The following is a 60,532-nucleotide window of genomic DNA, read 5'->3' as shown; positions in this document are numbered from 1 at the left end:
AAAATTAAAAAATTATTTTAAATAAATATTAAAGAATTATGCATGCCATGTGTTACCGGTTTCAGTTGAGTATGTTCACCAGTTTATACTTTATAGTCCTTGGGCAATGGAAGCGCAGAGTAAAGAGCACGTGTCTTCTAACCCATTGGATACCCTACACCACGTGCCTTAACCTCCTTTGCGCTTGTTTGTTTACAACCCTTTTCTTTTTCTCAAAAAAATAATGTCAAGATTTTTCATTTTATTTTGTTTGCTGAAGTCTAATTTGGTGGGACAAGCAAGGCCACAAAAATTTAGGACTCCTTATCATCCTCCCATAGGAACAAACTCTAATACACATTGTTAATCGATTATATTTGATGTGTGTGCATAATTTTTTAAAATAAATATATTTATATTTGTGACGGTAATAATGTGTTTACGATCGAAAATTAAAATCATAATTTTTATAACAGAATCAAGAAATAAAATTATATACGACTATTTTAAGAAAAATGGAACTTAATAGAAGTTAGATGCTGGTCGTTATTAATCTTCTAGATGAAATTATATTTATGGACATGAGGATCTATTTACGGAAAGAAGAATAAGGGTATTTTCGCACGTCTACTTATTGCATATCAAGTTAATTTTTAAAACCCTTTGAATTTAATTAATTATAGCATAGATAGATAATGTGTATATCTACATTTCATATAAACCAATCACTTTTAGGTGAAACCCTTGGTTAAACCAGTCCCTTGGGGTAAATATTTATCGTGGTCCATACCAATAGCAAAAATAATTTTTATAGTGAGTATATCGATTTTTATTTAATCATGATCAATAATAATTATTTACTATATTTTCAATCCTTAGTAAATAAAATCATAATTTTCTTTTCTTTTTTTTTTTCTAGTGGAGAGACTTTAAAGGAATGTGAAGTTGAATTTTCTGGGGATAGGAAAGTCAAATGAACAAGTTATTTGATAAAATATAATAGTCAATTATGGCTAACTTTTATTGTTAAAAATAAATAGATGTAGGAAATAATAATTATTATTATAGTTAAAATATTTGTTATGACCCTTAATTAATCATACACTAATTTATTTTCTAAATATTGGAGAGTTTTAATTATGTTAAAAGTTGATGAGCATTGTAGCTTACCTAATTCTTGTTTGGTTTATGATTGGAATATTGATATAGACAACTCCACAGTCATGGGCTGCTCACTCAGAAGAAACCTACAACATGTTTATTTTGTACTGCATGTTTTTCTTTTTTGATCAATCACTTTTTATCCCTTAATTTAAGTTATTTAATATTTTCGTTCCTTAAATTGTAGGAAAGGTGAATGTAATTGCAAGTGTAAAAACATGGTTTTGGTTGATTGAGCAAGGCATGGATGTTGTGTCCGTTTGTTTCTGTTTGTTCAGAATAAACTAGAAACAGACTACACATTACAACCAAACTTGTACACCTTTTCAATTTCTAGAATTTTCATACCTTTTTCAAAACCTTCTTTCTGGACAACTCTACCAAACTAAAATGGAATTAACATTTTTGGAAAAAGAAAACAGAAATTCAAATGTATCAGAAACACAGATCCAGTCTTGACCTAATATTATTTCATATTAATTAAAATCGAAAAACTCTAATTTTAATTATATTTTTTTAAATATATATATACACAGAGAGACACACACGTATTGTTGTACAGAAATCCAGATATTGGGTGGTTGGCAATTTTAGTGTACAGGGCAAGTTTGGTAATTGGTGAAAAAAATCATGTGAGAGTTGTTTAACTCATAGTAGCAAAAGTTTCTAAAATGAAGATGATTTATAGATATGTTTTTGGAGTGAGAATTGTTCAAAATTGATAGTGAAGTGAAAACCACTATTCAACCAACCCTTTCACCTACTGAAATTTTCCAGTCTTTTTGAACAACTTTTCAATGAAAAATGCCACCTTATCACAAATGAAGGCTGCCCATTTCATCACTACCTGCATATACATTCTGTTTCTAATTTCTGCCCTTCTTTTCCTTTTGGACAGTCCCCAAAGAGTATTTGTATCTTTTAGAATAGGGACATCTGATCAGTTAATCAAAATTCACAACCTTTGTTGATTGACTTACTATTGATATTTTGTGGGTAGAAAGGATTTTTTTTATCAAATTATCCTTATAAATGTGAAAATATAACTCTTCACATGCATTAGTGTATACGGAGATGCATTAGATTTCTCAATTTTTAATATATCTAGCACAATCAATTCAGGAATTTTTATTTTACATTTTCGAGCTATATACGCCACATTGAATTCTGGTTCATTTTTAAATTAAACTTTGACAAATTTATATTTTCCCGTTAGCTAATTTATGAGTTGAATTTATAATTCTTATTGGAGCAATAAGAAAAATTGAAAAGATTCATAAGTGGGCTAGAGCATTTGGCCCATTATATATTTGACTTGATACTTATATCACTTGGGTTGAGTTACACCATATAAATTTCCTTATTGGGCCGAAGACTCAAGCCCACTTAAAATATATTTAGGTTAAGCCCACTTGTACACCCTACTTTTGGGCACTTAACAACCCTTTTTTTTTTTTTTTTAATAATCGATAACAATATGATTAAAAATACAACAATTCACATATGTTATAAAACTCGAACCTATCACCTCAAACTTTTTTATGAGACTTCAATGTTAACTTTAATCACTAAACTAAAACATTACGAATAACACTTAACAATGTTAATTGCGAATACTTGTATAGCTTAATATCCTAACCTAATAACACAACATTTTTCTGCAAAATATTAAAAATAAGAGTAAAATACTAACACCCTTTATTGTACGGAGTCATTTGCATGTTCCCCCTAATCCTCTTTGTTTTTTTTTTTTTTTTTACACTTTTTCATCCAATCTTATGATTTTATTATTTTCCAAAAAATAATGATGAATATTCCATTCACGTGTGTACACGCATCTAAGGGTGATTTTAGATTGAATAAAATTACAAGGGTTAAATGCAGATTGCCCCCAACCTTTTTATCAAAATAAATTAAAATATTAAAAAAATATGGAGAAACTTCTAAAAAATGGAGAAAAAAGGAGAATTATTTTTTGAAAATTTAATGTTTGATCTGCACATATAACACTTCATCTTACAAGCCATATGTAATATTGGCACAGACTGAAATACATACATATATTTAATGGTGGCATCGACAGAAATATACATGATCTTTTTCTTTCTTTTTTAGGTTTGATTTTTCCTCTTTTAATACAATAGTAATGTATTTGGTTTTGTTATGAGGTTGCACTCTTTTGTAATTGTTTTTATTTGGATTTTTTAAGTTCAATTTCTTCATTTGCGACCGTGAGTTTTTCTTATTTTTTCATCTGTGTTTTTTTTTTAATTTTTATAATGTTCTGCTAATTTTGTTGTTGTGTTGAAATTTTTTGTTTGTGAACTTTTTTACTCGATTTAAGATTTTCACACACTTGATATTGCAAAAAGTTCAAATGTTTTTGTTTGATTTTATTTTATAATGTGAAGTTGTTTATCTGCAATTATGTATTAATTTTTCTCCAATTTTAGGATTTCTTTTTCTATTTTTTATTTATTTTGCTTATATTAAAAGATTGGGGGACAAAGTGCAAAAGGTCCCATATATCGAGCGCCAAAGTGCAAATGATCTCATATGTTGAAGGGTTGTCTACATTTTACCCCAAAAAGATACATTTAATTAGAATTTTATACCGACATTTGGGATCCTCACAGACAAATAATTTGAATTTATTTGAATGCTTTTAAATTTAAAAAATTTCAAATTCTAATTTTAAACTAAATTTTGTTCAACATTGATGAATTTTATTTTTTTTACAAGTAGATTCATTTGAGATTATTTCTCTAAATTTTTTTCATCAATTCAATAACACCCTTAAAAAAATAATTGTAGCAATTTCAACACAATTTCGATCAAAATATATTTTTCAACAAAGAAAAAAAGAACCTCAACATTTAAAAAAAAATTGGCAAAAAGCTGTGTAAGTCCAAAAAACTAAGGGAAAATTTTGATAAATTTGAGCAAGAACAAAAAGGCTAACAACATTACATTACTCTCGGGGGGGAGGGGGGGAGGAAAGAATATTAAAATTAGAACCAAAATTTCAATTTTTCGCTAATTTCTTCCCATGCAGACTACATTATAATCTGTATATATATATATGTCAACAAGACGAGTGGCGGGCCAGCCGCGGAGTCACAACCCACATCCACCGTTCCTCCGCCGTCATTCCGGACTACATCTCCCCCCGTCATTGTTGGTTCCAGCTCTCCCCAAGAAACGTCTTCGCGGCGTCCAAGCTCGGGAAATATGTCGGTTCCTGAAAAATTTGACTCAGCAAGTCGCCGCACTCAACGTTATTCCACTTCGCCTCCAAACTCCCCATCACTGCCGCCAGCAGTTGTTTGTAACAGAAGTAAAACCGCTTCACCGCCGCCTCCACCGCCTGCATCGCCTGCAGCAAGTGAATTTTCGAGTGATCTTCCTTCTTCCGGTACAAATCCATGGCGGCGTCCTGAATTCTCGGTCCGCCAGTGGGGTCCACCTCCACCTCCAGAATCGCCGGCACCCTGTGCTTCAAATCCTTGGACAATTTCGAGATCTCAACGAGTTGTCGTGATCTGAAACAGAATAATTCCGAATCGGAAGTTGCTTTGATCATCAGTTGATTCTTGAGACGGAAGAAATCGTCAGGATCCATCAGTAAATGCAAATCTTCAATCTGGTTCAGAATCATCCATATTTTTTCCAAAATCCAACAATGGTTCGCTGCTCTATCGTACGATTGAGAGTCGATTTCGTCGGAAATTCTCTCCAGAAGCTGCTTTCCGACGCGGATCCATGATTCTAGAATCTGATGCACAGAGTAGACTGCCCGGTTCTCGAAGTTCTTCACAACATCGTCGTTGGGGCATTTCTTCAAGGCGTGAAGCTCCGCCGGGTTGCAGATGAGATCGTAGTTTATGCTGGGCTTGCCGCTTAGATTTGGCTCGCCCAAGCCAAGGGTGTACGGACACCCCTTCATCTGGCACTCGATGGAGTACTGGAGCTTCCTCACAACCTCCTCGAACTCAGGCCAAGCCCCAAGCCGAGGCAGTAAGCTCGTCTCGCTGACCTGGCTGACCACCACGGTGCCGTCCGCCATTTTCCACACTTCCACCGAGCTGTTCTCTGGAGCCACAGCGCCGCCAACTGAAGTCAGGTCGACGACCGGAATAGTCCCACGCGTTTCTGTATCTTCCTCCTCCTCTTCGCACAACAGAGATATGATCTCGACCTCACTGCTCGCCAACTCCTCGAGCCGCCGCCTCCACTGCCGCCGGTTGGCGTAGGGTCTCGGATCGGACAAAACAGTGGAGATAAAGCGGAAAGTGATCTCGAGGGCCATGAAAGCCGGTTTCAAAAGCGGCTCGCTTTTCCAGCCGGGAAACTCGCGGGCTTCCCATAGCTTCTTCAGCTCCGGGAGGCGGAGATAGGACTCGTAGGAGGAACAAGAAAACTCCGACGCTGGCGATAATTCAGGGACGCGAACTTTTAGCGGCGGAATCGAAATCTGAAGCTTACCGGTAAACTTGGGTGATTTATTGGGAAACTCAGAGGGGATCATTTTGGTTTTCCAACCCAAATCCACCATTTTTCATAGAAATTTCTTGAGAATAAAAGATTTTGAGTTTGAATATTTTCAGGTTTGAGAAGAGATGAGAGAGGGAAAAGATGAATTTATAGCGGGGGGGGGGGGGGACAAGAACAGGGGAAAGGCGTGTGGAAGGGAAGAATGAAGAATTTGCAAAAGCGCGGCGGTGAGGATTAAATTATTAATTAATAGAACTTTGTTGGGGAGGAAAGAGAATATTTCTTTTATTATTTGAAAAGGGAAGAGGGAACCTTATCCATAAACGGATATGCCTAAGGCTAAGGAGTAGGTCCAAGTTTTGCAATTGACCATAGCCGTAGCCATAGGGCCCTTTGTTAGGAACTTGGACCTCCGTCGTACTATATTATATTATGTTCCCGCCCACCCTTTTTCTACTCTTCCAGAACTCTATTTCTTCATTTCTATTTCTTAATATTTAAGTGTATAAATTTTTTTCTTTAGGATAAGTTACAATCACATTTGTGAGTTTTGACGTAATTGTTTCGTTATTTAATATATTATTACTTTTAATTATAGTTTTATATATCAATTTGATTTATTAATTTTTATTAGATTTTGATTTATATTCATAGTGAATTGATGTAAATATTCTTAAGAATTATACTAGTACTTATTTCTTAAAAAAAAAATTATTAACTAAGTGAATAATTTTATAATTTTTCATCTACTTCATTCATTTTTACAATTTTTTAAAAATAAAGAAAAAGTACATGAAGGGCAAAGTCAGTAATTTCAAACTTTTATATGATGATTACATAATTTTATCAAATATTATGAAAATATATAATAATTTTTAAATAATAAAAAATAATTATAATTATATTAAATTTCAAACCAACTCATTCTAACTTTTCTTAGTTTTTTAAGATCAGATTTTCTTATTTAATTAGTACGATTGGCACAAAACTTTCGAGAAACAAATCAAAATATTATAAAATTACTTTGGCTTTAATTAAAAATTATATCTTGGAATTGATTGAAGATATACAAGTATTCAACGGAGAAAACTCAATAACTTGCTACATTTTATATATTGTTTCTATCATAGACATCTTTGGACAGATATTGATTAATTGATTTTAATAAATTATATTTCTAAAATCTTTTAGGTATCAAAATTAGAGAACTGAATAAAAAAATCATTTGCGCATTCGGGCTTGAAATAAATTATTTAAAAAAGAAAAAGGGGGAGCCATATTTGGGATTGGGAGAAAAGGATTGCAGCCAACGGTAAATGAGGAAATGTTGTTGGAAGCTGATGCAATGCACTTCCACAATTTCTGCCTTAATCCCTATCTTCTTGTCCAATTCAACTCACTCCCATTTCTCAAGCTACATAAAATTTTAATTTATTTATTTTTGGGTTTTTGGATATTGATGTAGTAAATGGTATAAATTATATGAAGTAGCACATTTTTCTTTAGACTCATTTATTAAGTCCTATCTTTTCATCAGAACTCAAGTTAATATAAATATCAAAACATTTTTGTTGGGAGTCTCTCTCCCAATAAAACTTGATATATACTCATTTCTTAAGTAATTTGTCATCTTGTTCAAGATCTAAACTATCTAGAGGACATCAAGCCAGATCAAGAATATAACAAGTTTTCCATGTGAGAATGGAGTTACAATTGAAGAACATGCGTTGTTAATCCATTAATCACGCCTTCCAACAACTAAAGCCGCTTTTTCCTTGAAATGCTTCATGCCGTGCACCCAAGTACCGAAATTAGGCGTGAAAATACCCCGCTCATGAATCAACTGTGTGCCTGATCTCGCTATCGCCGTGAATCCCGCTTTTTCCTAATTCCAATGTGTTCCGCATCCACACCACAACACCCCTCCGCTTATTCAACTTCTTTTGACTCTGGGAAAGCCCATTTCACGGGAGACGGAGAGTGATGCCGCAATAATTTTATTTCTATTTTAAAAGTTCTTGAAAACATTTTTATGTGTTAATTCAATAATTTTTTAAAATGTTTTAGAGTTTTTCATACACTTTCAAGTAATTTTAAACCTCCATTCAAAAATTAAAAGTATATATAATTTTTAAAACAATAAAAAAAAATATTTATAATTGTTTCAAATCCTACGCTGAATTTACAGTAAATTATATGAATTTGTTGACTTTTGCAGCGTGTAAAGATGCAGTGAAATGGTTTGTTTTGCTTTCCTCTACTGGGGAGCAACCATTGTGCGCTGCTTTCTTCATGCCATGTGCTGCGCTGGCTTATCCACATTCTCAAGACCCAATTCACACCGTTATTGGCTGCTGCTCATCACCACATGCATCATTCTCAACTAAACATAATCAGCTCTTCATCTCTCTCTCATATAATTTATTATCCCAACCTTTCCACATGGAGTAATTATATTTTTCTCCAAATTTCCAACATAGTGTCCGTGACTTTTTCGACATTTGTTTGATTTTGTCCAAAAATGCCTAAAGATGAAGAACATATCCTCCATCTACATTCTTCAGCAATCAGAATCGATCAGATTTAGTGAACATTTTCTTGAAGAACTTACAGTAATCACACAAAATCTTCATGGGGATCCATTCACATCGTCCGATGTCAAAGTCCCTCCAAGACTCCGAGTCTTCCCAGTGGACTGACTACCTGTTAAATTTTGGTCCCACGCAAATATGTATATGTATATATATAATAGGAAAAATAAGGTTGAATACGATTCACATGCACTTAATAAGTTGGCAAGGGAAGGATTTTATAATCCAGATGTATTGAAAACTTGATATAATGCATAACTGCGCAGCATATGGTTTGAAACGGGCTCACCCTCAAGCCAGTGGAAGCCTAAGAATTATTATACCTAATATCAACAGAAGGATTCAACAAGTCGGATTAAAGCTATCATAATAAGAAGGCCTAAATTGCAACCAACATTTAACTTAATCAAAAAGGCTGAAGCCCATGTCATCATCCGACTCCTCCGCAGGTTCCTCTTTCTTCTCCTCCACCGGTGCAGCAGCTGCAGGAGCAGCACCAGAATCGGCAGCGGCAACGGGAGCAGCCGCCATAGCAAACTTGCTTGGATCCTGATAATTTACATAGAATTAAGTAATTAGACGAGCGTGTCACGAACCAAATGACAGAATTCACTACTGGGTTTGCCAATATGAATTCCTAGAGAAGGATACAGGTACATACCGCAAGATACTCCTTGACTTTATCAGCTTGAGGGAAGGAATAGTCAGTTTCGACTGCAACAGACAGAAGATTCTTGTATGCATTAATGAACATGTGGGGTGCAGCTGCAAGAGTAGGGTACGTGATAGCAAGTGACAATGAAGCAACCATGGAAACACCCATGGCAAACTTCTCAACTAGGTCATCTTCTGTCAAATCAAGAACCTCAGGGCTGAAAACAGATCCACTTTCATAAACAGAGAGCACAATCAAACCGTAAGAGAAGGGTCTAATTCCAAGTTTAGAGAGCAATGCAGCTTCAGAGGAACCAACTTTTTCACCCTTCTTGATAAGCTCCACCGGAGTGATGATCTCCACAGTACCCTTGTTGATCTTGGTTGGAATGTTGAGAACCTGCAAGGAGACACCATAAGATACTGTGTAAAAGAAAAACAAAATACTCCCTTGAAATATCAAGTCAATATATATATAAAGACCTGGAAAAACGACGTTTGTGATGGATCTAGGCCAGTGTTTCCAGGTGGAACAACGACATCGATCGGAGCCACCAAACCAACTCGAGCTGGTGCTCCAACCTGTTGACAATTAATAAGATGGGCACATCAATGCTAGCAATCATGAAATATTAATATTATATTGTTGATGTAAACACACACACACACACACACACACAGAGACAACAGGCATCAACTTTGGCATTCATAACATATTACCTCGTTAACTAAAAAACACACGCATCATGCATCATTTTTAGCATAAAAACAAAATTGAACTGAATAAGTATGCATGAAGAACGAATAGAAGTGAACAATTATATAGTATTCACCTTGTATTTTGCAACCTCCTCACGGACTTCCTTCAAGTCACCCTTGGTGAAGATCAACCCAACATTTCCCTGTCCAAGTAGGGCAAAAGAATCAAAATAAAAACTAAAAGGAGATTGAGATTACACCCACGTTCGCATTAAAATGAAGACATTGTACGTAAAACCTAATACTCTTTCTCACACTTTTCATAATTCAACAAAAAAAATAGCTGCAAAACGACGCAAACATCATGAACATGAATTTCTGATATTTATCAGAGAGCCTGTAAATAGCCATATTCGTTTTTTAAGCATCAAATATCGAATACCGAAAGCATTGCAAACAATTCATTAACGCTGACAGTACAGTGAAATATATACTCAAAATCCTTTTCCTCTTATCCTCAAGACAACAACATACTCTCGCCTACCATCATGTACATCGATAAATTACAAACACAACATGAAAAGAAAAAATAACAAAGACATGCAAATACAACAAGCCTCAGACTTACAACAAGGAGAGGAATAAGGTTGAGAATATCCGTGTTTCCAGTCTTCTCAGCGTGAATTCTAATACTCCTCTTCATCATAGTATTCTTACCCATGAGGACCACGGAATCCCCTCTCAAACCCTTCCTGATATTCTGCAGCTGATTCGATCCAACGTTGTCCGCCGCCGCAACCAAAATCTGAGTGTGATCATCGATCAACTGACAGAGTTTCCGATCATAAGCGATCTTCTTGTCGGCCTTGGAAAGCTTAGGAGCCATTGACACAACTAAAAGTGCTATATATACACTGACAAAAACAGTACAAATGTAAGAGCGACGCGGGCAAAACGAGGGCCAAGACGCAGCGGCTGTGGCCAGGCAAGGCGGACGGCGACGGTGCCGTCACTTTAACCTCTTTAGTTCAGAGCTGGGGTGATATTTGGGAGTAAAAGCTGGAGAGGTAAAAACCTAGTTTTACTGCTGTGAGGGTGGTGAAATGTGGGATATGGGAATTTTATATAAATAATTGACCTAAATTTTATATAAATATGGGATATGGCTGTGGGCTCGTTACTTTATATTGGGCTTTACAACTGGGCTCAGCTGATCATGTTATGTTGTAATTAATTATTATTATTATTTAATTAAAATATTTATTGTTGGTAAAATTATTATTTTAGTATAATTACAGTCTCCTCCGCCCAAGTTTTATGTAATTATACGTGGGCCCTCTATATTTTATAAATTATATTTAATACTCTTAAAGTTTGCTTCCATATAATAAATAGGTTTATCTGTTGATCAAAATTTACTGAATTTATTGATATTAAAAATAAAAAATAAAAATTAATATTTACCGTTGATTGACTTATTATTTACTTAATACAAGTCAAACAATTTTTTTGTGAAAATATACCCATACTAACATTTGGATGTTTAACGATAATTTGGTTTTTAATATTAATATTTAGTTTGTAAAATTTATGCATTTTGAAAATATTTATGGTAACTAACAATGTATTTTCTAAGGAAACGTAAATATTTTGGTCTTTCCTTAATTTGATAAGTTTGTATTAATGCGTTTTCATTAGAATAGGTTATATCATAATTATTTATACATATCTATATAGACAGATAGGGATAAAAGGAGACTTTCATAAGCTAATTGCCTTTTTATTTTTATGTTATTAGGTATTATAGTTACAAATAAATTTATGTTGACAGACAAATGTGATATGTAAAATATTAGATGAACAGTCCCTCCCATGCTTGTTCTTGCTAGTCGTGACAGTGATACAAGCAGAAGCAGCTCAACTGTGATGCCGATATCAGGAAGCAACAATATTAGATTATTTATTTATTTTATTTTAAATAAGACTAGTGGGGGTTTCAATTGGAATTACACCTGCAGAGCCCAATGACATGACTCGCGCTTTTCGACTTGGTTTAAACACGCTTTTCTCATCCAATTCCCTGTTTCCGGCTAAACCTCATTCCCATGGCCGCCGCCGCCACGTTCCGTGATCGGACGTCAGAATTCGTGTCTTTGTCGAATACATTAAGGAGGGTCGCAGGAAATGCACTACCTCCGCCCCAATCGCAGTCCAACGATCCGATTTCGGTATCTCCGGATCGATCCGAATTCAACAAGAAGGCTTCCCGAATAGGCCTTCACATCCACCAGACATCGCAGAAAATCGACCGTCTATCCAACCGTAAGCTTTCCTAACCATCACCCTCATGCTCTTATGGTTTTATTTGCTGGGTTTAGTTGATTAGCTATCTTCGTGCTCGGATTAGCGGTAATTTCTCCTATGGCGACTCGAATGATGGAGTTTGGTGTGATTTGCGCGATACGAACAGGGTTTTCTAATTCATATCAGTTGATTGATGGATAAAAAGGATAACTTTATGCTTCGGATTTGTCTGATCATCTCATATAAGAATGACTATACAGATTTACAATCCCAGAATTGCAGTCTTACTGAACTAAATGTTCAACTCCTTCAGTTATTTTTGTCTTTCAACTTGGTCTCTGTTATGCTTAATCATATTTAAGCTTTGTGAAACTACGATTCATCTATATTTCTCCTTTTGGTCATATGTTTTTTTTGCTTGGTAATTTTTATTTGTAGTTCCACTACTAGATGTAGGGTCTTGGACCTTCTGATTCCATGAGAATCATTCTACTTTCTTTTGCTTGCATAGAGGTCCATGATGTCATATATCAACTTTTCACGCTTTGTTGTTTTTATTATATTATATGTTTTTTTTAATAATTTTTGACAAAAGAAACATGTACCGGCTTCTGATGCTCATTATATTTTGTATATTGCTTGTTGTCACCTTCAAAAGAGATACTGCACTCTGTCATAGTAATGAAATTCCTTTAATGTTAGATCATTCCTGTAGCTTTATCATGCTGTTCTGAGGTTTCTAATGCATATTCTCATGGGTGAACAGTAACCAAAAGGTCATCTATTTTTGATGATCGGAGCAAGGAAAATGAAGAACTAACTGCCTTGATTAAAAATGATATCACGGGGCTTAATGTGGCTATTTCTGATTTGCAAACCCTCCAAAACATGGAAATTGCTGATGGAAATTATTCAGGGGATAGAGTGGTTCACTTGACTACTGTTTGTGATGATCTGAAGAACAGATTAATGAATGTGACTAAGCATTTCCAGGATGTCTTGACTACTCGAACAAAGGTACATCTCCTATAACTGGTGCTGTATTCTTTCTCCGGTGAGCAGAAAAAGTGGAATCTTTTTCCTAATCAACTTATCTTTCCCACAGAACATCAAGGCTCATGAGAATCGGAAACAGTTATTTTCCACAGTTGTCTCAAGAGAGAACCCTTTAAAGGAGCCTCCTAATAGTGTGACAGAACCACCCCCTTGGTCGAGCTTGGCTGAAAGAAATCTACAGTCATCAGTGTAAATTCTTATTGGCTGGTCCATTGCAGATATTGATGTTGTATTTGTTGGACAATTATATTATAACAAAAGATAATGACTATATTAACGCAGCACATATTCTGGCAGACAATGTTTTGTTGTCTGACCCTTTTTTGCTTAATTTTCCACCGAGCTATACACTTGATTGGTATAGTGTGCCCTATACACTTGATTGGTATAGTGTGCCCCACCTTTCCCCTATTTTATCCGCCGTATTTTTGTCAATAGAGAATAGTTCAGTCAGCTATCTGGATCAGGTAGTTTCTACCTTGTAATCCAAGCATAACTCTGTTCGTATTTGCATCTATGATTTGTCTGTCTGACATTCATTTTCTTTGTTTGAGTAACATATCTATTATTTGTAACTCCAATTTGCTAATTTTGGGGACAAAGAGGAAGCCATTTGTTTTAATTTGAATGGAATACATGTGCTGAGAGGGTCTATTGAGACACACATGACTTTGTTGATTCCAATGGCGGCATAAACATAATGAGAATGCCATTAATGCATTGAAATACTATCTATTATTCACCCTCCAATTCTTTTGTGATATACGTTCTACAATATATGTTTTGGTTTTGTAGATAAATATGTGCCATCTATATTTTTTCCTTATTCTCTACTCTTCTGATGTCAGGTCACTAGGAAACGGAATTCAAATTGGCAACCAACTAAGGTATGTTTTTTAAGTTTGACATAAAATACATTTAAGCACATATTGGGTGTGCCACCACAATCAATACAAATTATTCGTGTGGAGTATTCCATTAGAAAATGATAGTCAGCAACACGACTGTAATATGAACAACACAAGTAAAGTGGAAAACAATCAGAGAAGGTGTTAACTTGAGTTCACAACATAGATGAACTGGACTTTAGCTTGCCCCAGCAAGAGCCAAATATTAATTTTTAAGTTTCATATGTTAATGGATCCTGAATATTTCTTGGCCATTCGACATATATGTATTATCTTTGAAATTGCTCTTGAACTGTATTTGGTCATGTATAATATACTTGTACATAGTTTCCTATAATTTCCTCCTTCCTTAAAATAAATATTCTGTGTAGACGAAGAATGGGAACGGATGGCACTCCATCCCCTCACATGGAAGCATCCATGTTGCAGCAGGTGGTTCCACAGCAAGAAAGCATCTCTCGGGGTCGGACGGTTGCTCTTCAAAGTGTGGAATCGACAATTTCAGAACTCAGTGGGATTTTCACACATTTGGCCACCATGGTTGCACACCAAGGAGAGCTGGCTATCAGGTAAAATTTGACATTTTCCCATGTATAACCTAAGAAGTTCCATTTGATTAGCATCTCAGGTATTAATTTAAATTAAGACCTGCACACGCTAAAAGTGAAGATTCCCTGTTTGCCAATTTTCCTTGTTCATTTCCCTTTTTGTTTTGTGTTCTGATGTTCCTGACCCCAACTTTCTGGATTGAAATGAGCAGGATTGATGACAACATGGATGAGTCACTGGCAAACGTTGAAGGTGCTAGCAACGCATTGCTGAAATACTTGAATCGAATATCATCGAACAGGTGGTTGATGATCAAACTGTTTCTTGTTCTAATCTTATTTATGTTTATATTCATAGTTTTTGTCCTTTGATTTGGGTGTATTGGGAACTGAATTTGCTCGATGTGCTATTCATTTTTGTTCCAAATCATCTATAGACAAGCCTAAACTCCCAACTGCCCGGCACCCAAAAATCGGAGGTGTTTAATGCCGGTTCTGTATAGTATATGATCCAATTTTTTATTTACTTTGGATTGCTGATTTCAGGCATGGGATTTATTTCTCAAGGTGTATACCAACATCCTTAATTACAGTTCCCCAATAGTACTATCAATGTGTATCAAGTGCAGAAGTTTTGGACATTGTTACGTGTAAGTGATGCATGAGTTGAGGCATGTGATTAATGAATGGTGTTATGTAACTTTAAATTTTTAAATGAAGGTTTTACTTTGTTCAAGTCTTGTTACTTTTTCTGTCGTCAGGATTTCCACCCGCATAGAAACAGACCTTCATTGTGCTTGAACACGATTCTAATAGATCAACCGTATGATGCTTTCAGGGACCATTGCTATTCACGACTTTATGCTTTAAAAGTAAACGAACAGTAGGAAAAAAGTAAAAGTAAAAAACAACACAGAAGGAACTACAACATGATGAGATTTGAGTGAAAAGTATTACCCTGGAAACAATATTAATGAGATTTAGATAATTAGATTTATAAGGGAATAACAGATTACGTCTTTCAGCAATAATTTCGTTCAAGGGTGAGGTATATGAACAAGTTTGAGGTCAAGTATTTGAATTCCGTTAAATGTATTAGTTGTTTTATTTTTATGTGAATGTTGGTTTTACTCAACGTCAATGTATTGAGATGAATTATTATAATAATTATTTATCATTACTAGTAAAAGAAATCCCAATAATCAATATTTTATATTCCTAATTAATTTCAAATATAATCAGACCAACTGATTTCATTATTTTATTACTAAGATATACTTATCAAAATATTGATTATTAAATAATATATTTCAAGCACATTTTACTATTTTTAAGAAAAAAAATATATTTTAGTGTCAATGAGTTATTACTTAATTAGTAAAATTGAAGTTTCACAACAAAAAAAAGGTTGTGAGTTGGCTTACACATGTGGGTATATGCCTACATGTATAGTAGTTTATTGTTTCTTTATTTCATTTAAACGTATTTGTTAATTTAAATTATTAATGTATTGAATTAATTTTTTTTTTCTTACATATAAGTAGTAAATTACGAGATGAATCATAAGCTATAAAAAATAAAAATAAAAAAATTAGACAATGTTGGTCTCGCTTTTCAATTCTCTCTCTACAAGGCAAGCAACTGCAACCCTCTCTCGTCTTCACGGCGCAACTAACTCAATAATAGTCTGGGAATTGCACAACGTATTTTGAGTGTTTGTTTGGCTAATCTTTCTAGATTTCTGGACGATGGCGGTTTTCTCCATGACTCGATTTGTTTTTTTTTATAATTTTATGGGTTAGAAAAAAATGCATAAACTTGGTAAAGACGATGAATTTTGTCGAGAATGCAGGCGGCGCTGCTGTTGTGAATCGGATTGGGATTTTTATCACGCCCAAGCCCAGTTCATGTGGGCTTCCAAAGTCCGCATTTTTGCTTTGTTTGGTTTTGTATGGAATTAGCCCGCAGGCATAATAAATATGATGTAGATAATAACATGGCCAAAACATAAATTCATCAAATATCAATATATTCCGACATAATTATTGTCAAAATTCATATATAACATATATGTAGTAGTTACATCTGTATATGTTAGATTGTTAAGGGTGGAAGCAAAAAAAACTTTAGAATTCTTACCTCTAGACATTGATTCAAGTGCAAATTTATAAAGAAAATAGAAAAACTATGAGAAAATTGATATTTGATTCTTTTAAAATCTCGTGCAATTAAACTGACGGTGTGTCTTCTTATAAAGATTTCAAGGAATTCAATCCTCAATTTCGTCTTTAAAAGAAAACCCGTTAAAAACCATTATTCTTTTCACACTTTTTCTCCATAAAAGAATATATCATGTATTATTAATTGGTGGTTACGAAAAGTTACTTAAGTAGGATAGTGAACCACATCAGAAAAATTGTCATGCATAGATAAACCATGTCCACGGCTTATGAGATATGCTCTAGACAGAAGATCACATTTGATAAGTTGTGGACACGACTTATCAAATGTGCGTTGGACATAAATGGTAATGTGAGAAGTTGTGTCCTTGACTTATCTCATGTCCACTTTGTCATTAAAATAACATATCAAAATTATATATCCAACTTAAACTTGAACTGATGCAGTGGTCATTGCCACATTGGAGTTTTCCTTTCTTGCTGCCTCCAAGCTTTGTTTGGAGGTTTATTTTATAAAACATATCCATAATTATCAAATTAGTGTTTTGAGTATTTTATTTTGTATTTTGAGTATAGAGAGATAAAAATAGAGATAAGTAAGAGTGTGTTGAAGATAGACGTTATGTTGGATTAGTGTTTTGAGATAATTTAAAATATTTTAAAATAAGTGGTGTGGGTTTAATATTGAATTTTGAAGACAAAAATCACTGTTCATTGTCAAATCATATCTCTGTTATATATAAATATGTATATATATAAATTTTGTATGTCTAATGCTGTATTTTTGGGAGACAAAAATTATTATTTATTATCAAATCATATTTTTTTATATTATATATATAAATGTATATATATATATATATTATATAGAAGTTGAAAAATAAAAAAACACACAGATAAAGTGTAAAAATACAAAAATAAATATTTGAGTGTGTTTTATCTTTATCTTAAAAAATATGAAAATATGAAACCAAACATCGATATAGCTTCTTATTCAAAAAATATATATATATATACACACCACTATAGACGAATTTATAATCAATCGATCAGATGATGAAAAGCAAATATTATCAAAATTAAATAGCCCATGTACAAAAGTAAAAATGATGTTTATCTATTTAAGAAAATTTTAACTCGCTATCTTATCCAATTGAATTTATTAAGAAAGTCAATAATTTATGAAATCAAACCAAGTAATTTTTCAGTATTTGGTATACCAATTTAGGATTGATATATCGAAATTTGAGTAGGTCTGCCTTATTTGATTTGCCTTTTCTGGACGGATTCTGAATTCATTTTTAAATAAATATAAATGATGGAAAATCTCATCTATAGAAACTATAAAATTGAAGACGGCGTCTGGTTGAGAGTTGAAACAGTGAAATTTGAAAGCGCCAACTACAAAGAGGTGCTCTCAATAACTCCTCACAGATGAGATGAGCATGTTGTAATTAATGAGAGAAAACACGTTTACTGTATAAATTGTAGGGCACGTTTATTACGTTCAGCACACCGTCTCTCTCCACCAGATTTCTTTTTTCTTCTCTCTCTCTCTCTCTCTATACTCTCCACACACACCCACACACAAACTGACGAAAACTGAGTGGGTGTTTTCAGAGTGATTGCAATGCAAATGCAAGCTTTAACGTTCTCTCAGCGGCCATTTCCGACGACACGGAGTGTATCTTCGGCGTCGGTATCCGGCATTTTCGCCAGAAACTGGAGCTCCTCTGTTAAATTTCGGCTTCGTACATTCCGGTGCAGAGCTCTGAAATCTCCTTCTCTAGGTCTGCATCTCTTAGTCTAGTTATACTGCTGCATTAAGATGTTTTACATGTTTGGTGCACTTGATTAGCTGTAATAGATATATTCGTGTGTGTAATCTATTTGAACGCGGAGCGTTAATTTACTTTTTATTTTTTGCACGATGAAGAGTTGGAAGAGTTTGGAATAAATTCAACTTGCTGGTACTTAGTTTAATTTATGTTTTGCGTTTACCGAAGAGTTCTTTAGTATGGAGTTGTTCTCTGTTGGAAGTTAAGCAGCAGTTTCTGTTGATGATGACGATTTGTTGTAAATGTCGGTTTCCCTTCCGTTTTTCTTCCTTTCTTCTTCTTCTTCTTCTTTTGTTTATTTTTTTTTTTTTTGAAAAATAGTAATTTTTAAAATTTTCATGGCAGAGATGGATGAGAAGAGATTTCTGGAAGCTTCACAAAACGGTAATTTAATTCCTTTATACAAGTGCATATTCTCGGATCATTTGACGCCAGTGCTAGCCTACCGATGCTTGGTTAAAGAAGATGATAGAGACGCTCCAAGCTTCCTTTTTGAATCTGTAGAACCTGGCTTTCGTGCATCAAGTGTTGTAAGGACTTCTATCATGATTATTATTTCATCTTTATTGCATCCAACATGGATATTTATGAATGATTATAGATTCATCGCTTGAGTTTCAGTGTTACTTCTTCTTTAGGGTCGATACAGTGTTGTTGGGGCACAACCGGCAGTGGAAGTTGTAGCAAAAGAGAATAAGGTTACAATTCTGGACCATGACTCAGGAAAAATAATTGAGAAGTTAGTAGAGGATCCAATGACAATTCCAAAAGACATTTCAGAAGGTTGGAGGCCGCAACAAATTCAAGATCTTCCAGATGCATTTTGTGGTGAGAATTGGTGTCCATAAACTGATCTTGTTCATACTTGCTGATATTAATACATTTCATTGTTCTTATTAGCGTCTCTATGCATATGCATTGATATGAAAAAAATTAAGAATTACCTTTTCTCAGTGGGCAGATGATGCAATATAAATTCATGAAGGCCAAATCTAAACAGAGATTGATCCTGTTTGTACGGTATATACCTGATATAATTAAACAAGCATAAGATCCATTAAATGATTCTGATGAATAGTTGCAGTAATAACTGCAATAAAGAATATGTTGGTGATGATAATTACATGTTTCATTAATGAAAAATTGTAATGATATGGGGGACTTAAACGTACCTCATGTCTTGGGCTCATGCCGTCACAATGATCTACATAGAGTATCATTTCATTTCTGGGGCTTTCTCAGGAAGATATCTGATACATATGCTATCTTTTCTTTTGCAATTGAAGTTGTCGAGTGGAAGGGAAAGTACAAAATTGACTAAAAAACATTTGTTATTTCTGACCGTCTTGATTGCCTGTAGGTATTAGTGAATCTAGAGGTCAAGCATTTTCTTCCATGAGTTGTATTTTGGTCTATAAATGTTACAAAACTGCAGCTACTCACAAATTTCTTACCTTTTTAACAGGTGGATGGGTTGGTTTTTTCTCATATGATACAGTTCGCTATGTAGAGAAGAAAAAGTTGCCATTCTCTAGTGCACCAAAAGATGATAGGAACCTGGCTGACATTCATCTTGGACTGTATGATGATGTAATCGTTTTTGATCATGTAGACAAGGTACAATTGGCCTACCCAAAATGAATATGATATAAATATAAATTGTGGGTTTTTATCATTATATTTTTCCCAACATACAAAAAGCAAAACTTCTAACCTCCTAATTTTGTGCCTCCAAAGTGCTGATAGAAATCACAAAAAATGTCGGAGAAATCGATAAATCAACATTTTGCAGCTTATACCTACTGCCAGTACATGTATATAATTGAATGCATGATTTAGCATGTACACAAATCGTTCCTTGCATAATGATTTTATGACTTCATCTTGTTTGAAGTTGGTCCTAAGAAATGGAATTCTGACATCTCTCTCGTGCTCTACCTTTGTTCCTCTTCTGTAGCTTCTGTTGTCAGCATGTATTGTCCCATTCTTTCATTCTTACTCGTTTGTCATTGAATTCATCAGTGGGCAATAACTGATATTTTTCTCTCAGAAAGCATATGTCATTCACTGGGTGAGGTTAGATCGATTTTCATCTGCTAAAAAGGCTTATGATGATGGAATGAAACGGTTGGAAACATTGGTTTCTAAAGTGCAAGATATTGACCCGTGAGTTTGATTTTGTATTCCCTTCATCTCGAAAATGTCAACCATGCCATTAATTTGCTAATGTGTCTGTTCATTTTAATTTGTTAGTCCAAGGTTATCTCCAGGTTGTATTGATTTCTGCACTCGTGATTTTGGACTCTGCTTAAACAAGAGCAACATGACAAGTGAGGAATACATGAAAGCTGTTATACAGGCCAAAGAACATATTTTGGCAGGGGATATCTTTCAGATTGTCTTAAGCCAACGTTTTGAACGAAGAACATTTGCTGACCCGTTTGAAGTATACAGAGCTTTGAGAGTTGTGAATCCAAGTCCATATATGGCTTATTTGCAGGTAGTTTCTTCTATTTGATTGTCATCTACTGTATTTTCTTACTCAGTTTGAATGAGCCAAGAGGTCATTCTTCTCTTTGGCTTCATGTCAGGCTAGAGGTTGCATTCTGGTTGCTTCAAGCCCAGAAATTCTTACTCGTGTCAAAAAGGTAAAGCATAGTTTCTCATCTTAAAATGTCATCAGTTAAGAATTGTTTTCATCATGATTTGCGTATTTTCTGGACAAGTACCAAATAGATTTGCATATGACTACTGTTATTGACAGAAAACGATTGTTAATCGACCCTTGGCTGGGACAGCTAGAAGAGGGAAGACACTCCATGAGGATGAGATGTTAGAGAGGAAGCTTCTAAAAGATGAAAAGCAATGTGCTGAGCATATTATGCTGGTTGATTTGGGCAGAAACGATGTTGGAAAGGTTCGTCATACTGACTTCACTCTCCTGTGATTAAATAGAACCAAAAGAAAATCTAGTGTGGAAGTTTCTGAACTTGATGTGTCGTTATATACTTGTTCTGTTGTCCATGCAATTGTTTTATCATCTTCATTTTAAGATAAATCTCTAATTGGAAAATATTAGTACTTTCAATGATGCCATCAATCAATGCATTTGCTCCTCTGCGGTTTTATAGTGTGAATTGCTGCAGATATGATTTCTCATGTGTACTCTGTTCACATTTTTGAACCACTTTGAAGGATAATATCTACATCTGTTCTCGTAATTTGCTTTGGTTTGTATTCTTTTCCTTCATAATAATGTTCAGTGCTAATTTCTTAGCACTTTCGAGACTTTATGACAATTGCTCTGCTGTTTTCTGTTATCCAATGTGAATATGGAGCATTTGTGGGGCACTTCTGTTAGTAATGATGCCGTTTGAGGATCAGTAACATGGATTGAAGCATGAGCTAGCATAGACAGGAATTTCATGCAGAAAGGCAGCAAACTTGCTAGTTATTTGAATATAAATTGCTGGATTTTGTTTTTGTCAGAAAGGGGAAAACTGAAATGATTGAAAACTCGAAGTTTTTGTGATTGATATTAGATGAAGTTTAGTGACTTCTGCAACGATTTCCACATTTCTCCATCTAGTATATATGTGACAGTGTCAGTGTCTTGAAGTGTGGACAACTTTTGTCTCTCTGTATCCATTCTTCACTGGCTCACTCCAATTATTTCTTGGGTACTGTATGTGCTTCTTTTTCTTAATCAATTTTTATTTTTACATATCATCATTCTTAAGTGTATATGTATCTATCTGAAAAATAAATAATGCTCATGATGTAACCACCCTTGAGAAGGAAACTGAACATTTCTGGAGTATTAACATTTCTTTTAAAAAAAAATGGGATATAGAACTCTGGTGCTAGCTCCTCAGGGAAATGATCTAGGTTCTCATAAGCTGAAGAAAATAGAAGGATATCTATGCTTTGGACAAACAATCAATTTTGAGATGCTCCTCCTGATATTCAAAAGAATTTGATAAGACTACGACAAATTCAGTCTTCAAGAGGGGGGAAGTTAGTGCTTTAAATCGTGTTTCTATTTTTTAATCAAGGAGGAAGAAATAATCTGTTTGTAACAATAACTTCAATCATCATCCTTATTGTAGATTCCTTGTGAAATATATAAGACAAAATACAATCTACATTATGACCTCACCGTGCTTTGCAATAAAAGGGCTACTACTAATCTCCTGAAAACACATATATATGAACACAACCAATCATCCAAAATTTTCTTCAAGTTGTTAAACTGCCTCATCTCACATGAAAACGATATGTTGTGACATCTTGCCAAGGAAATCATTTTGCTACAACTTGATTAACCCTTTACCAGTTTTGGTTTGTCATCAATTCCCTCCTTCTTTCAACTTTGTCTGTAAATCAGTTTCTTCAGTATATGCAATGTCTTATAGATTAATTTTAATGGCTATACTTTTGGGTCCTTGATACAGGTCTCGAAATCTGGTTCTGTCAAAGTGGAAAAGCTCATGACTGTTGAACGATATTCCCATGTCATGCACATCAGCTCTACAGTAAGAACATATTTGTAGTATTAATTTGAGTTAAATTGATCCAGAAGATCATTTGCCATCTCACAACTCTCATTTTGAATGATGATTGATGTGGCATGGCCGTGTTCTAGTTTCATCAGAAAACATTGTTGCTTTTCTCTGCTCCGTCTTATGATGGAATTTGGCTTTTACCTTCTTTTATAGAAGTTACGAAGTATTTCTACTAGTTTAATAGTTGCTAAATTATCTTACAAACAATCAGCAGTTTTATCACTTGCTAAATATATTTCTAACTTCTTGGTCCCCATATTTTATACTCAAAGGTCACAGGGGAACTGCTTGATCATTTGACGGGATGGGATGCACTGCGTGCTGCATTGCCTGTTGGAACAGTTAGTGGAGCACCCAAGGTAACAGTTCTTACTTTTTTTGGATTTCAGTTCACCCATCTAACATTATCGGATGCCGATCAATTTTGAAAGAATGTTTATATTGCTTATTAGCAGTAGAACACAGACTCTGAAAATTTTGAAATTTACAAGTTCACCTATTTGTATTGGTGCCTAGTTTGCTCTTTTGCAGGACCCTATACTCTTAAGTCTTGTGAAAGTTCAGTTCACCGTCACCCACTAAGGTTCTTTCTTTCTTTCTCCCTATAATCCAGGTGAAGGCTATGGAGCTAATTGATCAATTAGAACCAACAAGAAGGGGACCATATAGTGGCGGCTTTGGAGGAGTATCATTTTTAGGCGATATGGACATTGCGTTGGCACTCAGGACGATTGTGTTCCCCACTGGTGTCCGTTACGACACAATGTACTCCTACAAAGATGGAAACAAGCGCCGAGAATGGGTCGCACATCTCCAATCTGGAGCTGGAATCGTGGCTGATAGCCTTCCAGATGACGAGCAAACAGAGTGTGAACGCAAAGCTGCCGGTCTGGCCCGGGCCATTGACTTGGCGGAATCAGCATTTGTTAACAAAGGTTCTGCACAGCCAGCTAAGGTCAATGGTTCTTCACCACCCCAAATTCCTAAAACTGAACTAATACCGCAAAATGGATTTTTGAGTGCTTGAAGAGGTGGAAACCAGTTGTACTAGTTCAGAACCATAGCCGATGCCTTAACTCAAAAAGAAATCCGTCCTTTCACAATTTTCTTGGGCTTTTACCAATCTGCAGGCTAGTGAGATTGGAAGAACTTCAGGCGAAAAGCTTCCTTCATGGCCGTGGTCGAGGCATGTGTTGGGGAAAGAAGGGACTAGACAGATGGTCTTAATGGGGAGCCTTGGCAAAATGTGTACCTTGATGAAGGTGGTAACATCCGGTTTTCATTTCTCATGGTTGATAGTTTGTAGTTTCTCTTTCTCTTTCCAATATATGATACAGTATATCTTACAACTCATACGGCTGCTTAGTGCTTACATGCCTGAACCTTTGTTTGGGGTGGGCCACCATGAAGAAAATGTTGTACTTTTTATCATTTTCAGTTGATGACTCTTATCTATGTATTGGATACATAAACAGTAGACGTATAAACTATGCCCTAGAGGCGAAATCCTAGAATGCGAATGAGAAGACATCACAATCCAAATTGGATCTGCTATTGGCAATTTATATTGCATCTCGGACTGCACTGGATGTATGTATCTCATTCTCAGGTGTATAAATATAGGGATATCGTAAACTTTTTAAACATGTCATTTATATATTAAATTGAATATAACATGGAAATATGAATTTGTAATAGAAATAATACGATTCGTAGCAGTGGGAATGGAGCTAAGCATAGTGATGAATCGGTCAAGCTTACAAGAACGGGAATGGAGCTAAGCATAGTGATGAATAGGTCGAGCTTTACATTCCAACAAAACAGAACCCTAATACAGAAGAAGTACGATTGTGACAAAAATGATCTAAATTCCTCTACCTCCCAAGCCCATTCTCAAGTTGCAAAATGCCTGGAGAGGAAAATCCAAATATCAGTAAATAGGAGGACCTCTTTTCAATTCTTAAAACAACCTCACAAGTGAAAAAAATATATAATAGGAATTACACTCCAACCGATACGTCGTCGTTGGAGTCCCACATTTATTTTATCCGAAGCAAAATCCTTGTTCCACCGCCAGCTGCCACAAATTCATTTTCCCCAAATTTCCAATATGGCTTCTCTTTTGCTTGGAGTTGGAGCTCCTCCTCCCATGGCTTCCCCATCCTTCACCCTTCACCCTTCTCTTTCCTTCTCCAAATCCGTAATCCACACTCCTCCGCTTCCCGCTTCCGCCACTTCACTCTCCGCCGCCGCCTCCACCCCGACGCTTCCTCTCAGTAAGTAAACCTTTTCACATACACACACGCGTACCTTCGTGTGTTCTCACATCTCTCTCTCCCTCTCTCTCTCTCTCTCTCTCTGTATTTGTGATTTGGGTTTTTTCAGTTTACTGTGGCAGGGGAGATAAGAAAACTGCTAGAGGGAAGCGTTTCAATCACTCGTTTGGCAATGTGAGTTACTTTATTCTATCTTCTTCTTCTGTTGTTGTGATTTTATTTCTTCATGACCCTGTCAATATTGCGGATGTGTTGTGTCTACAGGCGAGGCCGAAGGATAAGAAGAAGGGGAGAGGACCGCCGAGGGTTCCGGCACCGCCGCTTCCTCCGAGAAAAGATAAGTACGACGACGGTGAGGTGGTCAAAATTGAAATCGATGAGTCTCTGTTTTCGAATTGAGTAAAAAGAAAGAACACTTTTCTATGTAATCTCTGTTTCTCATTGTTTGTTCTTCTGTTAATTGCAAAATTCAATACCAATGAGTAATTCTCTTATATTTTTCCCGGAAATTGTTTGGTTTTGATATAATTGTTTATTTAAAAATGTGTTGTGTTGGTAACTAAATTATGTAGATATTCAAACTAGAGGAACCAACCAAGATGGAAAACATTGATTTGATATGTAAGATTTCTTTTACATAATGTGTTAATTTCATACTTGAGAGATTACATAATGTATTTATAGATTGAACCGAGAACAAAAATTGAGCAACCAGAACATGGCATGTCGGGCTGATTCACTAATAACCAAGGAACTTATGGCAACTGCACATATCATTTCATTTGAGACCTGGGCCGTAAATGATTCGAGTCGAGTCGTATATTGCTTTAATCAAGCTTAAATACATTTTAATTGGATTAAATATAAATTTAGTTCAATTGGTTTGATATTTTAAAATATATTTTTATTGTTTTTACACTAGTCGAATTGAATTTGAAAGTTCATCGTACAACATTTTGTATTCAAGTTTGATTTATTAAGTTTAAAAAGTTGAAAATGAAGTTTTATCGATCAAATTCAATCAAGTATTGAGTAGTTTGAATTAATTTTCAGCCCTATACGAGACACAAAACTACATAAATCCAGTCAATATTTTGTAAGATGTTTTCTTTTCTTACCTTTCCTGGAGGAACTATAAATCCAATAGACACCCCTTGACAACATGGATAGCTTCCAAGTCCACAGATGCTAAGGAAACAAGTAAAATTGGTGATTAGAATTCAGAAACATACAGTGAAACAAACAAAGCATTCTTTAGAACAAATTAACCAAGCTCATTTACATGCCTTTATCATTCAATGCACGAATCTACCCTTTAGAATATTCAGACCCCTGAACGCAACAAGGAAGGGAACTTACAGCAATCAACCATATACAGAACCACAAGTGAAGTGCATGGTTTAATTGGCTGATTGAAAGTTTCGTTCATTTAAATTAAAGGTCTCATTTTATTGAATGTTTTAAGATATAATCCTCTTTATTTTAATTAAGAGAAAAACACTAATATTTGCATTAGCAATATCTCAAAAACCATATATGTTATAATTACAAATTCAAGAGTAATTTACGACAGACTCTCTTAAAATTTATTAAAATTCTAATAATTCATGTTATTTAAATAATTACAAATTTCCTTTTAAAATTAACATTCGTCTAATAAATACATTTAGAATGAATTATCACAAGAGAACATTTTTTAAATAATTATTAATACTAAACTTATTTATAATTTTTCAAACCAGGAAAAAATAATTGTAACTATGATAAACTTTAGAAAAGACTAGAATAATTTACCCTAAATTCAACATGAATAATGTTAATATTTAATAATAATTGTATAAAATACTCTCTAAGATGTCAGGTATTTCAGACCACCTTTGAGAATTATAATGCTTAATTTAAGAAGAGTCATAGTAATATTTCCTAATATTTATCACAACAAAAATATAAACCCACAATGAGCAGAATAAATCACTTTCGGAGTCTAGAGGTGTAACATCTTTATAGATCTACAATGGTTTGGGGCAAGTGGGCAAGTATATAGAAGCTCCATAAAATACATTATACAAATATATATATAAATGCGCAAAAGCAACTACAATTATGCCACAGCAACAGCCTCGGTTGACACTGCCACAGCAGCAGCAGCAGCCTTCGGTGCAACGGAAGTGTTGGCATCTGGGGCGGGCGGTGGAGATGGTTTCAGGTGGGCAGGCGTATTGTGCTTGAGCTTTATGAGGATCTGCCTCATCCTAGTTAAATCAGTAGGTTTTCCAGGTTTCGGCCCTTGAACGACAGCTATTGAAGGCTTCTTCTCCTGCTCCTTCTTACTTTTCCTCTTCTCTATTGACGGAACTTCCTTAGGAATTAGCTCTGCTATTGATTTCCAGTAATCCTTGTCAGCTTCGGCATGGAATTTCTCTTGGCCAGCAACAAATACCTGACATGAGTATTGTTTAAACTCATTTGATATAACTTTCAATCATTCACCTTAGGAAAGAAAAGGGATTAGGCTCGTGTTCGTTCGGATATGAAGGAAAATCTACCACTCATAATGAAAATCAGTCATGCACAAACTTGTCCCTTTTGAATGTGTTCTCTCTTTCAAGTTGAACTATTTGTAGAAAGTAGAACTGAGAGTTCTGCGCTCAAATGGCCACAAAGATGAATAGTGAAGTACTGAAACTCAGATGTCTTCAAAGTTCAAAATGATTGTGAATGTTGCAGTGAGACTTCCCAAAAGTAGAACATGAAAAGAATTTGCCAAAAGCAGAAGCATAGGTGAGTCAATAAATGGGCCAGCAGAATGTAAAATAATGAGTACTTTCAACCAACCTGACTACCAAGCTTCAGGTTAATTGAAACAGATGCTAGAGAAGAAAAATGAACACACTTTAACATGCAAACTGTTCATCTAAAGAACATTCTCACCTTCTCTTTCTCCCTGTTGGTTACTTTGTTGGTTTCAACGGTGGCCAGCTGCTTTCTGTGAAATTCAACTTTGTACTCATCAGCTTCAATAATGATTTGGCTTAATAGTTCTTTCTCTCTCTTCTCTTTCTCCTCTAGTCGAATTGTGTTCTGTCTGTTTAAAATGAAACTCATATCAACTACGAATATCCGTAAACAGAAAAAAGTGTTCTTTAATATCATTGTCATTCATCTGCAGTACGCACTTGCATAAATAGCAAACAAACTCTCATCAGCAAATTAAATGGCAACTAAATCCCAGAAAAGAACAAGCACTAAAGCATAATAAGATGCCATGCACCATCGCCGAAAATACAATCAAATAAAAAGAAATAGTGGATGCAAAAGTACAAGGAATTCATGAAATCAATTAAACCACCCACCCCATCCACAACAACAACAACAACAAAAATGTAAAAACCAAAAACCAAAAAAATTGTATTATAATCAGGTTAACAGGATCCAATTATTTTATATCTAATACGGATGACCTCCTCAAATCCATCATAATTTGGTCAAAATGAGTCATACAACTAACTTAGATAAACTTTTCTAACTTTTGAGCAAGCATATTTAGTGCAAGAATACAAGATATCTCACTCCCCTAGCCCACATGATTCCAATTCCAGGAAAGCCACTTAGTAACGCCCTGACAATCCCCACTTCGTGAACCTTGCCCCTCACTGCCATTGCTGCTGCTGCTGTCACTGCCACTGCCACCGAATTAATCTTCATAGCCCTCCATCACTAACCCAGATCTCCCCTTTCTTCGCGTAGCTGTGTGACATTCAATAGTGCAGGAGGGCTTTTGATATTTTCACAACTAATTAACTTTTTACCACAGTTAATTTTCTTCTTAATCACTGCTGTGGAATTTAAGATCTAATCCAAATATCTTTTATTGTTGGCATCAAAATTTTCTTCTCAGATTCCCTGTTTTTTCTTTTTTTTTTTTTAAATTTCTTTTGTACTCCAATATTTGGCCTCCAAATCAATTATTTTCTCCAGTGAAGTGTTATTACCAGAAATTGACTAAAGTTTGGGCTTATTACAGCGATTAATTAATTGAGACAGGAACTTTTAGATTGTCCGGACTTGGTGACACTGATAATCTTTGACAAGGTTCGAGTAAAACCGAAGCCTTCTGGATATGTACGCATCATGTTGAAGTCGAATGAATTTAAGCAAAAACGGGGCAGTGTAGTGCATGCAAACAGTTTATCAACTGATAATTTAATTTTCACCTCTTTCGTAAATGGATGCAAATGAGTACTTGCTTCAATTTCCCACCCACTCGGACCCATTAATTTAGGGAAATTTCAGCAATTTACTACACATCCAAAAAACTTGCAAAACAAGTAGCGTCCTATGAACTTCAACTGGAAAACACGCATAACACTTTTACTTCATCAAACACATCAGCTTCTGACAGATCAAACATCAATTAACCTATACCGTAAGATTATTCCCAGAGAAGCAAAAGATAAAAAGCAATTAAAGACTTTACCTTCTCCATTCCCTGAGAGCGTAACCCTCCTCGGGCTCCATTTCCGTCGGCGGAGGAAGAATCGGACCATTATCATTAGTTACCGGGGAGTAATCCGCCGGATCGGAGGAAAACGCTCCAGTGGAGACGTAGACAGGCGGCGGAGAGTCGGCGGCAGTTGACTCAAAGTTGGAGAAGGAGTCAGGGGCAAGGTAAGCATCGTCAAAGGGGTGCGTAGACTCGGCGGCTGGCGAGTCACCGCCGTAGTTGTCGAATGAGTCTGCGAAAGAAGACGACATCGTTCTCTTGTAGCTTGTTGATCTTCTCGGAGTTTGTGATAGTGTAGGTGGAGGAAATGAAAAGAGTATTCTGCTCTTAGCCTCTTTGTCCAACTGAAATAAATAAAACTTATTGGGCTGGGCCTATGGTGTTGCTAATACCCATCTGGGCCTAATCAAACAAGCTATTAGCCTAACTAATCTCATTTCTCTCAAGAATTAGGAATGAATAATTAATCAAGTTCCTTGATAGTTGATTTTAGATCAACTGGAACAAACTCATTCAACTCTATTCATTAATAAAAGTTGAAATCCCACTAAATTAATCAAATAAATAATATAAAATTACTTGTTCAACCTAACCATAATTAATTAGTTCAACCTCCAATTTCTTAACAATCCAATCAAAATCAAAATTTGAGTGAAGGTTGACGATGATTCACTGAACTAACAATCAATACGCTTTTCTAGGAAGCACGATTTATGTATAAACAAACAAAAGTCAGAGTTTTGATTTAAGCAGAAGATTTATACTATTTCTTTCAGTTACGTATTCTGTCAATGGAGGGACTTAGAAGATGATAGGGACTGTTTGTCCATCCACATTCCCTCATCCGCAAGCTGCACAATTGTCAACAAGCACAACTTAAAAAAAGCTGGCAACTTTGATGCATTTGTTCACATTGGACTCTCCGGGGGTCTGCTTTTGATTCGTTTCTTACATCAGATAAGCACATCTCTTTTGTTTGAGCTCATGATGCTTCTGTGCTTATTCATTTAGAGGTCTATGTATAAGCTGATAAGAAAGCAGTTTTTCTTCTTCTTAAGCTGATGACTGTTTAAAGAGAGTTAATTTGCTAACCAAACATGACCTCAACTGAATGCAACTTTTTCTGTTTCTACTTCATTTTCTTGCTCTTTCTCCACTGCTCATCATCCCTCACTTCTCATGCCCTCGACAGTGAAACGGACCGCCTTTCACTGCTTTCTTTCAAAGATGAAATAACTGATGATCCGCTCAATGTGATGAGTTCTTGGAATGATTCAGTGCGTTTCTGCGAATGGCCAGGCGTTACGTGCAGCTCAAGACGAGCCCGAGTCACAACTTTATCATTACCTTTCCAAAAACTAGGAGGGACCTTGTCTCCAGCCATAGCAAATCTGACCTTCCTCAGAGTCATCGATCTTCGTGGAAACGTTTTCAGAGGGCCAATCCCGGCAGAAATTGGACGTTTGTTTCGCCTCCGGTCCCTTTTGCTGATGGAGAACAGCTTTGGAGGTGAAATCCCAGGAAACCTCAGCCAATGTACTCAACTTGAAGTCATCAACTTGAACTTTAACAGCCTCGTTGGGAAGATTCCCACTGAGCTCAGCAGGTTGCCTAATCTTGTTGCTCTTCACATCTCTGCTAACCAGCTAACAGGTGGAATCCCTCCTGTTTTAGGCAACATTTCTACACTTCTCAATCTCTCCATAGCTCAGAACTCTCTTGGCGGTACGATCCCAGACAATCTTGGTCAGCTCGTAAACCTGCAGTTCTTGCAAGTAGGAAGCAACAATCTTTCTGGGACGGTTCCTCTGTCGGTTTTCAACCTGTCAAGAATCTCCATATTCGGTGTGGCGTTTAACCGCCTGGTTGGGAGTTTGCCATCAAGCATCGGGACAAGTTTCCCGAATTTGAAGCAGCTCCTTATTGGAGTTAATGGTTTTTCAGGAAATATCCCCTCTTCGTTGTCCAATATCTCTAGCCTGCAAATCATTGATCTCCCGGATAATCAGTTTTTCGGGAGAGTACCGTCTGACTTTGGCAGGATTGGGGACCTGCAACGACTAAACGTTGGCCGGAATCTGCTTGGCAGAGGAGATTCTGATCCATTGGATTTCATTAACTCTTTGATCAACTGCAGCAAGTTTGAGATGCTGGGGATAGATAATAACCACTTTTCCGGTCCATTGCCTGATAAAATAGTGAATCTGTCGATCAATGTGAACCGACTGCTTCTTGGAGGGAACCAGTTATCGGGCCGAATCCCTGCAGGAATAACAAAATTCATCAACCTGATTACTTTAAATGTCAGCTGGAACAGCTTTGACGGTCCCATTTTACCTGATATAGGGAAACTATTCAATCTGGGACAACTATACATGAATGGAAACAGATTTTCCGGCAGGATCCCATCCACCATTGGGAATTTGACTAAGTTGTTCGAACTCCGTTTGGATGGAAACACCTTGGAGATGAGCATTCCGTCTAGCCTGGGAAACTGTCAGCAACTGCAGCTTCTGAACCTGTCTGATAACAACCTCAGTGGTCCTGTACCCATACAAATTTTTACTCTTTCCTCCTTAACCATTATGTGCAATCTTGCCCGGAACTTTCTGTCTGGAACATTACCACTAGATGTTGGCAACTTTGTCAACCTCAAAGAACTTGATTTGTCCGAGAACGAGCTTTCAGGCAGCATTCCAGATAGCCTAGGCCAGTGTTTGAGCCTGGAGCACCTCTACTTGCAACGTAACTCATTAAATGGATCAATTCCTTCGAGTTTGAGTTCCTTAAAAGGCCTTCAAGATCTTGATCTATCAAGAAATAACTTGACAGGAAGTATACCTCAGTTTCTGCAAGATTTTCTTTTCCTTCAATACTTAAATCTTTCGTACAACCAGTTTCAAGGCCAAGTACCAAAGAATGGAGCATTTGCTAACAGAAGTGCTGTTTCACTAGTCGGAAATGGTGACCTGTGTGGCGGTAGCATTGAACTTGAACTACCTCCATGTTCTGTTGCTATCGAACCAGTGGGACGTAACAAGTCTTATCTCAAAGTAGTGATTGCAGCAGTTAGTGGAGTATTCGGTTCAGCTGTTCTGTTATACATTGCTATTTCTTGCATACTAAAACGACCAAGAGCAAGAAGTTCGTCAACTATCCCTTCATCAGATTGGAACTCAAACTTTTCCTACAGAGAACTAGAAAAGGCAACAAGTGGATTTTCCTCGGATAACTTGGTGGGCACGGGCAGTTTTGCTTTGGTATACAAAGGTTTACTGTCCGAAGACAGAAGACCTATTGCTGTTAAGGTACTTAGGATTCAAGAAAAGGGCATTTCCAAGATTTACATGGCGGAATGTGAAGCACTGAGCAACATCAGGCACAGAAATCTTGTGAAAGTTTTAGGCTGCTGCTCTGATGTGGACTCTGCAGGCGGAGATTTCAAGGCCATCATCCTCGATTTCATGCCTAAACAGTCGTTAGAGCAATGGTTGCATCCGGAGGAGAGAAACGCCAATGTTGTCAATGATCTCAACATATTTCAAAGGCTAAGCATTGCCATAGATGTGGCGTCTGCATTGGAGTATCTGCATTACTACTGTCGTGTCCCAATTTCTCATTGTGATCTGAAACCGAGTAATGTTTTGCTTGATGACGATCTGTGTGCGCATTTAAGCGATTTCGGGCTGGCGAAGTTCCTTAGAAAGCGTGTGGATGTATGCGGACAAGCTCAAAGCAGTTCAGTTGGAATACGAGGATCAGTTGGTTATGTTGCTCCAGGTATGATATCTGTCTGTATTGTTTTCTTGTTTTGATTCCTTTCCTTGCCACCTTTCGTTAGCAATAATTAACGGTAAGAGACACACACAGTCTACATAAACCGTTATATAAAAATCTTATCACTAATAAGTTTTTGAAAATTATATTTTGGTAAAACCAGAACTACCATCACTTACTAATATATTGTAGGATAATCTTTTAAAACAGTGGGTTTTTTTTTTTAATAATATAACTAAACCTCAAGGGTTGTAAAATAATTAGAGCAAGAAGAAAGTAGTTCATTGACCACACAGTGTAAACACAAGAATATTGTCTTAAAATAATAATGATATAATTATGGGCAAGTGTATGACCCTTTCACAGGTCTACAATTCAGAAGTCAATTTTTGTTTCCCAATGGCCACAATTTGTATGTAAAGAAAGATCATATCAATAATCTAATTAGGTTGAACATTAATAATGAAATGATAAATATTGAAGAAGTGTGATTGTAATGATCTGTTTTGAATTACTTGCAGAGTATGGAATGGGCGGGCGAGTATCCATATCTGGAGATGTTTACAGCTACGGTATATTGCTTCTGGAGATGTTTACAGGAAAAAGGCCGACAGATGAATTATTTAGAGACGGATTAAGCCTCCACGAGCATGCAAAAACTGCGTTGTTATTAAACCAAGTGACAAATATCGTGAATCCGGCTCTACTACTTTTGAAGGCAGATGAAGCGACGGATGCGAATGGAATGACTATAGAACAAGATAAGGTAAAGCCCTGTTTGGCATCAATCATTAGAATTGGAGTAGCCTGCTCTCAAGCTCTGCCACAAGACAGAATTAACATAAAAGAAGCCAACTCCAACCTGCACATAATTAGGAATACATTTTTTTAGTTTCTTTAAGGGATTCTGGGAAAATTCTAATATACATTGGGCTCGGTCGAACCTGAACTAATTATATAATAAATGTAGTACATTCTGCCGTGTTACTGATGTACAATTTAAAAAAAATGACCAATTACATAACAAATATATTACACTTGATTTGTGATTAATTTGGTTCATCATATTTAATTTGAGTAAGAATTTTTCAAAACTTTGAATTTTAGTGTGTTCGTAGGAATTTTGATAAAGTAATTTATCTATTATGAGACCTTGTTTGTTTTGCAAAATAAACACAAAGTACTTTGTCAATTTGATTAGCAAATAGTATTGAATAAAATCTAGAACTTTTGTTTGGAGTTAACTATCATTATTATTTATGGTTCAAGTACGATATGAAGTCGATCCTATATAATGATCCAAAACCATATATATCATTATTATTTATGGTTCAAGTACGATATGAAATCGATCATATTTATTGATCTGAAACCATATATATATATATTATAGAATAGTTTAAAATGTTTCATCATAAGATCATGTTATCGAGATTTCATACATGACCTCCTCGTTAAAGAGATGCTTGTTTTATCACACTATTGAGATTTAATTAAGTCTTAATTAATGAAATCTTTTAAAATGAATTACAAACTTTCTTGAGATTTGATATAAATATTTCATCATTGTTCAAAAAATTATAAATTTATAATTTAATGTGATGATGGTCAGTAATTTGTGATTACAATTCGCGAGGTTCAGATTACTTCTATTAAATAATGTGAAAACACATACAAAATAATTTAATTAATATTATAGTTAGGCATAAGATAATTAATATAATATTGTGTCAAAGTCAGAATCTCAGAGCATTAATAGAGAAAATAAAAAAGAAGTATGAGCCCTTTTGACTACACTGCTAAGTGGGTTCAGACACAACCCCCCCAATCAAACAAGAAACTCCAAATTAGCTCTACCTAACTAATTTTTACACTTTAACCCCTTCAACTATATTAAATATCTTATTTACCCCCCTTGTAATTTCCACGGAATTTGAATTGAGCCGGTTTTTGGGTCAAGGTTTATGCGCAGAATATTTATTTTTTTACCTACCAAGTCCGAAGGATTAAACTTATAAAGGACTTGAAGATAAAATAGAAAGATGGTACTCAATTTGTTCTTCGGGTAAAAGCTGAAACCTCTCGTCATCAACATTGGAGTATAATCTGAAGATCCAATCGGTGAAGATCGGGCCATGGCAGAGGCGAAGAAGATGAGAAGCGAAGCGAGTACCAGTGGCAGCGGCGGAAATGGTGGCAGAGGCGAGAGCGTGGTGATGGATGTCGGCCGCCGGAAGAGCACCTGTGGTTATTGTAAATCTGGGGCGCGGACCAGTATTTCTCATGGTTAGTGTCTCTATTTCACATAGCTCCAAAAATTGTACTGAACGATGGATATGTTGGGTTGTAAGTCGACTGACTATCACTTCAGCGATTATGAATGTATTCTTAATGAGTGTTAAACTTGAATTGCTTGATTAAATGTTGAGGTTCTCTGTTTTTATGTGGTTCCTTTTTTTTTTTTTTTTGTTCTTTTTGTTTCTACAGTAGCATGATGTGAAGAGAAATATGTTTTTTTGAATAAGTTCATGTCTCGAAGAAAATTGTTGGAATTTTGATAAATGGCCGAGAAAGCTGCATTGACACTGGAATATTAAATTGTGAGCTCGATCATTTAAATTACTATAATTCTGAAAAGTCACTTTGGAGGTGTCTTTTTTATATGTGCATAAGCAAAATGGTGCTACTTAGGGAGATGGTAATAACTTCTGTTGCAGTGTGGAGTTTGATGCATTACATAATGTCTTTCGAGCCAACAGCACACTTAACTCGTTTGTAACTATTTTCCGTCTCCACAAAACCTTTATCTGTTTTGTTATGTATAGTCACAACATCTTCATTATTACTTCATTTCAAGATATCATGGTACCTTATATCCTAGTTTTAGTATCATTTCCTGCAGTGAGGAATTCTTAATCACACATGCTTGAAGCACAATACCTCAATCTGAAACTGAATTTGTTATGACTCTTTCTACAAGCTTTTACATTCATGAGATTATATAATGTTTTTTAAGTGATTTGGATGAAGGATGTGCTTAGTATATTATTATGACCATGCTAAACATCATTTACTCCATATGTGCATACCCATACAAATATCCACATTTACTTGTATGATGTTTTCAAATTTCACACATTTATCCATAACTGGTGCATATTTAGCATGCCTTGTGTACCAACAGTTAAACTTTGGTGAACTCACTCTCAGGGTACTCCTAGCTATACTCATTAGTCATTCCTCATTATGCTTCTATTTCTTAAATTGCCTTTATTATGCATTATTCTTCCAAATATTCTTTGAACAGAAATATGTATATAGTATATACATCCTGATGTCCCATCCGTTTCTTTTTTAGGGCTTTGGGCACATAGTCTGACGGTTGATCACTATCAAGGTAAGAACTCTAGCTTTCTTTCTTCCATATATTTTAGTGAGAATTAAGAAACTTTTTTCAATAACAATCATCTATTTTTAGTTCATGCTTTGTTATTGTGATGCTCAGATGGTTAATAGTGAATAGAAGTGCTGTCCATTTATATTTCAGTGTCTTTCTCTTTGCCAATTGCGATGCTTCATTTTCATTGACATATGTGGTGTTCTTGAGTTTTGTTCATTTAGCCTTGAACCAAACCAGTTGCAGAGAAAATTCGGTTGTAATCATTTCTGAAATCAGCTTCTTTCAGGACAACACTTTAGATTGCCTATAACTTTTACTTTTTAAAAAGATTTTAACAGCGGATCTGAAATGCGTGCTTTTTATTTGTCTTGGAAACCCGGATATTACTCGATTGATTTTTTTTGCTTTATTTGATTTTGCCAATTCATTTTGACTAGATCAGGATGATCCTTCTCAGAGTTTTCTTCTCTGTAGCTCTCCTTGACAGAGGCTGGAGAAGATCTGGCTGTTTCTTGTACAAACCTGACATGGAGAAAACATGCTGCCCGTCGTACACTATTCGTCTGAAAGCTAGTGATTTTGTTCCTTCTAAAGAACAAATTCGAGTATCAAAACGGATGCAGAGGTATATTCCCATACCCATCATGTTGTCTGGAGTTGCCACATACTTGTGAACAACTCCATTGGACATGAATTATATTGCAGGCCACAATGCACATGAAGTTTTCTAGTCTTGTGTGGTGGATGTTTGAGATTTCTATAATAGTGTGCACGCCAGCATGTTTATTGATGCATAAGCTAAATAAGTGGGTTGCTGATTGATCTTCTGAACTATTAATATGCTGCAAACTGCATTTGCTCAAATTTTATAATTATATGTATTTCAGTCTCACTCATGAAATGACTATGCAACAGTACTTGTAAAATGCTTATCATTTTTACTTTTTCCTTTCTTATGGGAAAGTGCGTATCAAACTAATGTTGCCATCAGTTTGGTGCCTAATAGAACCGAATTCCTAGACATGCATGTTTCCCCTAAGATCTGCACTCCCCCCCCCCCCCCCCCCCATTTTTTCTCAAGTCCAAGGTTCTTTATGTTTATTTTTGTAGGAACTATAGTGGCTTGCCTGCCAATTGTTTGCTGCTTTTACAATATGAAGATTCCTTGTTCTGAAAAGTTTCCAGATAAGTGTAAGTACTAACTGCAGAATCGACCTTTTGTAGGTTTCTGGATGGCACATTAGATGTAAAAAAGACAGACAAGTCAACTGATGAGCTAAATACTTCTGGGGGATCGTGCAGCACTGCAAATAATGAGGATACAAGTTTTGCTGCAATGGAGTCCTCGGTAGTTGATTGTGAAGGTAAGAACAAGGCGGACCAGCTTATGCATTTCTTGTCTGACGAAATTGATAATACAGTACAATTACGCATAAAAAGTTGGGAGTTTTCCTGTGACCAGTTGCCTAAGGCTTCCGTCAAAAAAGTTGCACCAGCTAAAAGAAAGTTGCAAGCAGAAAATTCAGAAGAACTCATATTCTCCTGCAATATCGCATTCCAGATTGCAGCTACTGTAAAACGATTAATGAAGGATGCCAAGCCTACAAAATCATCTGAACATGATGTGGGAGGAAAGGGAGACTCTGATGATCTTTCTCCCAAGATGATTGCTGAAATTTTGGCAGGCCATTTGAAGCAGCCGACTGAATCCTGTGGTTTATCAGTCAGAGCTTGCAATGGGCACATAAATTTCTATTCTGCCACGCAGCAAATGGATTTAGTTGAAGTTGGCCGAGGTACGATCTTAGAGTCATCTCCCACAGCAAACTGTGCTAATGACAAGCATTCAAAGAAAAGCTGCAGAGGACCTCAAGGCCAACATCGGAGGTTTGAGATTCGGTTGAAAAGGTCTAGCTTTGATTATGAAGAATACTCCTTATATAGGAAATATCAGCTGATAGTGCATAATGACACACCTGATCATGTCACTGAAAGCTCATATAAGAGATTTTTGGTTGACACTCCTTTAGTACATATTGAACCAAATGATGATAATGCAGTTCCTCCATGTGGATTTGGTTCTTTCCATCAGCAGTATTTGGTAGATGGGAAGCTTATTGCAGTTGGTGTAATTGATATACTGCCTAAGTGTTTATCAAGCAAATATTTATTCTGGGACCCTGACCTGGCCTTTTTGTCACTTGGCAAGTATTCAGCTCTGGAAGAAATTAGATGGGTTAGTGAGAACCAAGTGCATTGCCCAAGTCTCCAGTACTATTATCTTGGCTATTACATTCACTCCTGCATCAAGATGAGATACAAAGCTGCATATCGACCATCTGAGCTCCTTTGTCCTCTTCGTTACCAGTAAGTTTTACCTAAGTTTGTGTAAGATGAATGTAGAGAATAAATGGTGTTTCTGAAATTTTATGGTGGTAGCTTGGATTTGCTGTTATCATCTTTCAAAGATTTAGCCATAAATTAACATTAGAAAAAAGGATCTGAATTGATCTCTGTATAAAGTGGGTACTTGGTTTTTCTGATTTTAACTTAAAAGTTTAATGAACTTTTACTTGTTCCTAATATGGTAATGATCGAGTTAGCTACCATGTCTATGAATTGGCTCATAACTGAAATAAAAGCATCAGGAGAGAGTTTGTATAGAAGGTTGTGCCTAGGTAGTTAAATGTTTATCCATAAGTACATTGCTGCTGAAGTGTCATAGTGAGTAAACAGTAATTAACAAGGGCCACCAAAAAAGTTCACATTCACCAGAATCCTCCAACAGAGATCAACTTCTAAAGGTGTGGAGACCCTTCTGAACTGTCTCACTATAAACTAATCTGCTTTATTTTTCCTCACTGAACTCTAATAAGAGCACGAAACTCGTTTTGATGAAGTAATCTAAAGAACATGACACGGTTGAGATGGAGTGGCTAGATAGTTCTGCATGGACATAAGATGGAGATTCATGCTCCTGTTGGCTTGAGGCTTTGTCTGAATTCTATTGAGCGCTTATGTTGGCGCTGAGGATTGCTGGTTTAAACTCTTTATCTATAAGTTAGTGAAAATTACCCATTTACGAGTTTAATAAAGTGGTTCTACATGACAGCCACCTGGCCCTCCATGTTGCTGTTACTTCAGTTATGTTTCTAACTCACACTGTTTTACATAGGTGGGTTCGATATGATATTGCAAAGCCACTTCTAGACAGAAGAAAGTACGTGGTTTTATCTGATTACGCCACTTTACAAAATGGAGTGTTCTTGCCACAAGATGTTCTTGTCAATATGGAAGAACAACAGAATGACTTTGCTCAGGATGCCTCAAATGATGTTTCCATAAACGAGGATGAGATGGCTGAAGTTGACTCAGATTTATCTGACGATGAATCAGACTCAGAAGCTGGTGCTGCAACCAGTTTGGCATTGGAAGATGTTGATCTTAGTAATGTTTTGTTTGGAGTCAGAGGAGCTCGTCTGAGATACAAGGTAAGTTATATGATATTGAACTTGTTTTCATTATATTAGGTTAGCGACAATTGAATATCCTATAAGTTGGTGTAATTACAAACTATGGCTCCTTGCATTCTGAAATTATAAAAAAACTTTCCATTCAAGTTTACAGTGTTTATATACCTCCTTTTTCCATTAGGGTTTTGGATGAAACCTAATGATATCATCCGAAAACTTAATTGTTCAATTTAACTTGGTAACTTGTTAAAGTTGTAGGGTTGTCTTCTGTGGTTGGGAATTTATAAAAGAGTGAATTTTAAGTAACATTGTTTATGTTACATGCATTTTACTGATTGCTTGTGTTATGCACACGTGCAAGTTGGATACAACCTCATGTATTGTTTTTCTCATCCTTGTTTGTTGCCATATTTATGTGGAAAACAGCAAATTAGTTCATTTTAACTAACTCAGATAGTGAGATAGATAAGTAGACATAGAATATCAACACAATCTTCATTTGAAGTTTCCAAAGAACATAACCTCAGTTCATGGGTAATTTTCAAAAAACAACACTAGATTTGAGCATAAGTAGATGGTAGACCTTACGATTGTCTCCTTTTAGAATTATGCACAGAACAAGCATGTAAGCATTCTAAACTTGAAGGAAACAGAGTGTAAATGTTGTACACTTAGATAGCTGTTCTGGTATTTTCGAATGGAAAGGGGTATAGTCACTAATTAGCTTAAGTCTCAATAGAAGTCCTTGTAATCAATCAATTATTTATTATTCTTTTATTTTTGGAGAAAGGAATACAAGTTGTGATTACACTAACCCCCATTAGATGTTGACGTAACTACCCCTTTCTATTATCATGTTATACAATTGATGCGGAGATGGAGATGGACTGAATGATTCTTTTCATAGAGATGGGTCTTCCAAAGATTTTAGGAAATCTTTTTTAGCGAACGTTTTGCATAAGATTTACAGCTATGATAAATTTCTTACCTATTTTTGTAGGATCTACGGCATGCATTTGATCCCAGCCAGAGGAAGTTCATGGAAAAGCAATTACAAAGATATGTTAGAGTTGTGGGTACAGAGCTTTCCAAGCAAATGGTTTACTCCCTAGGATGATTACTCAAAAAATGTCTATCGTTCATCAAATCTCTGTTCACATCAGGTTCGCCCCCTCAGATGTTGTGTAATAAATTCGCGTTGTGCAGCCATTTGATACACTTCATCAGTTTTATTTACTGAATGTGCTGATCACTCAGCTATACATGTTCTTCACCTGTTTATGGAAAAGAATATAATACCAATCCCAGTTCATGAAATTTTAAAATGGGAAACAGTGTTCCCGTAATTAATGGTTGTGTATATTGCAGATGAGATGAACTCCACACTGCGGTTTTTAACTTTGTTTCATTTTGGTGTAATAACTCTGTTTACTTTTCCTTGTTTAAAATCCTCTATAGTATGTGACTAGTTGCCAATGACTCTGATACTAGTGTGCTCTTTTTGGTGCCAGTGGCTTTCTTCATTTTCAGAAAGGGAAATTGAAGAGGCTAGAAATTGTTATGCTTCATTTCACATATTTATACGCCAATCTCTCTGTGCATGTCTTGGTTTTGTATTTTTAATTTTGTATAAATTTTCACGTGAATGAATATGATTAAATTAGTTAATGAAATTGTGCTTTATATTGAACTGTGGTGTTAAATTAATATATTTTCAATGAGAATACTGTAAACAAACATGTTTTTAATTTTATTAATGTTTCAACAGGGAATAAAATAAAAAACAAACAAGCGCTTTAAACATTTCAATTAATTATAGAATGGGTTTAGAATCAATGTAGATATTAAATAAAAAGGTTCAATTGTTTTTAAAACTAATCTCATATACAAGGTCGTAAAGAAATTTTTCAAACTTGTATAAACTTGGTTGTTTTCTGTTTTTGTCTATGCAATCATTTTCTTTTATACTTTTGATTGTGTGTAATTGCTGTGTCACAAATTATTTGAAATATTATATTCCATTATTGTTGATGATATCACTGGGAACTGCTCAAAATCTAATTATAAATATCCATTTACCCAATATCTGGATACGGTTTGGTTTTAATTGTCAAACTATTCATAATAAATAATTTGTTGGGATAATTACACTCTTTTTTCCTGATATTTGGTATAGTTATACGTAGATCTTATGTGATTTGAAAAATTATATCTAGTATTCTTGAAGTTTGCTTTTGTCTAACAAATACGTTTCTTCATTAGTTTAAATTCACCAAATTTATTGATATTAACAACAACAAAAAATTAAATAAAAGAAATTTATATTTATTTTCTATTGATTATTTCTGATTTATTGCAGGTTAAATAAAATTTTTTATTATCAAATTGTCTTTATACATCTTAACAAGTTAATGCATGTAAGGAGATATATTTTAATCGTTATAATGGTACTTTAGTCATAAAAAAATTATTTGACTTGTAATAAATTAATCGATGGTAACTATTAATTTTTTTTAATATTAACAAATTTAGAGAATTTTGACTAACGGAAGATCTTATCAGATGGAAGTAAACCTCAAAAGTATTAGATGTAATTTTTTAAACTATATATAATTTACATGTAATTAGCCCAAATATAAAAAATGGAGTGTAATTATTCCTAACTTGTTTGTTTTATATAGTCGCCTTCATATTACCGACCATGATACTAAAAGTGCCTTACAATCACCTTCAGCCAATTTAAGATATAATTGGTCTTTTCTGCGTGTTTATTTATTTATTTTATTAATTTTCTTTTCTTTTTCTTTTTTTTAAAAATCATGCTTCCGCTTTTTTAAAGTTGTAAGATTTAACAATCGGTGGGCCTGTAAACGATTGGACGGATCTGAAATCATGCCCACAAATTTCATAATGTGCGCGTTAATTTATTTTAATAACAATTATTATTTGTTAATTATAAATATATTATGTTGATATCATATCAATAATTAATAATATAATTATAATCATTATCCAGATATCCACACTTTTTGCATAATTATACAAACCACTCTTTAACAGTTAAAAGAATAATAATAATAATTTGTGTAATGATGTTAATATTTTTGAGTGTGCAATTCTTCACAAAAATATAAAATAAAAAAGATGATTTATATAAATAACATTGTCCAAAATGATACAGATAGTTTATGAATTCACTGGAATTCTTCTAAAATGGATACACAGGAGTGAGGAAAAATACCATATTATATAGGGTCTAGAAACCATCCTAAATTCAAACTCAATATATCTAAATTGAGTCAAACCAAAACCTAATTTACAGTTGGAGAAGTCTTAAGTCCCAAGTTTTGAAAAACGAGTTTCCAACTTTCAACCTACTGAGTAGACAGACTATTCTATTACAGCTTCAGGTTGCAATGATTTTAGCAAAGCCCTCACATAGACTTAAGCTCTTCAAGAAGATGAACATGCCATTTCCTGAGAGCTACCTCAACAAGTAGGTATAAGAACAACCGCCGATGGATATTAAACCACGTTAGCGGTTGAACCTATCTTATGCACAACGTAACTTGTATTTTACACTCGATGCACACACTCAAAGACAAGTCTGTGCATCCTACGCAGACGGTGACTACTGTGTGGCCCACGCAACTTGACCTGTGTGCCTGAACTATGAAACCGACACTTTGACTGTAAATCTTGGCACATAGTTAGAAACTCACACTTTCTCATCACAGCCTTAGTTTTAGAAACCACAGAACGCTTCAATAGTGCTGATCAGGTGTCAGATTGATAATTATATGCCACGATTGTAATACATGCTAAGAATTAGGCTGTTAAGCTCCGAATATGAATCCAGTAGTTCAAGAGCAACAGTAAGGAGAGGTGGTCTAAGAATGTACAATTGGAGATAAATATGTAGATGTGAAGATTCAGTACTCAAGCATCGTCTGCATCACTTCCTCCAACATGCGCTCCGTGGCTGACCCAATAATGGCTTCCGTCCGGCCCAGAAATCTTAAACCTGTTAAATAGAGAGACGTCACAACTCAGAATCCTATAACCCTCTTGAGACTAATTTCTTATATTTTGAAAATTAGACGTGGACATACCGCTCGAGAACAGATTTGCCTTCCTTGTACTTTTGACTCTTTTCATGAGCGGTTTCCTGGAGATAATAACAAGATGATTACAAACAACTAAGACCACATAATAGGTACAATGTTTTTCCATCTGATGGATCTTACATATTTCCATCCGACAATTGAACCACATCGGACGCAGAAGATATCAGAGACTATGTGCGATCCAGTCATCATCAGCCTCTCTTCCTTTTCCCCAAGAGTTACATTTACACTGGAGAAGAAAAGAAAAATCTAATGGAATTTAAGATGGATTCTAATGCATTAGTCATTTACCCTTGGTTTCCTTTGGAGTGTCTTTGCAGATAATAGCAAATGCAAAGCTTTTGAATGTGGTTAGCAGCATGTACTTTTGGAGTTTCAGAAGGTGTTTACGAGTGATGATTAAGGTTATTAAGACCGTAAAAATAAGACATACAGAAAATTAGCTCCCCACAAACATAAACTCCATAACACAGAACAGGGCTAGACATTGCCGTGATATGTTGCATATGGAAAAGTATCCATTTCTGCAGTCATCATAGAACATCAAAAAGTTAAGACACACACTACAAGTTTAAGCTGGCCATCAAGAAAGCTCTCTCTCTGAAGATTATAGACAGGACAGAGAGAAAGAGAGTGGGCTTCTGCAATAGTCCAGTAAAGTTGACATTAAAGTACTGTCTTGAGATCATAGTCGAATAAGCTACCAGCCCAAGCAGCAAACTCAAAACACATATTTTAAATAGTATAATATGACCCTCATACAGTCTTCTTCTGTTGTAGTCTACTTCATTGAAGGCTTCAACCTAGTCCAGAAAATCAAGTAGTTTCTCTCAGAAATATCAAAAACATGTATTTTCCTTGTCCTCCTCACATTTGGTTCATTCACTTGCCCAACATAATCTTCTGAAACCAAATAAATAAAGAACCATGAAAAATCAAATATCTTTCAGTTCACATGCTGCCTTAACACCCTGCAAAGTTTGTCCATTTGCTATATCCACTTTAGAACAGGAAAGGGAGATCTTCACCAACTTATTTACACTAATACATGAATCTCATGCGTTGAAATGGTTCGCGAAACATATATCAGCTGCCAAAGGATAAGGAAAACTTACACCTTATTGAAGAGATAAGCCTTCCCATGCCTGGAGTGGAAAGACTGAAGCAAAGAACAAGAAGGAAAGGAAAGGAAAAGTCAAACAATGTGTGTCTGACCAAGAAGCCTAAGTAAAAGTAATACATTTCAAACTCAACCCCAAACATACCAAATCACATAATTTTAAATATAGAAAATCTAATCATGACTCAGCGTAAGTTAAACTAATTGGACTTTCCAATTTGCAGTACATTTATTTTTCTTTCCAGGAATAGGCTCTCCATAGAATACTACAAGCTTTTCCTGTTTCACTAACTGGCTAATATATTCTCCCCAGACATCTATGACAGAGCATGATAAAAGAACAATATGCATCAAACTAGATATATCTGCTAACCTAAGATCATTAATGTTGGGATTGCAACTAGGGGAAACCTGAGTTTGAAACCAGGATCTCACCCACGAAGTTTATACCATTCAACCAAATGGTTGGTGGCGTAATAGAGTTTTCATTGTTCCAAGAACACAGTGCCTAAAATTGGAACCAATGTTCAAACTGATTCTTCAACTTAACATCCAGAATAACTGTAGATTTTCTCTACAGCATATGTTATTAAAACAAAGTTTCTTCTTGCAGAAATACCAGCAATCAAATTAAATTAGTTATTTAGAACTCTATGTTGATACAATTCAATTTGCAAGAATTACATTATTATATTCCTCTGTTTTTAGACATAAGATCTTAGTGCAACATATTCCCCCAAAATCTCCTCAAACATTAATCATAAAACACACCATGATCCTCAATGGAAAAGACAACCAACAACCAAAAACAGATCATTATCGTGACTAAAACTACCAGAATTCACAGTGACAACTCCAAGATTGCACATCAAGTCAACAGAACAAGACCAAGAAACAAAACCTGATTATTACCGTGTAAACCCACCAAACATTTGCACAGTAACAACTCCAAGATTGTACATAAAATGAAAAAACAAGAAACAAGAACTGATCATCCCTATAGTTAGGAATACCAAAATTCTCAGTGACAGCTCCAAGATTGTATTCAAGTCAAACAACAATGAAAAAAAGATTGATGTTCAGCTCCAAACCCAAGATTACACATAAACTCACGAACAAGAAGCAAAGATCAATCCTTCCATAAATTGAAAGGAGTGATGTTAAACCTTGGAGACGATTTCTTCAGCAAGAGCAAGATGAGTTCCACAGTGCCTGCAACTGTAGATCTTCCCTTCTAGAGTCACCTCAAACACTCTCCCCATCTCCCCCTCTCTCTGAAATCCTCAACTCTTTTTCCTCCACCCCAGAAGATAAAAAAGGGAAGGAAAAAAGAAAAAGAAACAATTCAGCAAGAAACTGAACAAGAAAATACAAACACAAAAACCCACCTCACATTCAAGTGATTCCAAGAAGAATTTCAAAAGGGAAAATGGATTGAACGTCAAGAAACGGATAAAAGGAAATCCAAGATTAGACGGCTAGAACACAAAAATAAAATAATAATAATAATAATAATTATGTATAGAAAAGAGAGGAATTGTTGAAGAAAATGGTGTACCTTGAAGCGAAAGCGCAAGAATTGTGTGTTGGAGAAATGAAGGCACGACAAGTAAATGCACGTATATTAATGGATCTTAGCACCTTCTCATATCATATGCTTACCCGTCGTCATACACTTTTTTTCTAAGTGGACCTCCACAGTTACGTGTATGTGTATGTCTATGTCTATGTCTATGTTATCGCCATTCACATTTGTGTTATGTATTTATATTATACCATTCCATTTCTTGAATTCCAATAAAGAAGAAGATGAGATATTCAGTGATCAAATCGCTGCTTTATTATGAATTTCTTCCTCTAGTAGCGGTTGAGCATTATTACTTGCACAATGAGTTCCTATGATGAAGTGTATATATATATTCATTGATATATTTTTTTTTTACTTCATCGATTCATTGTAGAGATATACATATATACATTGATTCTTGAGTTGCCTTATTAAAAGATTCTATACGTGATGGAAGAGATAAAATGAACAAACAACAAAATAGATTTTTCATTAGAGATGAGAAAATTTTCAAATATGTTGATCATTTTTTAAAAGGATCAATCGCACCCGACCCACTTGACTCGATGGCACGATTATCAAACATATATACCCAACACATTTAATGACTATTTAAACGACGTGTGGATTGTATTAATTAACATAAACGTAAATTGAGTCACTTCATAAGGTATGACTTTTATTACTATCATATCCCAATTCCCACTTTGCGACTTTTATAACCTTGAGCTCAATATGTGGCATTAGAGGGTCTTAAATGGGAGTCCACCCCCAACAAACCTAATATTTTCTATATAGGTCAATATTATTTATCTAGATCGAGATAATCAATACTTCATAGGTAGGTAAGAGCAATTCCACCCACCTATAAAAACAACCATATCAAAGATATATATATATATATATATATATATATATTGAATAATTATATTGAAAATAATGAAGCATTATCCTCTTCACAAGTGAAGCCTGCAAGATTCTTTGTGCTCACTTTTAATTTTTAAAGGGCATTGCACATCAACTTAGGGGAAAGTTATAGGAAAAAGGTACCTACATTTAATTATCATTATTTACCATTTTCTATGGCATTGGCCACATGCATCAATCATATTTCCTATCAAAGGAATAAGTTGAATTATGATGATTGTCCGAAAGTAAAACAAACAAAAAAAAATTATATTTACCACGTACACTACATATGAACATTTTAATTTTAAAGAGTGTGAAAATTGGAAGGAGAAAATTATAAATTTCATTTATTTAAATTGTAGTAATCTAGAGTTAAAAGACTGTATTGTAACATTCAATCAGTTATCTCGCGAATATCAAATTTTCTTATTAGGAGTAAAGCATCAACTAAATAGTTTTGTATTTGTATTTTAATATAATATTTCATCATTCTCGAATTTTTTTTAGTTATTTTGTAAGAGTTGTGAGTGAAATTCTCCAAGCATGTATTTTTAACTCTATAATAATTATACAGAAGATAATGATTTGCTGTCATTAGCACGTGAAATCAGAAAAAAAAAAAAAATTCCTTCAAAAAAAAATATTCTTTTCTGAAAAAAGCAAGTAGGTTGTATATTACAATAAATGCGAGAAGGGCAAAATGGACTATTAATACTTGACTCATTGATTTTCAAAGAGAAGAGCAATGAAGGGTTTTTTTCCTCTCATTTCTCCACAAGTATGGTGGCTAAATCAAAGTTTCTCATAATTAGAGGGGTTAATTTGAAATTTCAAACATTTTTGAGGCACCACCTCATAGTGATGGATTACACAAAATGCAGCCCAATAAATTTGCTGGGCCAGTGAAGGGGTAAGATGGACCACTCATTAAAGCCTGTCCACACTCTTTAAGTTAGGCCCATGTGCCCTTTTATCTCTCTTTGTTTGTTTCCCGTTCCAATTTAGGTAAATTCTCCAAATATGTGCCTACAAATTCTATGGTGATTGAGCTCTTTCCAGAGTTATGGCCTTGTTGTGCTTTTACCAATTTGCCCCCTCAAAAAGATAAATGAAAAAATAAAAGAAGAAGAGGCAAGTCAAAGCCAATTGAAGTATTTGCATGTACCTTCACTTCATGGGATTTTCCTTAGAATATTTAGACTTTCATTACCATGGAATGGAGGTATCAAGTTGTAAATTTTCAATGTTGAAGACTGATTTGTAAAAAATACATTAGTATTTTAATACTTAATAACAATTTCAGTAAAAATCGAGGCCAAGATATTTGAAAACTAGTATAAGAAGGGAGGAAGGGGTATTCAAAGTTTATAGTGGTCAAAGAGTGCTCTACAATAATCAATCTCTCAATTTTACGTTTGCATTCTATTAATTGTATAATATGAGTCATGTTTTATATAAATAAAAGCAACTTCACGCTAGCTCAACTTAAGGTCGATTCTAGGTAGTACCTGCCCACATACCTCCTTTTTCCTACCGAGCGAGGACATATTCATCAAGTCGATTTTTTATCTTACTGGACTGGGCATATATTTCAGCTCATCTTTAATTGGATTTTTTAGACATCTTTTCCCTTATATTAGGTTTCTAGGGGTGAATAGCAATTTACCCCCCGTGATATTGAAAATGAGCACACTACCCTCTTATGAAAAAAATATAGCAATTTACCTCCTTATACATGGAGGTAAATTGCTTCATTTTAAAAATCATAGGGGGTAAATGTTGTATTTTTAAAAATACAAGGAGGTAAATCACTATTTATTTTTTTATAAGGGGGTAATTTGCTGATTTGCAATATCATAAGGGAGTTGCTTGCATTTTTCCCAAGTTTCTAGTTACAATAGGATTCTCCAATTTGTTATGAGTCGTTTAGATTTAATTGTCTCTTTTTAGTTTTACTTGAATTTTGGTCCTTTCATTTGTAGCTCGTATATCTAAATTGTCAGTTATTTATCAATTAACATCTCTCCTCAATTGTAACAAGTACATAACAATTTTTATTAACTAGTTTCTCTATCCTTTTTTGTTTTTTTGAAAAAATGAACATATTATTTTTTATTATTTAATATTTTGTGACTTATTATGAATTATGAGATCACATAATTTGGAAATAAATATATACACGTAGAGTGTTTGGCAGCCGCTGGCAAGAAGCCAATAACCAGCGCGGAATAATGCTGACAAATTCTCATAAAAATCCACTTCAAACAATTACTCGGCCACACGAAAGAATTGATCTCTTTCACAAACACTCAAACAGTCGCACACATTTAGAAAGAGTGAGAGATGGCTTATCATCTCTCTTCACATGGACCCTCTGCTCTTTCAAGATTCTCTGTGCAACATTCTAAGCCTTCCTCAAAGCGATGTAAGTGTCTGCTCTTTGCTCGCTCTTGTGTTTTTGCTGTTATAGCTTGTTAGAAAAGGATGAATTTTCAATCTTTATGCGAACCCATGTGGATTCTTAGTCAATTTGTTCGAAATAACTGGTATGTGTAACTCTGCAAGAAAAGGGCCTTCATAGATTGAAGATAAGATATGGTCGGCCATGGCTCTTTCTTGAATTTATGTATTCTTGCTTGGTCCATAGTTTTATGCAGATGCTAGTTTATGGGCTTTTGATTCAATGTTTAGTTAAGTGTTGCAAATTCAGCAGTAGAAAGTGTATCTGCAAGAAGCAAAATAAAAATGTTACACGAATTTTCCGTTTCTATCTGATAATTGATTGTATGACTATAAAAGGAAATGGAAAAGAAGCAGCTTGGCATTTTCTTTTGCATATTGTGATGTAATGGCTGCATGATGTAGCTGGATAGCTCTGTTTAATTATGCTAAAAGTGAGTTAATTTTGCTTTGTTTTGCTCATATTGTAGCAGTCAATTTGCAGAAAGTTGGATTTCGTGCAAGATCCAGTTTGGAGGATGAGACCTGCTCTCCTCGTAGTTCTGATCACTCGTTAGAACTCATCAAGGCTGAGGTTCATTGATCTTTTACGCCCTTTCCAGTTACTAACTTACAGTGCTTGTTAGTGCCATTATGACCTGATATTTTCTTTGCTAGTATCTTGGCATTTTCCCCCTAAGAAAAATTTCTTGGTTCTCCAGTTGTATGCACCATAAAATTGGAGATAAAACTAAACTGGATAGTATTGAACTTTGATTTGATTTTTCCTTTGAATACCATCTTGAGCATATTTGAGCTGAGGCAGCGGACGAAATACAAGCTAACCTTGAAGTGGACTCTTTTGCTGACATATGCTCTATGTAATAGTCGAGCTGTATTGATCGAGAACTTCTTTATGATCTGTTCCTTATGCTAATTCAGAGGTTTCTTCTCAATTGAGTTGGTCGTATTCAAAATGTCTATCTAGTTGCATATTATGGTCCTGTTCTACTTATCTTGGTGAGAATTTGAAAAATAGTGCTAGTATGGTGTTCGTTTTGACAGTTTAGAGCAAGTAGACTTTGCCAATCATGAATTTTAGTAGACCGTCAAGTAGGTTTAGGTGTCTAGTAAAACGTTTTCTTAGGCTCTTGATAACTATATCTACCGAAGATTGGGAAAAGTTTTCTCTTTGAAGCAAATAAAACTCTGTTTCACTTAGACTTTTGAGAAAGGTATTTCCCACTAATGCCATATTTCTCTAATTCTTCATTTTCTGACGGAAAGAAAGCCATACAAAGGCATGGAGTGAAGAAAACAAGTCTGCTATTTTATTGGAGAAATGGGAACTTTTATTATGATGTTCCAACCGTGGTAAATACCAGTGATATTCTCTTAGACCTTCTGTATTTCTGATGTAGTAGAGCTTTATTCCACTTAGCTATTCATTACTGTGCACAAGGTCAGAGCTTATGCTGGGAATGCTCATATTATTGAAAACCGAAAATGAAAACATAAGAGCTTATTGGTTGAGTTTCTGACTTCGAGGAAAATGTAGTCAGTAGTCTAATGTGAAAATATGCACTCAATTGTATATTATGTGTAATTTAGATCATTAAGAAGGGATAATAGCAGTTATCTTTTTGCCTAGCTAATTTGTGTGTGACCTGTATTATCTCGGTTGTTAGTGTAAGTCCTTGTCATTATTGATAGAAAATTCATTTTTGGCTAGCAAAAAAATGTATCATCATTTCAAGTGACTATTCTTGTTCTGTAACAGGCATCTCATACTGCACCCTCCCGTCGTCAGTGTCTGACTTGTTTATGTTCAACTGTGGCTTTGATAGTAGCACCAGGAATTTCTGATTCAGATTCTAAGGCAATTGCTTCGGATAGCAAAGAAAAAGCGGTCTGTCGCAATTGCGGGGGCAGTGGTGCTATTATCTGTAAGTTCATATACAGATTTTCATGTTTGGCCATCATTGTTTTGTTGGAAAAACAACAAACAGATATTCTGATTCCTAACAACGAACCACTGTATGTGAAGTAATTAATATTTTGTCAGCACAGCCCTTCTGCTTTACTCATCCCAAAAACTCTCAAAATTCAAATAGCAGTCCACAATTCTTATGATTAATCCATTATGGTTTTTTTCCAGTCCCATTCAATTCTAAGATTTGCACAAATTGCTGAGATATGAGGAACGAAAATAGAAAGCACTTTATAATTCTCAATGTGATTAGTACGGCACACTTTTGCTCTGACCTCATCTGGTCCATGAGACGTTCATTTGCTCTTTATTTAGGTGATATGTGTGGTGGTACAGGAAAATGGAAAGCTCTCAACAGAAAACGGGCAAAAGACGTCTATGAGTTTACAGAATGTCCAAACTGTTATGGTAATTAACTAGTTTACATTTCATCATATCCTAAACATCCATTAGGATAAATGTTGATGCATTTGCTGTGGATTTTCATTCGATGGATGGTTTTTTAAAGAAGGAGATTCTTGTTTTCCTGTATAATAATCCTATTTATTAGGCTGGAAAAAGAGAAAAGCCTTGTTGATTACGGTAACAACATTTTGAAGAAAATTATCCTCATTCCCTTTCCTCCTCCTTTTGATGCAACCCTTTTGTAGGATTTGTTTATTGAATGTTTTTGGCTGGTGCAGGTCGAGGGAAATTAGTCTGTCCTGTATGTTTAGGGACAGGTTTACCAAACAATAAAGGCCTTCTCAGAAGACCGGACGCACGAAAATTGCTTGACAAGATGTATAATGGCCGGTTATTACCAAGCTCCTAGGTAAAATCTCCATCTATTGTCTTTCTATCATACCTCATTTTCTTCAGCCATCCATCAGAATTGAAATCTTACTATGTTCATCACGTTTGCATGGACAACCTAGAAAGCATGCTTTGTTGGGACAAATTCTAGCTTTTGCTACTACTTATATCTTTTCAACTTCAACGCCTTATATATACTTATTTCTTTCTTCTCAAAGAAATTGCGCTAGATATTGTTTCCAATATAGTAGTGCAACGACGTAGAAAGAGATGGGAGAAAAGAACAGGAAACTGCCGGGAAGCATAGGCATGCATGTGTGAAGGAAAAGATCCAGTTTCCTCAAACTTTTTGATGTAGATTTGTATGAAAATTGGCTCCAAAATTTTGTGAAGAATCCTCGACTCAAATGGGTTGATAGGTATCCAGGGAAGAATTGATGTGGTGTTGTATTAGTAGATTCTGGCTTTTGAAGCAGGCCGTGTCTGAGGATTATCCTGTAAGGCATGGTGAGTGAGTGATACAGCATCCTTGTCCAAACCTCCACTTAAAGAGAGGCTGATACTTGGTGTTCATATTATATCATCTCACCCCTCTATTTCGTACCATGGATCCTTTATTGCAATTAGTATTACATTACATTTCATACTATGTTATTTACTTACATACTTGTATATATACTCGTCTCGGGTATATAAATTCAGGACATCTGCATATTTAAAAGAATTATTACATTGCGTGTGTATGTTATTATTAAGGAAAACTTAATATATATATATGATGTGCAACATAATATTTTTATGCTTTTAATTTTTTATTCATTTTTTTTAACTATACATCAATCATCACAGCATATTATATATGTATATATTATATAATAAATTCAGGCAGCCTACAAATATGATATCCATCAACGGGTTCATACTACAAACTGGATAAACACACACAGACACGCCGACCGACAAGGGGATTGGTCTGAGCTGGCAATTAACTAATTACACGTGTCCACAAATCAACACTTCCTCCGCCCTACATAACCTTGCTTCTTTCCGTAATTAAATTTATTTTTGTTTTTTAACACACACAAAAAAAAAAGGAAAACAAAGAAGAAAGAGAAATATGAAGAATGGAAAAGCGTACAACGGGGAGGAGCACGGGAAGTTGTACTCTCCGGAGTTTGCTGCTGGTGTTCATATAAGCACAACGGAGCAGCAGGAGAAAGGCAAAGACGAGGAGCCAAGCGGGAAGGGACAAGGGGAGTTGTACTCTCCGGAAACCGCTATTCCCCTTCCCAAAAACCACCAACTCAAAAAGGGGAAAGAAGTCAGAATGGGAGAAGAAAAAGCAGAAACAAAAGAGAAACAGAGCGCCGCTGCTGCTGATGAGTGTATGGGTGGTATGCCGCCCAATCCCAAACCTTCATCCAAACTCTAGTTTAATTATTATTATTATCACTAGTGTTACTGTAGGTGGACGACTAGCCAGCCAGTTTCTTGTAAAATTTCATTTCCACCATGTAATAAGACCATCAACTTCTCTCCACGTATTTGATTGTCAATACATACAAGTGTTTCTCCCTACATCAACAGTTACAGGCCTGCTCGTCTTAGCAGATAGGGAAGGTTGATATCTCCCAACCTTCAAAATACAATCTGCTGAATGGGTCAACTTGATATCAATCACTGATTTCCCTGCTTCTCAATGCAGATTCAACAAGTTTTACCTTCCTGCTGTTCTCGCTGTTTATCAGTGACAGTTTTTCAAGTGAAGATTTTAGTTGAGATATTTCATCTTCTTGAATCCTCTTGTTCCCTTTTCTCACTGTTTGTCTGTTTGGGGAATCAGCCTGCTGTGGAGAATGCATGTGTCTTCTCAACCTGCCATGTAGAGCCTCAATGGAGGAGTGCAACGCATCCAACTCCAACCCAGTGAAATTATCTGCATACGCATTTCAACAAATATAAGCACAATTCTAGTCACAAAGTGATGTGCAAGATTGGTTCTTCATTCGTGATGTAAAAATGAAAAAAAGCAGGCAAGACGTGGAACTTGAAGTTTCTACATCAGTATATACATCCCTGAGCAGGAACAGTTTGATGTGAGGGACCACATTAGCCTCAAAGAACAATTACCAACTTCCAACAATCTGAATTCAGTAAAACAATTACCAAGTTCCAACTTGAAATCTCTCTCAGCTTTTGAAAGTGGCTTCTTGTGTGATCCAGGCAGGCTCCTCAAGTTTTGCAACCGTTCTTCCAGGGAACTATGAACCTTAACAGCTCGGTCTATGCGGTCCTCTATCTTTTCCTTCTTTCTTTCAACTTCCAAAAGCTTCTGCTCCATTTCTCGTAGCCGGGAATGCTGGTTGTCAATTATTTTCTTCAGTTGAGGTGCGTGATGCTGGAGTTCAAAGTACACCTAGAAACAACAGAACAAAATCATCTTTAATTCGTGAAAACATAGTAACATGATCAAACGAATAGGATATTTACATGTCCGTGCGCATGTATGTGAACACCAAAATCTACTATTATGCTGGATGATTCCATAGTGTCCAAAACTTTTCATCAACCCCCATTCTTAAGCAAACATACTTTGGAAGAACATCACGTAACCAACCCAAATAACTGTTTTCCACAACAACAATAAAAGAGAACTATAGGATACGACATTTTCTCAAAGCTTAAATTTTAGATAATTGTAAACACAACTTATCACGTAACAAGATCGTACCTTGTGTGCATACTCCACATAATTTTCATGAAATAGCTTGAAATACTGATGAAGCATTGACCTCCCTTCAATAGAATCAGCAGTGACAGAGCGTAAACTTGGTGCAGAAGGGGGCAATAGAACTGCCTTAGGCCCACTAAGGAGTTCTTTGCTGATTATTGTCTGTGTATCAGTCTCTTTTAGCTCGTCTACAGTACCAGCTTCTGTCACCTTCTCAACAGCATCAGTAAGCAACACGTTCCAAGTGTCCATCTGTAGCACTATACAGTCATTAGAAGAGGTAAGTCCCACAATCCATGAACTTCCAAATGAATCTGACAAGGCCAAGAAACCATGAAGAGGTGATGGTGAGGATGAGTCGCCTGGGCATGTACTAAGAACAGAAAGAACTGATGGAGTTCTCATTGACTCTTCCTTGCTACTTGTCTGGTTAGTGAAAGGGAGAAAATGCAAGACAATTGAATCTATCCCTCCAGCATGAACACAAAATATTCTTTCAGGAACAAGAGGATCAGTCATCATCGCAATCAGAGAATTACATTTATCGGGCAAAGCCAAATCCACGATGGCCAACCTCAGCAGAGGAGGTGGATGGCCCAACCAAGCAGTAAGATGAGGAGGCTGATCAAGCTTCAAAACAGAGCGATCACTTGGAGCACTCTCACAAATCATAGCAGCACCAAGTATCTGATCAGATGAATCAACACAAAGACGGGGTGCAATACCCATCTTCCAAACTGGCTGAATTTCATCAGCTAAAGCATCCAGTTTCAATTGCCCACCACTCCAAGCAGTCACAAGAACTGAATCTTTGCCAACTAAATTGTAGAGACAACTGACTGCACGCCCTTCGCATATTCCTTTTTGAATTTCAGAATCTTCTGTCACATTATGGCATACTTTGCGCAGAGGTCCCTGAAATTAATACTGGTGATACTTTGTTTGCGTTTCAATAAGAAAAGGAGGAGATAGAAGAGACGAATTTTGGGTGGAGTCTGGGGACAAGATGCATAATAGAAAAGGAAGCAAATTAAATAACAAGCACTTAAAGCAGTAACTATACTAAATATCATCAACTTAGGAGAAGCTAAACAATTCACACAACAAATAAATCCAGAGATCTTATTGATAGGCACATTGAGATTAAGTCTAGTAACATTAGAACTAAGACATGTGGCAGTCAGTAAAGCAAACAGGAAAAGGGGACCAAATCTATGCAAACAGATCTCAGGAGGAACAAAAACAGGGGAAGTGGAAAATACCTGCAATGCCACTGATGCATCCAATAAAACAAAAGGCTGAGCTTTAACTGCATACGATTGTGCACCATCTCCAGCTTGACGAACTAATTCTGGAAATGTTGCCTCCAGCCAAGAGATTGCCATATTAGAATTATTAACAGCTTTTGAATTGGAAGATTTTAGCCCGAATGTCTGAGCATCATTATACATTTCCAGAACTGATTCCCACTTATACACACTGTTAAAAGAAAAGCTCGAAATCAGAACTCAGACGCATTGGACACCTGATACTATTGCTAACACGGGTAGGTCAAGAGACTGTATATTCTTAAGATACAGTCCGGTACATTAAGAAGGCTGATTAACCAGATGGGAGTGTTAAGTTAGCTTCTAGTTTACATGCCAGGATTACCATCAAACGAAGTGTACAATCTACAAGTTAAAATATTGACTTATGCAGACAGTAAACACCTCAAAAGGTAAAAGTCTTCATAAAGTACTTTTGTCAAGCAGGGTGACCATAACCAAAAACTTTGAGATTTTCCCAAAAGGATAATCAAAATAGCATCATGGTTAACTACCTTCCAAAAGGAACAACAGGGCAGATTATGTAACTGGATCCATCACTAAACAAGATGAAAACCTGAAAAGTGAGCAGCACCATCAGTCTTTTCCTCTCAATTGGACATATTAAATACCACATAAAAAAATTAACCTATGCAAGAATAGCAAAATAAAAGTACTCTCTTACACTGAATTTATCCCACAAATGATCCCCCCCAAAAGAGAAATCAACTGGACATATTGCTGCAGCATTACTGGAATTGCCAGGTTCTACAGGTTGCAAATAATATTCCTGTTCTGGCTGCCCAATGTCCACAGACAAATCAAATATTCTGCAAACAGATCACCAGCACCATTGAATAAATTGCAATTGGTGCATACATTAAAAGCCACCACAAAAACAATTCAGACATTTCAGAAAGAAATGTGAAATGGTTTTCTTAGCATGTAAGAAGCTGAGGTGTTCATTGAGATTTAGTGCACGTATCAGCATGAAGATTATTTCACCAACCAAAACAGTTAAAACAGACTCTATAGACAGATTGCCTTTCTTAGAGAAGGGTGTGCATGCGAAGCAACATAAGCTTTACTTAATTCGCCGGCTACCAAGCATAAACTAATGACACTATTATTGTAGCAACCCCCATTATTGGAATAAGCTATACTAAAAAATAATCAAGAGCAGAAACAAAGTTCCACAGAACTGGGAATATTATAATTCTCATATTTAAGAATATGTGACCCAATATGCAGATTTACTCAACAAACATCATACACTAGTGCTTCCAATTAAATGATGAAGAATGATACCATACCTGAAAACAGAATCAGAGGACAAGATTCCCAAGTGCGTATCACTGTAAGGGTGCCAAGAAATCTGCAGAGTGCGTATGAAATTGTTTCTGTTGAAGTAAATTTCTGAACCAACCGAAACAGTCCTGTAAAAATTTTGACATATAGCACAGCAGCTTCAGGATCTATACAATAGGCAAATCTTGTCACTTCATCTTCTATAAATATTAACTATGATGCTCTACATTCTGTTGTAGGTTCCCATGCAGAGCGACAAACATAAATAAAAGCAGTAGCAGGTAAACGTCAACCTAATATAAAGTAATTAAATGCTCTAACAGTTAGTATTCTTGATCATACTCTTCCATGGATATGAAGACAAGTCAAATGACATGCAGGCCTCAAATGACAATTCCAATGATCATACTCTATCTACAGCAGCACGGTTTTTATATTACAAATAAAGTTTCACATACCGGCAGATGATGGTATTTTCTTCAGCTGAAGAGCGTCCGTAGAGGTACATAACACGTAGGCCCTCCAACCCAGCTAGGAGCAAAGCTGATCCATTTCTGTTTATGGAAATCTTATTGACTTCAAAACTCAGTGGTGTGTCTGCTTGCATCACCTATAAGAAACAATACAAGTATAGACACAGTGCATCAGTTTCATTAACGTTACCTGTAAGTGAAAACTGAACGCCAGTAAGGGGGACTCAACCGCAGATAAGATTGCCAGCTTTTGACACAGTACAATCCAGTCAAGTAATGGAATCATTATAATCTTCAGTTAGTATTGTTGATCATCTCCATAAACAAGGCAATCCAAGTGAAGTTTTACTAGTACAGAAAATTCCTAATGTCCTATGCGAAAGGAGGTTGTAAATACTATTGAGCTAGTTTCTTAAAAATACTGTAACTACATAAACCCCTCTTAGACCCCCATCCCTTCATGCTTAGTTCAAACTTCAAAGCACAAAATGCCAATGCTTCACACAGAGAAGACACATCCTCAATTAGAAACCAAACAAAAATGAGCAAAAGAAATAAACCTTCGAGGGGAAAGCAGCGAGAATGGACGTGGGGTCGGGCTCGCCCAACCGAATTGAGATCCGGTGGAGACATTTCTTGTTCAAATCCCAGAAATAAAGCCGAGTAGCTCCATCCCAGGCCATGAGATTCGGAGGCATTCTTCCGGCAGCGGCGGGCGTGGAGGCAGCGGTAGCTGTGGCGGAGGAAAAGAGCGGGTGGTTCTGGAGTGGGAACCATTGGAGCTCAGCTTTAGGAGTTGAATTTGACGGGGAAGGTGCGGGAGATTGACGGCCGTCGGGTTCCGCCAGGTCGAGAGCAAACCTCATTTCTGATGGGAAGTGGAACGTTGAAGAAGGGTAGGATACGAAACGACGACGCCGGGAGCCAATTTGATTGCAGGGCGCTGTTCTTTTCTTCTTTCTTTCTTTTTTTTTTTAATTTCTATCCGCCCTTTTAGTCGACTGTGCAGAAAAAAATAATGAAACTCTTATCTTATAACTCTTATATTTTATAAGATATTTTAAAAGATTATAAAATATTGAATTTTATTTTGAAAAAATAAACTTCTAACATATTTAAATAAAATAAGATGTTGAATTTTATAAGATGTGAAAATATGTTATAATATGTTAGGATGTTCTGCATAATAAGGTTTTTATTAGTAAAATGACTATAATGAGCATAATACTATTAAAATTAAATAAATTATTACTTCTAGACATATTTTATTTTATTTTTTTAAAACGTTTTTTATAAATAGTATACATTAATTTAATTTTAAATAAAAATTTAATAGAAATATTTTTACAATAAAAAAAA

The 60,532-nt window shown here is 35.6% G+C and overlaps 10 protein-coding genes and 1 pseudogene across 19 annotated transcripts; 6 read left to right on the top strand and 5 right to left on the bottom strand.

Annotated features, from left to right (window-relative positions):
* Positions 1 to 4,043: 4,043 nt before the first annotated feature.
* On the bottom strand, positions 4,044 to 5,780 carry LOC105167065 (nematode resistance protein-like HSPRO2 pseudogene; annotated as a pseudogene).
* A 2,675-nt stretch (positions 5,781 to 8,455) lies between these two features.
* Positions 8,456 to 10,676, bottom strand: LOC105167064 (large ribosomal subunit protein uL10). The gene is made up of 5 exons (XM_088882807.1): positions 10,207 to 10,676; positions 9,713 to 9,781; positions 9,363 to 9,461; positions 8,887 to 9,279; positions 8,456 to 8,774 (listed from the first exon to the last, which is right to left on the bottom strand). The coding sequence occupies exons 1-5, from the start codon at positions 10,462 to 10,464 to the stop codon at positions 8,628 to 8,630; spliced, it is 966 nt and encodes a 321-aa protein (XP_088738933.1). The 5' UTR covers positions 10,465 to 10,676; the 3' UTR covers positions 8,456 to 8,627.
* Positions 10,677 to 11,553: 877 nt separating this feature from the next.
* On the top strand, positions 11,554 to 15,130 carry SYP31 (syntaxin of plants 31). 2 transcript variants are annotated; one of them, XM_011086624.3, is made up of 7 exons: positions 11,554 to 11,900; positions 12,649 to 12,899; positions 12,988 to 13,127; positions 13,787 to 13,825; positions 14,218 to 14,415; positions 14,607 to 14,696; positions 14,941 to 15,130. In XM_011086624.3, exons 1-7 carry the CDS (start codon positions 11,684 to 11,686, stop codon positions 14,996 to 14,998), a joined length of 993 nt encoding a protein of 330 aa, XP_011084926.1. In that variant the 5' UTR covers positions 11,554 to 11,683; the 3' UTR covers positions 14,999 to 15,130. The 2 variants fall into 2 exon arrangements, with proteins under 2 accessions (XP_011084926.1, XP_011084925.1); XM_011086623.3 differs by having other exon boundaries at positions 11,557 to 11,900; positions 14,607 to 15,130.
* Positions 15,131 to 18,019: 2,889 nt separating this feature from the next.
* LOC105167061 (anthranilate synthase alpha subunit 1, chloroplastic) lies at positions 18,020 to 24,574 on the top strand. The gene is made up of 11 exons (XM_020695521.2): positions 18,020 to 18,364; positions 18,758 to 18,942; positions 19,051 to 19,240; positions 19,878 to 20,029; positions 20,463 to 20,578; positions 20,666 to 20,912; positions 21,004 to 21,060; positions 21,177 to 21,329; positions 22,867 to 22,947; positions 23,250 to 23,336; positions 23,591 to 24,574. The coding sequence occupies exons 1-11, from the start codon at positions 18,205 to 18,207 to the stop codon at positions 24,002 to 24,004; spliced, it is 1,842 nt and encodes a 613-aa protein (XP_020551180.1). The 5' UTR covers positions 18,020 to 18,204; the 3' UTR covers positions 24,005 to 24,574.
* Positions 24,575 to 25,021: 447 nt separating this feature from the next.
* On the top strand, positions 25,022 to 25,747 carry PSRP4 (plastid-specific ribosomal protein 4). Its single transcript, XM_011086621.3, has 3 exons — positions 25,022 to 25,253; positions 25,363 to 25,427; positions 25,518 to 25,747. The coding sequence occupies exons 1-3, from the start codon at positions 25,088 to 25,090 to the stop codon at positions 25,650 to 25,652; spliced, it is 366 nt and encodes a 121-aa protein (XP_011084923.1). The 5' UTR covers positions 25,022 to 25,087; the 3' UTR covers positions 25,653 to 25,747.
* Positions 25,748 to 27,211: 1,464 nt separating this feature from the next.
* Positions 27,212 to 30,089, bottom strand: CLC2 (Clathrin light chain protein). The gene is made up of 3 exons (XM_088882514.1): positions 29,731 to 30,089; positions 28,185 to 28,338; positions 27,212 to 27,693 (listed from the first exon to the last, which is right to left on the bottom strand). The coding sequence occupies exons 1-3, from the start codon at positions 30,006 to 30,008 to the stop codon at positions 27,355 to 27,357; spliced, it is 771 nt and encodes a 256-aa protein (XP_088738640.1). The 5' UTR covers positions 30,009 to 30,089; the 3' UTR covers positions 27,212 to 27,354.
* Positions 30,090 to 30,560: 471 nt separating this feature from the next.
* LOC105167208 (uncharacterized) lies at positions 30,561 to 35,632 on the top strand. Of its 2 annotated transcripts, XM_088882752.1 has the most exons (3): positions 30,561 to 33,537; positions 34,056 to 34,300; positions 35,495 to 35,632. In XM_088882752.1, exons 1-3 carry the CDS (start codon positions 30,855 to 30,857, stop codon positions 35,570 to 35,572), a joined length of 3,006 nt encoding a protein of 1,001 aa, XP_088738878.1. In that variant the 5' UTR covers positions 30,561 to 30,854; the 3' UTR covers positions 35,573 to 35,632. The 2 variants fall into 2 exon arrangements, with proteins under 2 accessions (XP_088738878.1, XP_011085133.1); XM_011086831.3 differs by lacking the exon at positions 35,495 to 35,632 and having other exon boundaries at positions 34,056 to 34,656.
* ATE1 (arginine-tRNA protein transferase 1) lies at positions 35,548 to 41,894 on the top strand. Of its 3 annotated transcripts, none has more exons than XM_011086618.3 (6): positions 35,548 to 35,820; positions 36,893 to 36,931; positions 37,409 to 37,559; positions 38,159 to 39,301; positions 40,110 to 40,425; positions 41,408 to 41,894. In XM_011086618.3, the coding sequence occupies exons 1-6, from the start codon at positions 35,670 to 35,672 to the stop codon at positions 41,522 to 41,524; spliced, it is 1,917 nt and encodes a 638-aa protein (XP_011084920.1). In that variant the 5' UTR covers positions 35,548 to 35,669; the 3' UTR covers positions 41,525 to 41,894. The 3 variants fall into 3 exon arrangements, with proteins under 3 accessions (XP_011084920.1, XP_020551090.1, XP_020551089.1); XM_020695431.2 differs by having other exon boundaries at positions 35,718 to 35,820; positions 37,372 to 37,559; XM_020695430.2 differs by having other exon boundaries at positions 35,720 to 35,820; positions 37,377 to 37,559.
* A 2,281-nt stretch (positions 41,895 to 44,175) lies between these two features.
* On the bottom strand, positions 44,176 to 47,368 carry LOC105167057 (Yippee family putative zinc-binding protein). 4 transcript variants are annotated; one of them, XM_011086616.3, is made up of 6 exons: positions 47,213 to 47,368; positions 46,821 to 46,950; positions 45,650 to 45,693; positions 44,655 to 44,763; positions 44,520 to 44,575; positions 44,176 to 44,431 (listed from the first exon to the last, which is right to left on the bottom strand). In XM_011086616.3, the coding sequence occupies exons 2-6, from the start codon at positions 46,914 to 46,916 to the stop codon at positions 44,347 to 44,349; spliced, it is 390 nt and encodes a 129-aa protein (XP_011084918.1). In that variant the 5' UTR covers positions 46,917 to 46,950; positions 47,213 to 47,368; the 3' UTR covers positions 44,176 to 44,346. The 4 variants fall into 4 exon arrangements, with proteins under 4 accessions (XP_011084918.1, XP_011084919.1, XP_088738972.1 ...); XM_011086617.3 differs by having other exon boundaries at positions 46,821 to 46,943; positions 47,213 to 47,353; XM_088882846.1 differs by having other exon boundaries at positions 46,821 to 47,010; positions 47,213 to 47,322.
* Positions 47,369 to 50,360: 2,992 nt separating this feature from the next.
* Positions 50,361 to 54,894, top strand: EDA3 (DnaJ/Hsp40 cysteine-rich domain superfamily protein). 3 transcript variants are annotated; one of them, XM_011086613.3, is made up of 6 exons: positions 50,361 to 50,555; positions 51,064 to 51,164; positions 52,350 to 52,515; positions 52,875 to 52,967; positions 53,243 to 53,373; positions 53,573 to 54,894. In XM_011086613.3, the coding sequence occupies exons 1-5, from the start codon at positions 50,474 to 50,476 to the stop codon at positions 53,371 to 53,373; spliced, it is 573 nt and encodes a 190-aa protein (XP_011084915.1). In that variant the 5' UTR covers positions 50,361 to 50,473; the 3' UTR covers positions 53,573 to 54,894. The 3 variants fall into 3 exon arrangements, with proteins under 3 accessions (XP_011084915.1, XP_011084913.1, XP_011084916.1); XM_011086611.3 differs by having other exon boundaries at positions 50,363 to 50,555; positions 51,061 to 51,164; XM_011086614.3 differs by having other exon boundaries at positions 50,375 to 50,555; positions 51,075 to 51,164.
* MOS7 (nuclear pore complex protein-like protein) lies at positions 54,842 to 60,179 on the bottom strand. The gene is made up of 9 exons (XM_020695276.2): positions 59,734 to 60,179; positions 59,159 to 59,310; positions 58,706 to 58,828; positions 58,078 to 58,222; positions 57,908 to 57,969; positions 57,348 to 57,564; positions 56,086 to 57,000; positions 55,521 to 55,770; positions 54,842 to 55,290 (listed from the first exon to the last, which is right to left on the bottom strand). The coding sequence occupies exons 1-9, from the start codon at positions 60,037 to 60,039 to the stop codon at positions 55,028 to 55,030; spliced, it is 2,433 nt and encodes an 810-aa protein (XP_020550935.2). The 5' UTR covers positions 60,040 to 60,179; the 3' UTR covers positions 54,842 to 55,027.
* Between the last annotated feature and the right edge of the window lie 353 nt (positions 60,180 to 60,532).

Source organism: Sesamum indicum, linkage group LG7 (assembly GCF_026168435.1).
Source record: "Sesamum indicum cultivar Baizhima isolate 11 linkage group LG7, ASM2616843v1, whole genome shotgun sequence".
NCBI lineage: Eukaryota > Viridiplantae > Streptophyta > Magnoliopsida > Lamiales > Pedaliaceae > Sesamum > Sesamum indicum.
The sequence above is the reverse complement of the archived record's forward strand: the minus strand, read 5'-3'. Positions and strand labels throughout refer to the sequence as shown.

Bases quoted from the DNA above. Each gene is read 5' to 3' on its own strand.
- LOC105167061 (XM_020695521.2), top strand. From the start codon at position 18,205: ATGCAAATGCAAGCTTTAACGTTCTCTCAGCGGCCATTTCCGACGACA. The intron at 20,579-20,665 runs GTGAGTTTGATT...TTAATTTGTTAG, and splicing joins AAAGTGCAAGATATTGACCC to TCCAAGGTTATCTCCAGGTT. The intron at 20,913-21,003 runs GTAGTTTCTTCT...GCTTCATGTCAG, and splicing joins CATATATGGCTTATTTGCAG to GCTAGAGGTTGCATTCTGGT.
- SYP31 (XM_011086623.3), top strand. From the start codon at position 11,684: ATGGCCGCCGCCGCCACGTTCCGTGATCGGACGTCAGAATTCGTGTCT. The intron at 11,901-12,648 runs GTAAGCTTTCCT...ATGGGTGAACAG, and splicing joins AATCGACCGTCTATCCAACC to TAACCAAAAGGTCATCTATT. The intron at 13,826-14,217 runs GTATGTTTTTTA...TATTCTGTGTAG, and splicing joins CAAATTGGCAACCAACTAAG to ACGAAGAATGGGAACGGATG.
- CLC2 (XM_088882514.1), bottom strand. From the start codon at position 30,008: ATGTCGTCTTCTTTCGCAGACTCATTCGACAACTACGGCGGTGACTCG. The intron at 28,339-29,730 runs GTAAAGTCTTTA...CATTTTAAACAG, and splicing joins GCTCTCAGGGAATGGAGAAG to ACAGAACACAATTCGACTAG. The intron at 27,694-28,184 runs GTGAGAATGTTC...TACTCATGTCAG, and splicing joins CCAACAGGGAGAAAGAGAAG to GTATTTGTTGCTGGCCAAGA.
- LOC105167208 (XM_011086831.3), top strand. From the start codon at position 30,855: ATGACCTCAACTGAATGCAACTTTTTCTGTTTCTACTTCATTTTCTTG. The intron at 33,538-34,055 runs GTATGATATCTG...AATTACTTGCAG, and splicing joins AGTTGGTTATGTTGCTCCAG to AGTATGGAATGGGCGGGCGA.
- PSRP4 (XM_011086621.3), top strand. From the start codon at position 25,088: ATGGCTTCTCTTTTGCTTGGAGTTGGAGCTCCTCCTCCCATGGCTTCC. The intron at 25,254-25,362 runs GTAAGTAAACCT...GGGTTTTTTCAG, and splicing joins CACCCCGACGCTTCCTCTCA to TTTACTGTGGCAGGGGAGAT. The intron at 25,428-25,517 runs GTGAGTTACTTT...TTGTGTCTACAG, and splicing joins TCAATCACTCGTTTGGCAAT to GCGAGGCCGAAGGATAAGAA.
- EDA3 (XM_011086611.3), top strand. From the start codon at position 50,474: ATGGCTTATCATCTCTCTTCACATGGACCCTCTGCTCTTTCAAGATTC. The intron at 50,556-51,060 runs GTAAGTGTCTGC...CTCATATTGTAG, and splicing joins TAAGCCTTCCTCAAAGCGAT to CAGTCAATTTGCAGAAAGTT. The intron at 52,968-53,242 runs GTAATTAACTAG...TGGCTGGTGCAG, and splicing joins AGAATGTCCAAACTGTTATG to GTCGAGGGAAATTAGTCTGT.
- LOC105167064 (XM_088882807.1), bottom strand. From the start codon at position 10,464: ATGGCTCCTAAGCTTTCCAAGGCCGACAAGAAGATCGCTTATGATCGG. The intron at 9,782-10,206 runs GTAAGTCTGAGG...CTACTTGGACAG, and splicing joins ACCTTATTCCTCTCCTTGTT to GGAAATGTTGGGTTGATCTT. The intron at 9,280-9,362 runs GTCTTTATATAT...GTCTCCTTGCAG, and splicing joins CACAAACGTCGTTTTTCCAG to GTTCTCAACATTCCAACCAA.
- LOC105167057 (XM_011086616.3), bottom strand. From the start codon at position 46,916: ATGGGGAGAGTGTTTGAGGTGACTCTAGAAGGGAAGATCTACAGTTGC. The intron at 44,764-45,649 runs GTAAGTTTTCCT...TTTCTTCTCCAG, and splicing joins GCTTATCTCTTCAATAAGGT to TGTAAATGTAACTCTTGGGG. The intron at 44,432-44,519 runs GTATGTCCACGT...TCTATTTAACAG, and splicing joins GGCAAATCTGTTCTCGAGCG to GTTTAAGATTTCTGGGCCGG.
- ATE1 (XM_011086618.3), top strand. From the start codon at position 35,670: ATGGCAGAGGCGAAGAAGATGAGAAGCGAAGCGAGTACCAGTGGCAGC. The intron at 35,821-36,892 runs GTTAGTGTCTCT...TTTCTTTTTTAG, and splicing joins GCGGACCAGTATTTCTCATG to GGCTTTGGGCACATAGTCTG. The intron at 39,302-40,109 runs GTAAGTTTTACC...TGTTTTACATAG, and splicing joins CTTTGTCCTCTTCGTTACCA to GTGGGTTCGATATGATATTG.
- MOS7 (XM_020695276.2), bottom strand. From the start codon at position 60,039: ATGAGGTTTGCTCTCGACCTGGCGGAACCCGACGGCCGTCAATCTCCC. The intron at 59,311-59,733 runs GTTTATTTCTTT...TGTTTCTTATAG, and splicing joins TCGCTGCTTTCCCCTCGAAG to GTGATGCAAGCAGACACACC. The intron at 58,223-58,705 runs GTATGGTATCAT...ATCTGTTTGCAG, and splicing joins TCCTCTGATTCTGTTTTCAG to AATATTTGATTTGTCTGTGG.